At 43.0% G+C, this 72,089-nt stretch overlaps 2 protein-coding genes and 1 long non-coding RNA gene across 3 annotated transcripts; 1 reads left to right on the forward strand and 2 right to left on the reverse strand.

The window, feature by feature from the left end:
- Nucleotides 1–8,569: 8,569 nt before the first annotated feature.
- Nucleotides 8,570–14,976, reverse strand: LOC138158176 (uncharacterized). Its single transcript, XR_011167577.1, has 3 exons — nucleotides 14,571–14,976; nucleotides 8,818–10,629; nucleotides 8,570–8,691 (listed from the first exon to the last, which is right to left on the reverse strand). It is a non-coding gene; the product is annotated as an uncharacterized lncRNA (long non-coding RNA).
- Nucleotides 14,610–38,060, forward strand: DNASE1L3 (deoxyribonuclease 1L3). Its single transcript, XM_069084253.1, has 8 exons — nucleotides 14,610–14,750; nucleotides 20,817–20,905; nucleotides 24,791–24,883; nucleotides 26,743–26,855; nucleotides 29,611–29,723; nucleotides 32,322–32,479; nucleotides 35,907–36,003; nucleotides 36,781–38,060. The coding sequence occupies exons 1-8, from the start codon at nucleotides 14,610–14,612 to the stop codon at nucleotides 36,901–36,903; spliced, it is 927 nt and encodes a 308-aa protein (XP_068940354.1). The 3' UTR covers nucleotides 36,904–38,060.
- Nucleotides 38,061–65,414: 27,354 nt separating this feature from the next.
- LOC138158453 (protein SPMIP1) lies at nucleotides 65,415–71,489 on the reverse strand. The gene is made up of 2 exons (XM_069084544.1): nucleotides 70,902–71,489; nucleotides 65,415–67,445 (listed from the first exon to the last, which is right to left on the reverse strand). The coding sequence occupies exons 1-2, from the start codon at nucleotides 71,371–71,373 to the stop codon at nucleotides 67,327–67,329; spliced, it is 591 nt and encodes a 196-aa protein (XP_068940645.1). The 5' UTR covers nucleotides 71,374–71,489; the 3' UTR covers nucleotides 65,415–67,326.
- Nucleotides 71,490–72,089: the final 600 nt, after the last annotated feature.

Raw genomic sequence — 72,089 nt, forward strand, 5'->3', positions numbered from 1 at the left:
CCGCCCCCATTTTCTATTATTTTCAACCAACTGGCAAGTGTATACTGGATTCCTGTTGCATAGAGATACAGGATAGGCACCCTACCCTACAACTTACAAACCTAACTGTCTTCTAGGAGCTATGGAAGCTCTTCCCAATGCCCTGGAGAGGGAGGGGAGCTCCCCAAGCCACCCTTGCTGGGTACTGGCATCCACTGGGACTGGTGGAGGGGGGGGTTCCTTATTACTGAGAGGTGTACGATTAAGGAGGTTCAGGATTTGTGTGAACAGAACACTAGGCACTTCAAAAGATCCAATATAGTGTATTTGGAATATAGGTGAATGGGAAGGAAACCAGAGATAACAGAGTAAAAGGCTTAGGAATAGTAAGATAAGAGCAACTATGATTAATATATATATATATATATATATATTTACATATTTACAATCATCACCAATGTGGGGAAGCACCAACACCTGACCACACAAGCTGGGGAATCCCAGTACAGCCTCAGGGTCCCACACGGAAGGGTCCCAGGCAGGACATCTCCTCCATGGGTGAGATTCCAATTTGGGGTCTGAATCTTACAATTTAAGTAGTGTTAAGAACAAAGAGGGCATACTGCCAGGTGTTTCTAGCAAGCATTGTATCTTGTGTGAGGCCAGGGACAGAGGCCCCTCAAGAGTGATGTTTCCTTGGAGAGGCTAGTTCCAGGAGTTGGGCAATTATCATATCTCTTCTCAAGGACATGGCCAGTGTCCCAGGAGAAAAGCAGCCCTCACAGTCTCGGTATCCTCTGTTCCCAAACAACTCAGGGTAATAGAAAGGTCATATTGAGTTGGGGCCTTTGATTTGTATAATCTTATTCCTCACAGAGGGGCTTACCTTGCCCCTTCAAGAGGTAGTCACCACTGTTACTGAGAGGATAAGGGACCAGTGGGTGGTTCTCAGTGTCCCAAACTAGAAGAATGCTGTATATTGGGTACATTGTGAGTTAGTCTTTTGGTGGTTTAGCAAGTGAACAAATCTTAGGTGATTTCCATGGAAAATGTTCCAAACAACAGACAAGTCATAAATGTTAGAGCTGGAAAAGATCTACACACTTATCTAGTTCAGCCCCATCATTTCAATTCATAAAATGAGCATTTATTAAGCACTTATTATAGCTGGGCACTGTGCTAGGTACTGGGGAAACAGAGACCAAAAAGGCAATGGCCCTGTCTTCCAGCAACTTACTTAACTCTCTGCTGAGAGAATACAACATGTACACAGAGAAGTAAATACAAGTAATTTAAAAAGTAATTTCAAGAAGGAGACTTGGGTTGAGAAAGAGAACACTAGTCACTGGAAGAATCTGGGAAGGCTTCTTGGAGAAGATGGTGACTGAGCTAAGCCTTTGTGTTCACCCCAAAACTGTGTGCAACAGAGATCCTTACCCAAATAATACTCAGAGGCTTCTCAAGGTAGGAAGCAGAAGAGAATGGTTTATTATGATCTCAAGAAAGGGCCACCCTCCTGACAAATGGTCAGGGAGGAAAAGCAATTTACAAAAGGAAATGGACAAGTTATAAAGCCCTAACATGAAATTCTCCCCCACCCCCCTCCTGCCTTTTCTTCCATTGGCTGGAAGTCAGGGACACAATGCGGCAGTTGTGCGGCAATCTACCTCAAGTACCAGAACAAGGAAACAGTGGACCCTCCACGTACATTTGAGAAAGCACTTCTGTCCTTATTTGGCATATCTTGCGCTGAGGTATCACTGAGGAGAGGGGGGACTCCCTATTGCTCTGAGTTTTGAGTCCTTGTAAATCATGTGATTTCCAGTGAAGGGGAACTTGGACCTGTTTCCCATGAAAAGCTTTACTAGATTTTAGAGTATGGTCTGAGACGTTATCACTCCTTTTGCTCACCTTGAAGGAAGATCAGGACCTGGAGAAGCACCAGAGAGAAGGGGACTGTACTGTGAGGGAGGCTGGGGACTCTGAGAGGTGGAGATCAGGGGGGAGGGGATTCCAGACCTTAGAACTACCCCCACAAAGGCAGGGAAACAGGAGAGGGGCCCTTGTATTTCCTTCAAGACCCAGCTCAAGTGCCATGAAGTGCCATACTGATCCCCTCAAGTAACTAGTGCATCTCTGTCCCCCAGATCACCTCGTGTGGGGTTTTTGTTTTGTTTTGTATCGGAAAGATGTGGGGTCCTGGTTGGCCAGGGAATAGTTGCTGCTCATATATGGTATGGATTGATATCGTTGGAATCTGGTCCATCTTTCTCCAAGGGAGATCAGGGGAGCAGGAGAATGACCATGAGTGAGCACTCTCCTTCCTTCGCCTATCTCCAGGACTGGTATCAAGCTAGAACTCTATCTTTCTCCCTCCTCAAATATCTTTGGCCTAGAGATTCAATCTTTAGAGGTTCAGAAGGAACTCTTAAGGGGGACAGTAACTCTTAGGCAGCTGGATGGCAAAATGGATAGAGACCTGGGCCTGGAGTCAGAAAGATGAGATTTTATGAGTTCAAATCCAGTCTCAGACACTGTAGCAGCAAGCACCCCAGCATTCCCAGTGTGGCTGCCAACACAGGTTCTTGGATCTGCTTTGATAAAGGAAAGCAACTCAAAATGGGTTAACAAGCTTACTTTAATCAATCAAATGTATATTGTTTACCTTGTTCAGGGGGAAAAGGTCAGCACCCTGAACTTCAGAGTACAGAGAGGTTACAAGTATAAGTTACAAGAACATTTCAGCAGACAGGCTTCCAAACTGTCCAACCATTACATACATCCATACAAAATCACAGTTACCAGAGAGGGAAGCATCAACATCTGGGTTTTCAAAGCCGGGGGGCTCTCAGCAACGTCTGCCCAGAGTCTCATCTGGTCAAATCACACAACACTTCTCAAAGTGAGCCCCAAAGCAAAGCCTCACATCAAGACTTATATAGCCTTCTCCTGGCTCAGAGAATGTAACAACCTTCTTGAACCACTGCCCAATAACAAAGTATCTCCTGAGAAACATGTCTCCCACCACAGGCTCCAGGTGCACTTAAGCCTAGGGGCACAGAAAATCTTAAAAATTTACATTCCCATTACAGACACTTACTAGCTGTATAACCCTAAGCAAATCACTTTACCCTGTTTTCCTCAGTTTCCTCATATATAAAATGAGCAGGAGGAGGAAATGGCAAACCACTGCAGTATCTTTGCCAAGAAAATCCCAAATGGGCTCATGAAGAGTTGGACATGACTAAAAAATGACTGAACAGTAACTGAACAAAGATCTTTGGGTGTCAAATTCCTCATTCTTTCCATTACCCCAAATCAGGAGCACATATAGGCCAATTCCTCTCATTTCTACAAATGAAGAAACTGAGGCCTAGAGAGGTTAATTTCCCAAATTACCACAGCTTCTAGAGTCAGCACCAAAACCCAGGTCTCCTGTCTCCTGGTCAAGTGATCTTTCAGTCACAGACCCAGTGGGGGGAGGGGGAGGAAGAGGAGAGAGAACAAACTTTTGCAACACAATACTTGTGAGTTAGGAACCTATTGCACTTCAAAACATTAAAGAATAGGAAATGGGTCCCTTCTTCACAGCATGCACTAGGAGCCACTCACCTGAGTGATACCCTGAAGCCATCAGCATTGTATTAGTTAATCCATGACATATTGGAAACCCTTAGTGAAAACCCAGTTTCTGCTCTGACCTTTGACTTTTCCCCCAGCCCTGAAATGTGTCCCCTCCTCATCTCTGCCTCTCAGAGTCCAGTCCTTCCTTCAGAGCTCAACCTAGGCATCATCTCCTCCAGGAAGACTTCCCTGATTCTTCCAGTGGCTAGTTTTCTCTTCCTACTCAAATCACCTTGTATCATCTACTTATCTGGAGACCTGTTTTCTCCCCTTGCTTGAATGGAAGCTCTCTGAGGTCAGGGCCTGTCTTCTGGTGGTAGGTTGTTTTTTTTTTTAATCTTTGTATCGTTAATGTTTTATAGCATTGAATGGTATGTACTGGATATAGTGCTGGCCTGGTTCAGATTCTATCTCTGACCCAACAGCAACATTATGGACTCAGAAGTGAAAGTGACCTTAGAAGTCATCAAATTCAACCCCATCATTTTACCAATGAGGAAACCGAGGCCAAGTGTAACGTAGTGAACAGGACACTTAATTTGGAGTCAAGAAGCCCAAGGTTCCAGGGCACTTACTTGCCAGGTAACATTGGGCAAGGCATTTGAAAATTTTCTGCTTCTGCTTCTTCATCTATAAACTGAGAGTGTTTGATTCAGTCGTCTTTAATACCCCTTCTAACTCTAAATCTAGGAGCCCAAGTGACCTATGTGAAGTTACACAAGTAGTAAATTACTTTATCTGCATAACCTTTCTGAGCCTCAGTAGCCTCATCTGCAAAATGGGGATGTAAGCACCTTGATTTCCTACCTGACAAACTAAAAGAAGAGAATGTTTCTAAAATACTTTGCAAGCCTTAAAACATGACATAACACTAGTTATTGTTATCATTCTTGGTGCACATAATAGTTCTCTGGGTCATCAACTGTTGGCCACACATTGATTTCCAATTAGATGCAAAGATTAATTATGGGTACTCTTATGGATCTAGGATCTTCTCAATATGGGTGCCCCTTCCAATTTTCAGATAACCACCCATCCATGACAGCCCACCCTGGGCCACTCTTGTCCACATCTTCCCATTACTCTACTATAGCATGCTGAGAGCTTTCTTCTCATCCTCTTAACCTCTCTTGGATATCAATGGACCCCCAAGGATAAGGCAGACAGACAAGATCATAGAATCAGGAAGATCTATATCCAAATCCCACTTCAGACACTAAATAGCTGTGTGACCCTGGGTAAGGCACTTAACCAATATGCCTCAATTTCCTCATCGTAAGATGAGGGGGTTGGACTCAAAGGTTTTTTACAGTTAGTAATCTCCGATCCTATGATGGACTGACCCTCCCTCTACTTACTACATGGACACTTCATCTTTTGTGCTGGTCAGACATCTCCCTGGTCTAGTGATATTCACATCACTTCACTTACATAGCTTCCCTTTCAATCACATTTCTCGATGCCCTCACTCCCATTCCAGTTATCTCCATTGCCCTTTGGCTGACCCTCAACTGAAGTTCTTCAGAAATTGTGGTGTCCATAACTCACAGCTGTGCCATGTCACTGGAGGAGTGTTATTGTTGAGAAGACAGGAGACACTTGGGATTGTTGAGTGTCCCTCATTTCCTGAGGTAGAGCACCCTGCTTTCCTCCTCTTATTCCAGTACACTCACCAGTTGTATTATGTGCACAAGGGATATGTTCTCATGGATGTTCTCTCATTTTTAGGATAGGGGTTAGACCTGTGAGCTCATCAGAATAGGGAACTCCCAGATGGGGAAACTCCCTCCACCAATGCAGGTCAGACCTTCTCTATAACCTACACTCTTAGAGAGTTACCTAGAGCACTTAAAGGTTAAGTGACTTGTCCAAGGTCACTTGGCCAGTGTGTGCCAGAGGTGGGACATAAACCCAACCCTTCCTGGCCCCCAGGCTGCCAATGAATTCCAAACTACTGAAGATTTTTTTGGTAATTTCATAACCTGAAATGGTTTCTTCTTATGAACTCAATGTAAGGAGTTGGAGTTTCTCCAAAATGGTGGCTAGTAGTTAGAGGGTGCTTCATTTATTCAATTAGTCAATTGATGGAGAAACATTTATTATTAAGATCTATTCTAGGGAAATAGTTCTCCATTTATCAAGCACTTGCACTCACTCTGTGCCAAACACTCTGGGCATTTGGTCATACGAAGGCTAAAATTAAACGGTTCCTCCTTTTGAAGAACTTACATTCTGCTGGGAGGGGGAAGGAGAGGCAGAGGGGACAGGAAGGGAGGATAACAAGCACATTTAGAAATCTATATATGATAAATACAAAATAAATTGAAGGTAATTTGGGGCAGGGGACACAGCCTCTCAAGAAAGGCTTCACATAGGAAGTAGGACTTGAACTGAATGCCAGTGATAACTAGAGATTCTAAGAAGCCAAAGCAGGGCAGGTGAACAATACAGGCCTGGGGGAAGCCAGTCCACAGCCATGGAAGTGGCAGAGGGAGAGCTGTGTACAAGGACCAGTAAAAAGGTGGGTTTGATTGGATAGTAGAGTGAGTGAAGGGTCACAATTCAAGGCTGGAGAGGTAGGTTGGAGCCAGGTTGGGAATGGTTTGAAATACCAGACGAGGTTACATTTGACCCTAGAGGTAATAAAGAAACTGAGGCAATAACTATTCAGGTTAACTGAGCAGAGAAATAACAGATTAGATAGGCTAGGCAGCTGTAGAGTGCTACATATGGAGTCAGAAAGACTGAGTTCAAATCCAGCCTCAGACACTTACTGTATGATGCTGACCAAGTCACTAAACTGCAACCTCACTTTCCTCATCTGTAAAATGCAGACAATAACAAAACCTACTCTCTGGAATTGTTGTGAGGGTAAAATAAGATATTTGTCAAACGTTTCAAAAACCCTAAACATCTATTATCTGTGCTTAAAATAATCATTTCAACATTTGTTGGAGGGTGGATTGAAGTGGGAAATGGGGAAGGGAGGGAGACTTGAGGCAGGGGCCTACCTGGAAGGCTAGGCTAGGTGAGAAGTGATCTAGCAAAGCCTTAATATGCACCTAGCCCATGCAGAAAGATACACGAGTAGATAAGACATAATTCCTACAGCTGAATAAGTTTACAATGGGTGGCAAGGGGCATGTGGGGGATGGGCCCAGAGATAAGTCATGACCCAAATAGGTATCATGGAGTTTGGCCTGGACCAGTAGGAAGAGCTCTTCCTGGCTAGAAGTGATCTCTCCCTTCCCCTACCTTCGTGGCCCTTCGGACCCCACCTGTGGAATTTCCCCAGCCTTTCCTTTGTGTTTTACTCGTTTGTTTCTCTATCTTATCATCCCTATAGACTGTTAACTCTATGTGTGCAGGCTAGACAACTGTCTGTGTGAAAAATGGGCATCACACGCTTAATATGAATTTCTATGCATCCCCTCTAAAGTACACAGTACAATGCTGCCCATGAGCATTTGTTGAATAAAGGAATGAATGAATGAATGAATGAATGAATGAATGAATGAATGAATTTGCTGCTGTTTTTAAATGACAAACAAAAGCACCTTCACTTCAACCTTACAGAAAATGGCTTCCCTGTGACAAAGGGCATGGCTGCCCAAATCCATGGTCTCAGGGTCATGAATCTGGTCCTACATCTCTGCCTCTTGGCCAGCAGGAAATCATGTTGTCTTGCTTGTGGACAAGAGTTGCAGATCTCCACCAGACAAAGACTGAATGGCCCACCCACCAGGGAACAAGATGCACCTCTTCCTTATGGGGCATCACAAGTCACCAGTGATTGTGAGGAACAGACCAGCAGGCCAAAGTCTCAACCATGATTTTATCAGCTATGTCTCAGTCATAGAAGAGCCTGGGCCAGAGGCCTCACCTGGCACCAGCTGGACTCAGAGACCCTGGCAGTCTGGAATTCCTAGGCACATTTGGCTATGTAAGTTACCTTAAAATCTCCTTTGTTACCATCTTCTCCCAGCAAGGTTCATTTTTCTGGCTTTGGAAAGACAGATGGAAATTGTGCTTAGAGATGGTTGTACCCACTGTCTAGACCCCTCAAAAGGGCTCTTATAATACACATCCCCCAAGACCTCATATAATCTAGCTCAGCTAAAGGATGGACCCAAATTTTTCTCATTTCTCAACTATAATTAGAAGTCCTCTGGAATGTATGCTCTTTGAGGGCAGGGGATGTATGCTTTCTTTGTGTCTCCCATGCCTAATTTGCTTAGTGCAGGTGCATTTTAAGCCCTTAATAAATGACTGGCTAGCTATAATCCTCTCAGCACCATTAACAACAAGGCGATAAAACATTATAAATTCAGAATTCCACTTGGGTTCAAAAAACTGGCAGCACACATGTGACCATGTCCTTTCAATGCTCCAAGAGCTTCCATAGTTCCCATGGCCTCTAGGGTAATGTACCAGTCCAGGGGGCATTGGACTCAAAACTTGGTGGAACTGTAATTTGGAGGAACTGAGCTAAACAGTGAACCTAATTCTCCAACCCTCCCCAGACACTTAGGGCATGTAGGGAGTGAATTGTGTCCCTCAGGTATTGGGGGAGAATATTTATAAGTTTATTCTTGCTATACTGTTGAAGTAAATATTCCTTTGTAAAAGCTAATATGTAAAGTGGTTAAATGGAACTGGGGTACAGGGCTCCCCTAAAATTGAGGGGAAACAATCACTGGGGCTTGACTCAATGGCAGAAATTAGATTCCCCCAAGCCCTTTGAGAGTATTAGAGGATCCTCGGGGAGGGATGGAAAATAACAAACATAACTGGCCATTGGGCTGCCTATACTTAATCTACGTCATGTCACAATCTCCTCCCTGCCTGAGAATATGTACCTTATTCTTTACCTTGAGTTATGCACCTCTTGACCAAGGTCAGTGTCAGGGGATAAGGGTGATGTATGGTTAAGTGCAGCTTCACACTAATTAGGAAGATAGAGAAGAGGAGAGAATTTTTTTTAATTATAGGTTAATGAGCTTAACTTTGACTTGGCAAAATTCCAGCACCTATCATTAAGGAGATGCTTTGAGAGCATTTAGAAAGGGAAGCAGCGGCCCCTACAAACTGACATAGTTTCACCAGGAGTAGGCCATGCCAAACAAACCTTGTTTCCTTTTTTGCCCAGGTTACTAGGCTGGCAAGTGCCATAAACAAAATTATGCCATTTAAAAAAAACACACTTAATAAAACCTGACATAGTATCCTTAAAACTGGAGAAATGTGGTCTAGACATTGGTGCAATTATATAGAGACAGAACTGGCTAAAGGAGCAGAATGAACAGCAGTGATTCACAGGTGAATGCAGTCTTAGACGGAGGTTGCCCCAGACTCCATTCTTGTCCTTGTGCTATTCAATGATGTTGTCAGTCTCTCAGAGGAAGGCATGCATATGTCCAATTTTTGGATGACCCAGACCTAACAAGGATAGGTAACAGAGGTGGGGCCCCAAAAGATCTCAACATGTTAAAATGATCAGTTGATTCTAATAATAGGAATCTGTTAGGGAGGAATCTAAAATCCTATATGGGTTAAAAAAAAACCCAATCTGTAGCACAAGTAATGGTTGGAGAAAATGTGTTTCGACAACAGTTTATGAGAGAAAAGATGGAGAAGTTCTTGGTGGGCCACCACCTCAACATGAGTCCCAAAATATGGGATGGCAGCTGAAAAGGCTGATGTGGTCTTGGATTCATTAGTAGAGAGATAGTGTCCAGAGGGAGAGAGAGAGCAGTCCTGCCAGCTCCTCCAGGCAGCCCCCATCAGGACTCTCATATGAAGTCCTGCGCACCTCATTCTAGAAAGAAGGGGGCAAAATTGAGTGAATCCAGAGAAGGGTGGTCAAGGGGATGAGAAGCCTGGGGACTACTAAGTGGGCATCAGTTGAAGAAATTAGAGATATTTAGCCCTGGAGGGGAAGAAAAAAGCAAATTTGGCCAAAAGGGAAGAGAGGCAGGAATGACATTATTATTGTTTAATATCTGAAAGGCTTTCTTAGTTATTTTTTTGACTAACACATGCCAGGCATTGTGCTAAGTGTTGTAAAATTATTAATTTCATCTGATCCTCACAATTCTGGAAGGCAAGCGCTATTATTATCCCCATACATATGAGGAAACTGAGGCAAACAGAAGCTAAGTGACTTGTTCAGGGTTACACAAGTACCAAGTGCCTGAGGCTGGATTTGAACTCGGGTCTTCTTGGCTTCAGACCTAGAGCTCCACCCACCGTACCAACTAACTGGTTAGCCTCAGAAGGTGAACTGCACACAACAGAAGGGAATCCATTCACAGAGCTATCCAAAAGTGAAATGGGCTGCCTCAGGAAATAACGGATTCCCCCCACTCTGGAGATCCACAGGCAGAGTCTGGATAGCCACGAGTGGGAGATATCCACTAAGAGACATGTTTGATGAGACATCCTTTGAGGTTCTTTTCAATTTGGAGATTTTGTGATTCTGTGAAAAGATTTAATAGGACGATAGCCTGGAAGGGACCTTAGAGGCCATCTAGTCCCACCCCCTCATTGTATAGATGAGGAAACTGAGGTCCAGAGTGATGCCCACTGTCTTACCCGTGATAAGTGGCAGGGCTCGGACCCATGTTATCCTGGTCCAAACCCAGTGCTCTCTCCACTGTACCAAACTGCCTCCTCCCTACTCAAATATCTGGTTTAAACAAGTTTCATGAGATGACATTTGGCCTACTTAAAAAATTCTTGTCAAAGCCTTCAGCAGCATCCAATTGTATATAATTAAGGGACTGATTCCTGGCTCAGCTCAGGGGGCCACATTTTAAGAAAAACATTGAGAAACTGGCTCAGAGAGTCCAGAGGAAGTCCATCAGCGTGGTGAAGGGTCTTGAGTCCATGTCACGGGAAGATTGTTTGGAGACAGTGGGGCATGTTCAGCCCGGAGACGAGAAGATCCAGCTGTCTTCAAGCACTTGAAGGCTTGTCACACGGAGGAAGGATCATACTTGTTTTGTTTGGACCCAGAGGAGAAAACTAGAAATAAGGAGTAGAAAATTCAAAGAGGTACATTTAGACTCGATGTAAAGAAAAACTTCCTACTACCTAGAGCTGTCCAAAAATGGAATGACTTGCCGAGAGAAGTGGTGGCTCGATGCCCATTGTCAGATGTGCTCTAGTGGGGATTCTTTATGGAGGGATTGGACTAGATGGCCAAGGAGGTCTCTTCCAACCCTTAAATTCCGTGTATGATTATAAAGTTGGTCTGATAGACAGCCCTAGCCATGGCATATACATACCCTAGCTTGACACTACATTGTTGATACAATATATTCAAATGTATACAAAATGTAGCAATTTGGGGTAGCTTACAACTTGTAGGGCAGGTTCCCCAGCAGATAGCTACTCTAGTTTTAAGATGCACTTAAACAATGTATATAGTTTAAGATGTAGTCTGTGTACTTACATCCTCTAAGACTGTAGTTCACAAGTCCCCACCAATGGGTTACTCTTAATAATTAACCAGAAGGCAACAATTATACAGTTCAAAGAAAATGCATTTAATGAATTGGCACAGAAACAAAAGTAGCAACAGAAACCATAAACCTGGAAACCGTCTCCCACAAATATACATAACATCATTGGCGAAAGTGGACATACAGAGAGAACACATTATGGAGAACACCAACAGACTATGCATGCGGCCAGGGTGCACGTTTAAGGAAGACATAGAGACATATGCATAACTCAAAGCTGAAGGGTCCTCAGTTCTTTTTGTGATGTCATAGAACTGCCCCCTGTGACATTCAAATGGTCTCTTCTGGATACAGCTCTGTTCTTGTCTCTACTGCCCTCAGATTCTGGCTCAGCTGAAATCCTTGGATAGAGTACTGCCATGATCTTTTAAAGCTTAAAACCTAGGTAGAGATTTTCCCCAGGAATTTCAGAAAAGGAAGAAAGAGACTTTGTCCAGGACCAGCAAAAAAAAACCTCCCCCTTCTGAGCCTTGGTTGGTTAAGCCTTTTATCTCTCCAGTAAGGGATTCACAGTCCCAGCTGTTGAGCTCTTTAGGTCAGAGTACAAGGTTATCACAAGTAGCGAAAACATTTAGGTTTAATCTTGTCTCTGGACTCCTCTTCCCAGTGAGGGACTTGAGGCCCTTAGTCAGAAGACTGACCCTATGATGATTGGTCAACATGCTTCCCAAATATTTATCTCTGATGATGGCTAGGCTAAAAACCAGGTAAGGGTGATTTGCCTAATAGCTACTCAACATTTCTGGGTGTTCAACTTTCCCTTTTGTAAACCCTAAGTCTCTTTTGTTAGCCCACAAAGGTGAATGGACAAAGAGAAGGTACAAGAGCAAACTAAGGGAATGGGAGTTTAGTAGACACGCTGAGGAAGACCTAACTAACCCTCAGCCACATTTCTGGCCCCTTCCTAGGCAGATGAGGCTGACACAGACTTCAAAGACCCCCACATCTTTACAGATAAAACTATTTTCTGTTTATAAAATTCCGTAGGATTCTGACTGCTCCCAAATTCCAACCTGGGGTTATCCTCAATCTGAGTGAATTTGTGAGATTTTGCTGTATTCCTTTTTGCTTTTTTTCCCCCATCCATTCCCTTCTCTGCTCACATAGGCACCACCTGGCCCTCATCACTGCTTACCTGACTATTTCAGTAGCTTCTTAACAGACCGACACGTTTCCAGTCTCTCCTCTCCAATACATTCCTAGACACAACTGCCAACGAAGCATTCCTAATCACATCTCTAACTCTGTTACTCCGCAGCTCAAAAATCTTCTTTGGTTCCCTTTTGCCTCTAGGATCAAATGACAAACTCAAGCTGGCATTTAAAACCCTCCAACTACCTTTCCTGACTAATTCATCATAAGCCCCTTCACAAAGGCGATTCCAGCCAAACTGGCCTGCTGGTGATTTCCACCATTCCTGCTTGCTATGTTATGTTCCACAGATATCTCAGATCCAATATATCCAAAACTGAGTCCATCATCTTTTCTCCCTGAGTCCTCCCTCCTTCCTAACTTCTCTATTTCTGCCCAGGATACTACCATCCTCCCAGTTCTTCCAATTCCCCCCACAACCTAGGGATCATCCTTGGTCCTCACTCTGCCCCCACCCCTCATCCCCACCCTATTCAGTCTGTTTCCAAGGTCTGTCAATGTTATTTTGCTAATATCTTACATATATATATATATATGGCCATTCCTCCCCTCTTATGCTGCCACCATCTTGGTACAGGTGCTCATCATCTAACATACGGACCATTGCCATAGTCTGCTGGTTAGTCTATCTGTCACAAGTCTCTCCCAACTCCAGTCCAACCACCACTCAGTTAGCAAAGTGACTTTCCTAAAGCACAGGTAACCATGTCACCCCACTGCCAAGTCAATAAACTCCTTTGGCTCTCTATCACCCCCAATACCAAATGTAAAATGCTCTATTTAGCATTCAAAGCCTTTTACCACTGACCACCCCCTACACTTCCAGTCTTCTTTCCCCCTAGTCTTCCCATATAGTCTGTGGTCCAGTGACACTGGTCTCTGGCTGTTCCTCACACAAGACCCTCCTCTTGACTCCATACATTTTCACTGGTTGAGCCCCATGCCTGAATTCTCTCCCTCCTCTCTGACTCCTGGCTTCTCTGGCTTCCTTCGAGTTCCAGCCAAAGTCCCACCTTCTACAGAAAGCCTTTCCTAATCCCTCTTGTGCTAATTCCTTCCTTTCTTAGTTATCTCCACTTTATCCTGCCTACAACTTGTCTGTACATGTTGTGCCCCATTAGACTGTGAAGTCCTTAAAAGGAGACTGTCTTTGGCCTTTCTTTTCATCCTCTGGAGGAAAGAGTGGGGCTGATGGTTTTACATAGCTCGCTTAAATTCAATTCACTGGCAAGTCGAGACATCACCCTCTTGATGTCATTGGGACAAGTAACAATAACTGGCACATTTCTTTTCAGTCATTTTTCAGTCATGTCCATCTCTTTGTGATCCTATTTGGGGTTTTCTTGGAAGTAATACTTGAGTGGTTTGCCATTTCCTTCCCCAGCTCTTTTACAGACAAGGAAGCTGAGACAAACAAGGTTAAGTGACTTACCCAGGGTCACACTGCTAGGATGTGTCTGAGGCAGGATTTGAATTCTGAAAAATGAGTCTTGGGGCAGCTAGGTGGTGCAGTGAATAGAGCACTGACCCTGGAGTCAGGAGGACCTGAGTTCAAATCTGGCCTCTGACACTTAACACTTACTAGCCATGTGACTTTGGGCAAGTCACTTAATCCCAATTGCCCTGCCTTCCCCCCTCCAAAAAAGAAAAAAGAAAAATGAGTCTTCCTGACTTTAGGCCCAGTGCTCTATCACTTCACCATCTAGCCTGGCACATAGTAGGTGCTTAATAAATGCTTACCACTGACTGGTATGCTATCCCCAGGCACTAGGCTTTCCCACAATAAACCTTTGATGTCAGTGCTAAGATGCCATGTATTCTCTGATGGCTACCCCCAGGAGGGTTCCAGGTGACATTCCCCCCAAAAAAAGACTTTCTGATGATCTTGGGAACACCAAAGGTCTGTAAAAGGAGGGGAACCGTGGCATTTGGAGCTGTGAGGTGGAGCTGTGGCTGGTAGCAGAGCAGATTAAGGCCAGCTGGGGACCTCTGGTACTCACACTAACCATTTGTCATCTCTTCCCCCAGGATGGGGAAGGATAAGGAGTAATATACTAAACGGATTTCCTAATGTGGAAAACAAATAATGCCCATGACAAGCTAGCCCTGCAATTAGTCTTGGTTAAAAGGCAGAAGATTCCCTCTGGGCAAGAAGCCTGTGACCTTCAGTTCCTCAGAGAAGTGAAAGTTTGCAGAAGGAAGGAAGCCAGTCATCCCTGCTATCTGTGCCATATAAAAGCCAGCAGGCTGCGCCGGAGTCGGGCATTCCTTGGTGCACCACTAACTTACCCAACTGCACCCTGCTCTTAGCACGAGAAGGCCACCGGGATGCCAAGGATGCTGGCTCTGCTCCTGCTGCTGCTTCTCTCCCTGGACAGCATCCAGACCTTGAGAATCTGCTCCTTCAATGTGAGGTCCTTTGGGGAGGCAAAGAGGGAGAATTCCAAAGCTATGGATGTTATAGTAAAGGTAAGGAGCCTGACACCTCTGACTTAAATAATAGCCTGGCTGCACTCCAGGGAGGCTCTCTGCTCCAGATCCAAGCTCTGGGTTGCAGAGGAATGTTAGGGCAGAGTTTCCAGTCGAACTGCCCCAACCGAGCCTTCCCTTTCATGAAGCTGGCCCCAGGAGGGGCAGCATTTCAGTAGTTGAGAAGCATGCTGGAACTGGAGGCAGGCAGTGCCTGGAGTTTGAATCCTGCTGCCAACATTTATATGCTATGTAACCCTGGGCAAATTGTTCAAAGGAGTTTCCTTAGTTGCAAAATGAAGGGCTTGGCATAGTTGGTCTCTTAAAGTCCCTTCCAACTCCAGAACAATGATCCTATGACCTTGGGTCTGATTGTACAAGGCCTTTTGGTCACCTTGGATGAACTGATTAATATCTCTGAGTCTCAGTTTCCTCATCTGAAAAATGGCCTTAAAATGCTTAGGGGGACAGCCTCAGAGAGAGCTGGCCTTATAGTATGGATGATTTGGGCTCTGCCCCTGACCCATACTGGCTATGTGAACCTAGGTCAGTTAGCTTCTTGGTGCCCATCTTTAGATTGCAGAGAAGGTGCCAACCTGCATTGTTTCAAAGAGTATCCTCATTAAGAATTCCCTATACCAAGGAAATCATAGATTGGATCATCATTGGAAGAGGGATATCTTGTTCTCTTTGGTCCCCAAGGGAAGATTAAGGAGCAAAGATGGGTGGAAATGTATTTTCAGACTTGATGACAGTGAAAACTTCTGCCACATTGGCTGCCCCCAATGTGGGGTGGGCCGCCTAAGGAACAGTGGGTTTGTCCACACTGGATGTCTTTGAGCAAAGGCTGCAATGTCCCTTGGGACTTTTAGAGGGGACCAGTGGTGTCTCTTCCAAATATGAGATCCAGTGATTAAAAGCACAATCCCAAAAACAACTCAACTGAACTGATTAGTAACTATTTACCTTTAAATTAGTTCCATCCAATCCCTTTTCCAGGCTCTCCCTCCAGCTCCCATGAAAACCCTTTGCTCACCCGTTCCTTTCTAGTCAGTTTCCCTCCTGTTTGGATGTAATTAGCGCGTATGTTCTTCATCAAATTCTGCTTTTTTTTTTAAATGCGCCAGCAAATTCAACTAAGCAGTGACAGTGACTGAGATCATCTTCTCCAAGAGTTTGGACCTATTTAATGTTGGATTTGGGGGCAGGATCTGGTCTGTTATTTACCCAGTTGATATTTGTTATGGCCTGAGAGGCACAATCTTGATAGGGGTAGGAAGGGAGGCACTCTATACAAGGAAAATATTTTCCTATTCCAAAATTCAAAGTTCCTGATGATTAATTCAGTGGTGGTTAAGGGAGCATTTTAGATAGGAAGAGGATTTATAGCCAGCAGGGCCCTTAGAGTTCGGGAGTCCAACCTCATTTCAGAGGAAATAAGAAGTGTTGAATAACTTACCCAAGATAATATGTACATTACCCCCACTTACTTATTCAGCACTATAAGGTTGCTGTGGGTCAGGCTGCGGTTTTTGTTGTTGTTTACATTTTTAAATTTTATTGATATCTTTTCAATGTCACCTTAATTTCTGAATATATTTCCCCTCCCTCACCACTCAGTAAGTCATCCCTTGTAACAAAGAGAAAAAAAAAAGAATTGACAAAAAGTTCAGCAAAACTAACCAACATGTCTGATAAGAACGATGATGCACTCAACATTCCATCCCCATAGTCCCTCGCCTCTGTAAAGGGAGGGAGGTGTATTTTCTCAACTCTTTCAGGATAATGACATTACACAACAGTTTGAGGTTTTTCCTTGTTCTTTCCCTTTGCATTGTTGTGGTCATTAGGTAGATTTTGTTTTAAAGAAATAGCATTTTTGTGTCCCAAGGATTGCCATGGAGGGAGGAGCCTTGGGATGTCCCTGCTCAGGAAGCAGACCTGTCGCACAATACTCCCCTGAGAGCTGTGATTCACATGTTGCCCCTTGGCTAGAAATCAAACTATGCCTAATGTGTTTACTGATGACTCATGGTTTTTGCCCCCTAAGCCTGTTGACTGCTTGATTTTGCTTGTGTAACGTGTCTGAAACAGCATGGGATGATGGAAAGAGAGATAAATGGAGATTCTGGAGACCTGGGTGTTGCCCCTCTTCCTGATGCCCACTATCTCTGTGACCTTGGTAAGGCTGAAAGACCGCAGGGTGTAAGGATCACAAGGTCAAACCTGTGTGGCCTTGGGCAACTGACTCAACATCTCTCCTCCCCTGTAAAATGAAAGGGCTTGCCTAGATGATCTCTCAAGGAGCCCTCCACCTCGATCATTTTGTGATTTTATGGTTTAAATTAAACCCTAAATTTCTGAGACTCTGGGTCTAAGGGATATCTTGTACCATACTGGCTATTCTACGCAAATACTATTATGTGCTAGGCACTGTACTAGGTGCAGGAGATGTAAAGACCAAATGAAATAGACCCTACCCTCAAGGAACTTACTTTTTACTTGCAGACATTGGGGGAGGGGAGGAATATAACACGAACACAGAAGAGTCAAGTACAAGGAAAATTCAAGAGGGAGAGAGCACCAATATTGGGGGCTGAGGGTGGGGATCAGAGAAGGCTTCCTGGCAGGAGGGGCCCCTAGAGCTGAGCCCTGAAGGAAGACAATGGTGGGGGAGCGGAAAAGAGGAAAGAGGCCAATCATGGCATGGGAGGGGGCACACACAACATGTGGTATGTCAAGCTGAGGGAACAATAAGAGAGAGCAGCAAGAAATAGAAGTGAGAGCCAGGCCATAGAGGACCATTAATGCCCTGGGAAGGGGGCAAAGAGGGTAGAGTTTAGAGTTTGTCTTTTAGCCTATAGACAATGGGGAGCCATGGAAGGTCTCTTTGCTGTCTGGAAACAACAGGCTATGAGGATTCTGGCAGGTAACTGCTCCTTAGAATTATTAGAACCTGACTAGGACAGAAATATGTCCCCAAATTTCCTTGCTGGGGTTCTGATGCTGGAGGCAGTTGGGGTCTTATGGATGGGGTCAAATCAGATCACCCAAAAACAAAACAACAAAGGGCAGCTAGGTGGCAAAGTGAATAGAGCACTGCCCTGGAGTCAGGAGGACCTGAATTCAAATGTGGCCTCAGACACTTAACACTTACTAGCCATATGACCTTAGGCAAATCACTTAACCCCAATTATTCTGCCTTCCCCCTCCAAAAATACAAAAAAAAATCATATCATCTGATCATCCATGATCTTCCAAGCAGCCCCCCTCACCTTTGCCTCTTGGAACCCATCATTCATGATGAGAATGACAAGTATTTGTACAGCATTTTAAGATTTGTAAGGTGTTTTATATACATTATTTCACAACCCTAGGAGATGGGTGGTATTTTTATCTCCATTTTACAGATGGGGAAACTGAGGCAGGCAAGGGTAAAGTGACTTGTGTCCGAAGCAGTATTTGAAGTAAGATCTCCCTGAGTCCTAGTCCAATACTCTATTCCCCAAACCAGCTTCAAGTCTCAGATCCAAAGTTGCTTCCTACAGGCAGACTTTCTTAATTTTCCCATTGGTCGATGCCCTATTCCCATCTTCCAAAGTCAGGAAAGAGAGGAAGAATCTAACAGGAAAAGGGAGAAGCATTACAAGGAGTGAATTTAGCTTGGGGCAAACAAGGTCAAGGTCATGGGTTGCATCCACAGGAAGAATGTGAACCACAGGCAGTTCCCTAGTGGATAAGCCCCAGAACATGAGTCAAGGACAGCACATCCCAGCTCACAGTCATTGGCGACTGACATCCGAGGGAGGGGTGAGATTTTACTGTTGTTAGTTTTAAAATGAATTTTTTTTTTCCAGAGGCAAACAGGAGACAGACCCAGCAAAGATATAATTCATGTAGAATGACATTTGGTAATCAGGAATGCTTTTTACAAAGAGTAAAGAAATCCTTTTATAAGCAGGGAGACAATTGGACATAGTGGGCAGGATGCAGACTTGGAGTTTGGAAGCCTGGGAGCAGAAGCCATCCTTTCATACTGCGAGGTGTGGGACCATGGACAAGGAAACTGATGTCTCTTCAGTCTCAGATTGTTCGTCTCAAAAATGGGGGGCAGTAAACCTTTAGTATCTACCTCCCCTCTCCCCACGGCATTGAAAGACTCCAACATCTTAGGACAATCCAAAGCTTGTTTAGTCGTTTCAGTTGTGTCCAACTCTTGGTGACCCTATTTGAAGCTTCCTTGGCAAGAATACTGGAGTGGTTTGCCATTTTCTTCTCTGGCTCATTTTATAGATGAGGAAACTGAGGCAAACAGGGTGAAGTGACTTGCCCAGGGTCACACAGCTGATAAGTGTCTGAGGCTGGATTTGAACTCATGAAGTTGAGTCTTCCTGACTCCAAGCCACACACTATTCACTGTGCCACTTAGCTGCCCATTAAAAAATTATTAAAGTATTAAAACTTAAAATTTCACTAATACTTTTAGGATACTGTGCACATAACATATACATGTATACACAAATGCACATATACACACAGGCTTCTGGGACAAAGCATATGTTAATATATGCATATATAATATGTACACATTTATATATTTACACATGTGTTTGCATGCATGTACATATGGTACATTGTGTGTTTATATGTGTGTGCTGGTATTGCAATGCTTTACAAATTGTAAACCACCATGTAAACATCTATTACTATCAGAAAACCTGAAATGGGTGACATGAAATACTGACAAAGGAAATGTATGGTTGAATACACGCATCGGTATTTACATTGTACTGATTGGGAAACGGGTCATTTTGTCTGAAGGACCTAAAAGGTGTGTGAGAGCTGCAGCCATGCCCTCCAGACCTGGGATTTCTTTGGGATAGGGGAGCTCTCTGTATAAAAACTCCCAGAAAGAAGAGGCAATGGTATGTGATGTGATTGCCATGAGAAGCAGAAGGACAGATGGACGTGTTTAGGGTCTGATGTTCTGACCTTCAGCAGGACAAAGAAGGTGCTTTGTTTCCTTGATGTTGCCTCTTCTTGTATCCAGACGAGCATCACGAGATAATGATTTGGGGCCGCACCAGATTGTAGAGACCACGGAGTCGAGTCCCCTCATTTTGTAGGTGAAAAGGTTTAGCCAAGGTTAGACAAGAGCAGAGGAGCATGGGACTGAAACCAGGTCCTTAGTATCCTGTCAGATTAGCTTTTTCAAAAATGTTGCTAAGTACTTGTCACTTCTTTGGTCAGGAACATTCAATGCTACCTTAAGGCAATGTGACACAGTAAATAGAGAGCTGACCTCAGAATCAGAAGGGCCTGGGTTCAAGTCCAGCTTCTGACACATCCTTGGGCCTTAATCTCATAGTGATCTAAGCCAATGTGTTGTGCCAAAAGGAGTGAGATAAGAGACCCCCGAGAGTAACATTTGGAAGCGGATGTTATTTTTCCGAGGAGCTGTCCAGGGTCAGGCCCAAATCGAACAGTGAGTCTGCACGGACAATGTGTTGGCTTTTAAAGGGATGCCCCTTGGCCAAAGGCTAGGTATTACACAAGCAGAAACTTGCTGAGGCCAAGAACACTGATTGGTCAGTACACACCTCGAAATTCCCGAGGGCAAATTTACCCTAGGCTGAAATTCAGAAACACTCAACTGTACCCAAGGATCCCTGGGGAGGAGGGTGAACATTGACTAGGTTTAAAATGCAATTTTATTTTGTTTTGTTATATTTGTATTTATTTTGTTAATCATTTCCCAATTACACTTGAATCTGGTTTGGGCTGGCCCTCCCTCTAAGCAGCTCTTTAAGACTAGCCATTCAGAGGAGGTGACCACCTGCTTGGGTAAGAGTCTCTTCCGTAGGGAGCTCTCGAGGTCCAGGGGTCCTGTCTCCATTGCATTCCTAGAATCACAGTATTTCAGACTTGTCAGGGGCTGTCCCATGGGTGTCCCCACCTCTTTATTTGCTGTCCCTGCTGAGGGGGCTTGATTTCCCTGGGGCTGCCATGAGCTCTCTAAGAAATGCCAAATGTCCTCCCCCGATGTCCGGTTTGTCTTTATCACAGATCATCAAACGCTGTGACATCATCCTCCTGATGGAAATCAAGGACTCCCGAAACACCATTTGTCCCACCTTGATGAAAATGCTGAATGGGTAAGAAATATAGATATCCTCGGACCCCCTTTCATGCAAAGGCAAAAGAGAACCGAAACAGGGAAGGAGGACAGGATCAGAAACCCAGCCCGCTAAAGCATCTGGCCACATCTACTCACGTTCCCTTGGACACGTATGTCTCCAGGAAAGACCTTTTGGCACCAGACAGGATGAATATGCAAAGGTTAAAATCACAAAATTGAAAACAAGGAAACAGATAAGAGACAGGAAAGAGAAAAACAAAAGAAGGAAAGGTATAAAAAGCCCACTGGATGAAGAGTCAAGAGACAGAGGTCTCCTTCCTCTTGACTGGATGACTCACTAGCTGTGTGGTCTTGGGCAAGTCACCTAGCTTCTCAAGGACTCAGTTTCCATATTTGTAAAATGAAACTAGATGGGTTACAGCAAGAGCATTCATTCTATGATTCTGGGATTCTCAGGAGGAGGAAGGAAGGGCTGAGAATAGTAAATTCGCCTTTTTGGCCCAAAGTCAAGTTCTACCTTCCAGAGAACCTGCCAGCATGCTCAGCTTTCACAGGCGTCCTCTCTCCTATGCCACAGATCAGTCCTCAGGGGCTGCTGGGTTGGAGATGTCAATATGTTCACTGTCTCACAGCATCAGATACTTTGAGCCCAAAGGGCTCTTAGACATCTTGTCTAATCCCCGTCCTCCCCCCCCCCCCCATTTTACAGATGAGTAAACAGTTCAGATCAGAGAATGGAAGGGACCCAAGGTCCCACAGACAGGGTTATAGATGTAGAGGCATAGAGGGTCCTTAGAGACCTAGTAACCCATCCCTTCTATTTTACGGATAACAAAACTGATAAGTGGAATGATTTGTGCACAGTTGGTGAGTGGTGGGTCCTCTGAGTCCTAATTCAAAGTTTTCCATTATATCATAGCTGACTGCAGTGGCTTCCATTCTCCCCTAGATCCCCTAATGGGGAAATGTTCCCCACTCTCTACTTGACAGAAGTTCAAAGATGCTTGGCACATGTTCTCACAAGTACATTACAATATCCCTTTTAAAGAAATTGGATTAATGAGTCATTTGCATATAAATCACAGAAATAGGGCTGGGCTATCCTAGCTATTCAAAACAAGCCTAGCCTTATATAAACAGGAAGTTGGAGTGCAATTTATTATGACCTAACCCAGCCAAGTTCTGGATTTGGCTTAAAAAAATACCGAAACCCTGGGTTCTGCGTGGGCTGCAAAAGGCCCAAAAGTTCCTCAAAATGGAACTCCAAAGTTCTCCGAGACTCCAGGCTCTGCACAGAGAAGGGAACAGCTGAGCTGGGATGCTGAGCCCTGCTGTGGCCCTCCTCAAACAGAATCTTTAGTTTCTCAAGCTCTTGATTGAGGGCGGGAGCAGAGAAGAATCATTTTAACCTGGATTCCTACAACTTGGGGAAAAGTTTCCAGCATGCATTTGGCAAACATGAACAAAACAAAAATCTCACAGATTCAGGATAATAGAGGTAGCTAAGGGGAAGGAAAGAGGACAGATGAAGCCCAGAAGGAAGAAGTCGAGTTTCCACTGAAAGAGTCTAAAATGGTGATTATTTTAAGGGATTCATACAGGACCACAGAATCCCAGAATTGGAAGGGGCATCAGAAGAATCTGAAAACAATAGCAATAGCTAACATTTTCCTAGTACCTTAATTAAGGCTTGTAAAGCTCTTTGCATTCATTTTCTAAATATGGAGGATAATAACAAGAATCTCCTTCACAACATATCTGATAATTGACCATCCAATTTGTGCCTCCACACCTCGGGGGCCACAGGGGTCATCTCCGGTTCCATCATTTCATGAGAAAAGTAGCAGCTTTCAAGTCCTCACTGAGTTCTCTACACCAAACATTTCCAGTTCCTTCACTGGTGCCCCCTGTGGAATGTTTGCGAGGCCTTCCACCATATTGGTTGGCCTGGCCTGGACATGTCCAATCAACATCCTTCCCAAAATATTTTATATATGCTATCAATATAATATACATAGTATATAATATGTCTGAACCCAATGCACCAGATGAGGCCTGACCAGCGCAATCTGGGATCTTTTGGGGAAAGTGTTACATTACTGAATTGCTAGACATGTCACTTTCCGCTGCATGTATTATTTTGTTTTTTAAATTTTAATTCTTTTTATTACATTTTAAGTTCTTAACTTTCTCTTTTTCTCTCCCCCCCACTAGAAAAGGTCACCATTTGACACAGATATAGATATATATGTGTATACATTTGTACATATATGTGTGTATATATGTATATGCATACATTATACATGTATATATACACACATATATACATACACACATACCATACTATGCATACTTCTCTTTTTCAGTTTTCTCTGGAGGTGGATGACACCTTTCTTCTTGGGTCCTTTGCAGCTGATTTGAGTATTTATAATACTCAGAATAGCTCAGTCATTTGCAATTATTCTTCAAACAATATTGTTTTATGTACAATATTCTCTTGGTTCTGCTAATTTCACTCTTCATTAGTTCATGCCAGTCTTTCCATGGTTTTCTAAAATCACTGAGCTCATCATTTCTTATAACACAGTAATATCCCATCATATCATATGCCCCTTTTTGTTCAGCCATTCCCCAACTGACGGGCATCCCCATAATTTCTAGTTCTTGCCACCACAAAGAGATCTGCTATAAATATTTTAGAATATAGAGGCTCTTTCCCTTTTTCTTCTTATCACCTTGGGAAACAGACTTAGTACTGGTATTGCTGGATCAAAGGATATACATAGTTTTATAACTCTTTGGACATAATTCCACATGTATTTTCTTTTTTTTTTAATATTTTATTTTTCCCCAGTTACATGTAAAGACAATTATTTACCTTCATTTAAAACAATTTTTGAGCTCCAAATTTTCTCTCTCCCTTCCCTCATCTCCCTGCTCCCTGACACAGTTAGCAATTTAATATAGATTATCATATGTATTACTTTCAAGGAGTGGATAAAGCACCAGGCCTGGAGTCAAGAAAACCTGGGTTTGAATTCTGCTTCAGATACTTGTTGAACTACTTGTGCCTCAGTTTCCATACATGTACAATGGGAATAACAACACCTGTAGCATCTAACACAAGGATTATCGATCTATTGCTATATACACTTCTATGTGTAGTCTTTACCCCTCCCCACACACACCCCCACGCCCCCTCCATTATAATGCAAGCTTCTTCTAGGCATCTTTCATTCTCAAACACCAAGCAGAGTGTTTGTGGCATTGTTGTTTGGTCACTTTTGAGTCCTGTCTGATTCTTTGTGACCTCATTTAGGATTTTCTTGGCAAAGATACTGGAGTCATTTCCCATTTCCTTTTCCAGTTTATTTTACAGATACAGAACTGAGGCAAACAGGGTTAAGTGATTTACCCAAGGTCACACAGCTAGTAAGTGTCTGAGGCTGAATTTGAATTCTTGACTTCAGACCTGGCATTCTATCCACTATGCCACCTAGCTGCCCCACTTGGCATACAGGTGTTTGATCAATGACTTTTGATTGATTGGTAATTGGAAAGCATCTCAGAAATCAGTCACTTCAGTTCCCTTGTTTTGCAGATGAGAAGACTCAGGTCCAGAGTAGTTAAGTGCTTTAGCCATAGGCTATACAGCCAATAAATCTCAGACTCAGGACTTGAACCCAAGCCCCCTGCAAACCTTACAGCACTTTGGGTAGGTACTGCTCTTGTGATTATGGTTCAAGATCCAGGTCCTCAGACTCAGAAATAAGAAGCTAGGGAAAGAATCAAAACATGGTGAGTTTGCAGTTGGGAAGAGTGGCAGATCATAGACAAAGGACTCAAGATGGCGGAACAACATTGACTTACAAAGCTCCTGAAAAACCTTCCTGTCTCCTAGGAAATCTCGAAGAGACACAAAAGACTTCAACTATATAATTAGCAGCCGGCTGGGAAGAAATGCCTACAAGGAACAATATGCTTTTATCTACAGGTAAGTACACATTTCGGTGGGTCTGGGAGGTCCAGAATATTAATGCTTTCACCCGTGTTGGTCATCCATGCCCATCAATGCCCCCTTCTCATCCTGTGATACTCTTATCTGTGTCCTTCTGTCTTTGGGAGATCCAACCCAATATGTTGAGACACCTGGAAGATCAGACTCCATCAAGTCCAACCCCCCTCACTTTACAGATGAGGAAACTGAGGCACTGGGAGGTTATGTCATAAAAGTAGTAAGTGGCAGAACTAGGATTTGAACCTAGGCTCTCGCTCTAAATCCAAGGTTCTTTCCAAGGCCTCTATCTTTCTAGATCTATCTCTTGACATAGCATGGCTATGAATAGACAATTCATTTTTTTCTCTTTGACACTAGATTTCAGTTATATACAATTCTTGTCATTTGCCATAGCAATTCATGAAAACTATCTTTAGAGGTATGGCTGTGTTCTTGGTGTATGTTTGGTGAAAGCTTTAACCACCAATGGAATCCCAGGGTTTTCCAGGTATCACAGGGACCCAGGACCCCTATGTGGGAATAAATTTTTACTATAAAGCACACCTCAAACAAGCCACATGACAAAGTGGATAAAAATCTGAATTCAGAAAAATCAGGAAAATATGGGGGGAAAGTCCTATCTCTGATGTTGGAGTTGAAGCATTTAGGGTTAGAGTTGGAGACATTTTGTTGGACAAATAATTTAAAATCATTTAGCCTCTTGGTGCCCCTAGGCAAATGTCTAAGACTTTTAAATTGCAGAGAAGGTGGTGACCTGTGTTAGTAGAGGATATTTCCTATAGTAGCAGTGAAATCACAGGTCCATTTGATACCACACAAGGCATCCCTCATTGCCTCTGCAAAATGAAGAATGTGTCAAAATAAACCACAAATAGACATCACACCTGGACATCTTATGGCATTTGTTGGATTATGTAATGGATACCATCATTGAATTTTTTGTTGACGTTGACTAAATTTTTGGACCAGCTTGGGAGTTGTATGGGTAGTTTGATGGTGACCTTTGGCCTCTTGGATTCAATTCACCATTTATTTAGCACCTAGTATGTGCCAGACACTAGGCTAGACATGGGAATGCAAAGAAACCCAACAGTCGGGGCGGCCAGGTGGCTCAGCGAGTAAGAGCACTGGCTCCAGTGTCAGGATGACCTGGATCAAATCTGGGCTCAGATACTCAGCACCACACCCAGAAAAAACTGGCCGTGTAACCTTGAGCAAGTTACTTCACCCCCGATTGCTTAAAAAAAAAAAAAAGAAAGAAACCCAACAGTCCCTGCCCTTAAGGAGTTTACATTCTACTGGAGTAAAATAACATACACAAAGTACATACTAAGAATATGTACCATTGTATGGAGAAATTCAAAATGGGGAGAGCATAGGGATCAGGAAGGTCCTTGTGACCTGAACCTAGCTCAGAGGGAATCCTGGGATGCTCATCCTTTTGTTCTGCCAAGGACCTGACTGACAAAGGACCAAATGCTAGCTTCTGTGGTATTATTCCATTTTCCCAGCTAAGACAAGAACAGGCAAATAATTGGTACTTCTTAGTGTTCTCAGACACCAGAGAAAATGAAAGTCTGACTGATGATTCTCAGAGTTAGTAATGATTGTTAACTAGTCATGATTATTAATTAGTAATTCGTTGTTAACAGCAAATCTGGCATCTGCAGTTTGATGACCAAATCATCATTTAGTAAGACTGAGCCTAAATCGGAAAGTTACAGGTGCTTTTCCTCAAAGAGGAAATTAGACCAAAGCCTTCCTGTCTTCAAAGTGATTTTCTAAAAATGGAAGTGGCCCAAACCAGACTCCTGTTTCCTTTTTACTTTATTTAGGGAAAGTGTGGTATCTGTGAAGAAAAGTTATCACTATCATGACACCCAGAATGGAGATGAAGATGTCTTTTCCCGAGAGCCCTTTGTGGTCTGGTTCTACTCCCCGAAAACTGGTGAGTCACAGCTAAGGACACCAACTTTATTAGAACAAAGGGTCATCGGTTTAGAGCCAAGAGGGTCCTTAGGGATCAGAGTTCAACCTCTTCATTTTACAGATGAGGAAACTGAGGCTCAGAAGTGACTTGCCAAGGACCTCTGGCTGGTAAGTGGGAGATCTGGATTTTGTAGGCAGGTCCTCTGCCTCTGAATCTGGAGCTTTTTTCACTACACCATATGCCTCCTTTTACATTCTGAAGGACTATCATCAGAGAGGGTGAATTACCAACCTGGCTTTTCTGATACACAAAATCTTTTGAGTTGGAGAAGCCCAGACTTGGGTGGATCTGAGCACAGATTTTTCAAATCAAGAACTTTTTAAAATTTTATCAATGTCAATAATGAGAGACATCTAGGTGGCAAGGTAGATAGAGAAGGATGGACCTAGGGTCAAGAAGATTGATCTTCCTGAGTTAAAATCTGTCCTTAGACTGTGCGACCTTGGGCAAGTCACTTAACTCTGCCTCAGTTTCCTTATCTGTAAAATAGGGATAATAATAGCACCAACCTCCTAGAGATGTTGTGAAGGTAAGGTGTTTGCAAACTTTAAAGTGCTGTGTAGATGCTAGCTGGTATTAGTGTTATTATAATTATTATTCCCATGAGTTTTCATGCTCTCAATCAGGACGTGCTGGCAAATGTAGTCCTTTCCTATTCCAGCCATGACAGTTAGACTTTTAAACCTAAATGGATTTTTTTTCCTGAAAGGAAATATTGACTCTTTGTTTCTATGACCTGACAATTTTGATCGCCTAGCTTATTTTCCCAAAGATATTCTCCATTTAGTTTATTTCCCTGTTAAGAAAAGTCCATCTCTCAATTCAATTCCATTCAGCAAACATTTTTTTTTTAAGCAATCTGGGTTAAGTAACTTGCTCAGGGTTACACGGCCAGTTATTTTTGTGTGGGTGCTGGAGTATCTGAGGCCGGAACTGATCCCAGGTCTCCCAACACTGGGGCCACCTGGCCACCCCAGCAAATATTTCTTAAATGCCTACTTTATGCAAGTCAGGAAAACCTGGGTTCAAACATTACCCCTGACACATACTAGCTGTGTGACTATAATCAAGTAATCTAATGTCTTAGCACCCAGTCAACTCTTTTTTTTAAATTAAATTTTATGTTTATTTTTAGTTTACATCATTTATTTCCACAAGATTTTGAGTTACAAATTTTCTCCCCATCTTTTCCCTACCCACCACCCCAAAACAGCGATCCCACTGTATACCTCTTCCCCCAATCTGCTCCCTCTTTTATCTTCCCCTATACTCCCTCCGACTTTCCAGCAGGGCATGACTGGTCTCTATACCCCAGTGCCTAGGTATCTTATTTCCCAGTTGCATGTAAAAAAAGATAATAATATTCCCAGTCAACTCTTTAAGAGTCTAAGTTACAAATGTGCAGTTGATCTGCCCCAATGGAGGAGGTTTCCACTTTGGGGGTTCCCCTTTGCCAACATTTAGACTGAAACCGATAAAATGAGTGTCCACATCAAAATTACCGGAAGTTAGCTGATATTGCCTAATATGAACTTTGTGGTAGAGCACAATCCTTCTTTAGAATAGGGAAACCAGTAATGATAATAATGATACCACTTACATAGTGCTTTAAGGTTAACAAAGAGAAAAGAAGGGGGAGGGGGAGAGGGAGGGAGAAGGAATTTGTGTTTCTATTGAAAGTGAGTTGTGAGTAGGTAGATCTTTGATATGTTTTCAATAGAATATTTGATATACTTTCACTAGAGGTACAAATTCTGGATGCCAAAAGAAACATTTAGAGAGGGACCTTTGTTAATTGCAAGAAAAAAAAACCAGAAATATTTTCATCGCACTCTCAACCCTTTCATTTCAATCCCAGGAGTCTTCTCGCCCTCCTTGGCTTCACCAGTCTGTCTCTGATGAGTGGTTTGTCCCAGGTGTAAGGATAACATTAAATCCCTGAATTTAGGATTAAAGATTCAGTCCTTAAGCATCCTTCCCCTGTAAAGGTGGATTTCTCCCTCACCTCCCTCATCTCGGGCTTCCTTTTACTTCTCATCCATTATCATATTCTAAATCATACCATATTTCTGTGTATATCACCTTACTTTTTCCTCATGCTCTACTAAATAAAATCCAAATTCTTTAGTCAGATTCAAGACCCACCACCATGTCTCTCCAGAATTACAGCATAATAGATTGTTAGACTTGGAAAGGACCTGGGAAATCATCTGGCCCAATTCCCTCATTTAAAACCCCCCAGAGTGAAGTGATTTGCCTGAGATTACATGGGAAATAGTTAGCAGAACTAGGGCTTAAACCCAAACTGTGTGCCTCCAAGTCTCCTGTTCTTTCCACCACAACATTCCTCCTCCTCCCCAAGTATTATTTCCATTTTAGAAGTAAGGTCACTTACTGGCTGTGTGACTCTGGGCCAGTTACTTAACCTTTCTCAGTATCACCTCCCTCATCTATAAAATGGGGACAATATTAACTATAGTGCCCATCTCATAGCTTTGCTGTGCCAAGAGTCAAATGAAATCACAGAGATAAAGCATTTTGCTACCTAAATGAACCATAGAAATGTCAGCTATCATTCCTATAAAGAGGAGTCTGGTTAGGGGGGGGGATCATAGTATTCCAGTCTATAAGGGGAACACTCTTCTTTTTACTCTCATTCTATGACCTTGACAGGGAGAACTTGACTAAGTCCTTGTCCTCTCCTATTCCCAAGCTGTCACAGATTTTGTGATCATCCCTCTCCACACAACACCTGAGACCTCTGTTCGGGAAATCGATGAACTCTTTGATGTCTACATGGATGTAAAACGTCGATGGAAGCCTGAGGTCGCTACCCTTAACTGCTGAACAAGAGTTTGTATTTTATGGAGAGGCAACCCCATAAAATCACTGGAGCTTCCTGGGATGGACAAGTGACATGGAAAGCTGTGCTTATGGAATATCAATATGGCAGCTATATAGGGGATGGATAGTTTAAAGATACGAAGGCTTGACCTAAGGTGGCAGCCACATGGGCAGAGAGAAGGGAATGGATGCTAGAGATGTGAGGTGTAATCCACAGGATTTGGCAGCTGACTTGATTTGTTGGGGCAGAGAGTGTGGAGAGTCAAGAATGATTGTGAAGTTGCCAACCTAGGGAGTTGGAGGGTGGTGGCACTCTTAACAGAAATAGGGAAGTTAGGGAGACAGGTGGGTTGAGGAAGAAAGATAGTTCGTTTTCGATTCTGTAACATGACAGAATCATGTGACATAATGCACATGGCTCCTTTCCCTTCTAGGGAATGCGTGAGATGATGTATGAGGCTCCTTCCCTTTTGATGATCACAGACAACTTCTCTGGCCCCCTTTTTGCTAGCAGATGGAAAAGTAATAGGAGAATGTGAAAATCAGAAGAATTAATGATGAGTTGGGCAGAGGAGAAAGAAGGCAGATGAGGAGGTGAGGGTGATCAGGAAGAGAAAGAAAGGGAAACTTTCATTTTGTAGAGTACAGGCGAAAGACTATCTCCAAGTGATCTCACCAACCTTAGGGGGCACAATATGTCCGAGATCAAGGTCTGATGTTTCTTAGAAATCCTGGGCAGGTGGCGTAAGCAGCGCTCAAAGCAAAACAGAACAAAGTTTATTCAAGTCTGACACAAGATTTCTTACTTGACAGCTTGGTAAGGAAAAGAATTCTCCCCTGAAGCCATGAGAGAAGGAAATGCCCTGATAACCAAGCTTTCCGGCTACTTGCTTCCTATAAGAGAAAACTCCCCTCCACGTGACAGAGAAAAAGAGGTCCCAAACCAATAGAGTGAATTACTAGGCATAATAGTCCTGCTTGAAAGCAGAAAACATTTATCCCTTGTACATAGACAGCGAAAATGTGTATGTGACTGTGCAAAGACTTGTCATTGGAGTTGTGTTGGCATTGTGTAGATCTGGGTGACATGGCATGAACATGCATGACATTGTGTAGCTCTGGATGATATATTACAGGTATAGGTGGCATTACACAAACTTGGGTGTCACTGTGTAGATTGGGTGGCACCATGTCAATGTGGATTCTGTGGGATAGCCAAGTATTATATAGTTTATAGGGCATTGTGTAGAGGCAGGCAAGCATACGGATGGCATCATGTGGCAATGGGTGACATTGTATAGAGATGGGTAGCATTATGTGGATTAGGAATTATGTAGCTTTGGCTAGCTTTGTGTAGACATGGTGGCATTGTGCAGATGGCAGTGATACCATATAGATAGAAGTGGCATGGTGGCATAGCAGAGGATGACGTTGCATAGAGATAGCTGACATTTTGTAGCCTTAATAATAGCTAGTATTTAAACAGTGTTTGTTGTGTTCTAGACACTGTACTAGGTACTTCACAGTTATATCATTTGATCCTCAGAAAAACCCTGGGAGGTGGGGGCTATTCTTATCTCCATTTTACAAAGGCAGAAACTGAGGCTCAGAGAAGTCCTAACTCTTATCCCAAGCTTGACCCACTATGCCACACGGCCTCTCCGTGAGTGTCTCTATTATCCTTTGGTGTCATCCACAATCCTGCTTTTTTTGGAGGCTGAGGTGCTCTGTGACTATCAGACAGAGGACTACGAAGAGAACAGCAGTGTGAGAAAGAGGGGTTCTGGTTTCAGAGCAGCTTGGGCTGACTGAAAGACGATTTTCCATAAACCATCTAGCCCATTCCCTCTTGCCTCTTACCTATTCAATTCTTGGGTCAGTTTTGGACGTAAGATCGCACGCTGGAGCTGGAAGTGACCTTGGAGACCATCTTATCCAGCCCCTCATTTGACAGTTGAGGAAACTGAGGCCCCAGTGATTTACCCAGGATAGCACAGATAATGTCTGAAGTCTAATTTGACCCCAGGACCTCTGACCCCAAACCCAGAACTCTTTTCTCTGCACCAGGGTGCAAAACCAGGACTTGTGGAGACCTTTCATCCTCTTTTGGTTTTATATTTTATTTGTTTTAAAGAAAGAGAAAGAGGGGAGGCCAGGTAGCACAGCAAGTAAGAGCACCGGCTCCAGTGTTGAGAAGACCTGGAGATCGAATCCCGGGCTCAGACACTTAGCACCCACCCAGAAACACCTGGCCATGTAACCTTGAGCAAGTTACTTAACCCCAATTGCTTAGGGGCGGCCAGGTGGCTCAGCGAGTAAGAGCACTGGCTCCAGTGTCAGGATGACCTGGATCAAATCCGGGCTCAGTTACTCAGCACCACACCCAGAAATAACTGGCTGTGTAACCTTGAGCAAGTTACTTAACCCCGATTGCTTTAAAAAAATAAATAAATAAAATAAAGAAAGCCAGTTTCTATTGAGTTGGGGGATCACAAAGTTTCAGTTTTACTGTTGTGGATTCTAATCAAAACATCTGAAAAATCTTTACACTTCTTGATTCAATAAACCTGTGTCTTTCAGAACTTCATCTTCATGGGAGACTTCAATGCTGGCTGCAGTTATGTCCCAAAGAAGGCCTGGAAGGAAATCCGCCTTCGGATGGACCCCAAGTTTGTCTGGCTAATTGGTGATAATGTGGACACAACAGTAAAGGGAAGCACCAAGTGTGCCTATGATAGGTGAGAGGCTCCCCACCCCCTCCCTTCCTAGCCTAAAACCCTCACAATTCCTGCTGAATGCAGCTTGCCCTAAGAGGGGCTCCCCATGGCCAACTCATTTCTGGGAAGAAATCAGAGGGGACACAGCTTAATGTTTTGTAAGAAAGTCTAATTCCCAGCTAAGTCATAAAGGACTTTCATCCAGATGAAAGATCAGCTACCCCAGGAACCCGACTGAGCTCTGGGACTTAGCCCAGTTGGCAGCAAACTCAAGAATCTTCCTTCTGTCAGATTCCATTTTGCTTTATTCGGTCCTGAGATAATTCTGCCATGACTTTGTGTCTCTTAAATGGCTGTACTCTTGGAGACGCTCTCACTTAGAAATCTGACCCATTCCCATGATTTCCATGATCACCTCTGTTCCGCTGACCTCTACATCTATAGGGAAACAAGGAGAGGCTGGGTGGCATGGTGGAAAGATCATGCACGTGGGGTCAGAGAGCTGGAAAAGAATCCCAGATCTTCTACCTCTGGGACTCTGGAACAGTCCCTTAACCCTGTCTTGCCTCAGTTTCCTTATCTGTAAAAAGTGGGAACTGATTGAGATGTTCTCTATGGTCTTTCCCATGTCTAAGTCTATGATCCTTTGTGCTGTCTTTAAGAAATTAGAGGTAACAAGAAATACCCCTAGAGAGTGTAGTTCCTTCTGCTTTAAGGAGGGACAAAGTACACACTTTGGATATATGGCAATGTTGCAGGCAGTCTGAGGTGTTGCATAAGAAATATTCAATACTTCTTTGTTCATTGTGGCTTGTACACTGTACATCATGTTCATTTGTTATCAAAGGACCTTACTTTTCTCTCTCATCCCACCCTCATCCCAGCTGCTTGGTTGGTACAGCTTGGGAAAACCATTTGTTGGATTGCACATGACCTGATTCCTCATTCATTCATTCATTCATTCATTCATTCAACATGCATTTGCCAGACTCTGTGACATTAGAATGTAAATTCCTAGAAGCAAAGGATCTCCTAGCTTGCCCGGATTTGCATATCTGGCTTTTGGCATACTTGGCACACAGTAAGTTCTTAATAAATGCTTTATCTATTGATCAGTTTCTGCTACCCACTGGATAGGCAAAGATCAAAGCAAAATACTCCCTAACCACAAGGAGCTTACAATCTACTGGGTTTTAATCTCCTGGTGAGACTTTTGCCCCCAAATATTTTGTTTTGGCAGGTGGTTGATTTTGATCCCACATCTTGCATTCTATAAATACCTTTTAAAGCCCCAGTGTACATTTGCTGACCTTGCTAGGAGAGACCTTGCTCATTTCCATTAGCCATTACTGGGACTGTTAGGGGTCTGGACTCCTTAGATCTTTAGACTTTGGACATAAGTCACCTGAAACTGAACCCCACAAAACAAAGATATTCTAGAGAATGGGGTATTTAGTGAGAACTTTGTAGTAAAATAATTGTCAGGAATGTTTATCTTGGAACAAACATACAGATCCCTTATAAATTAAACCATCAAAACCTTGGACTATTTGCTAAAATTCTTATCTCAGCAATGACACTACAAATTTTCCCCAAAATGACTTCTTTGGAATGAAAAGAGTCTTATATAACAATCCTAAACACATAAGGCCTGCCTTCACTCTGAGAAAGAGAAGTATAATCAGTATTTGACCGAAATCCATTAGGATGGACTGACTATTCAGTTTTTCTAACCCCTAGCAGGGAGAGGGAGAAGGAAAGAAAGAGTGAAAAAGAGAGAGACAGAGAAATATTGCAAAGCCAGGCCTCCTCAACTTAATTCCATTTTGGAGCCAAACCAGGACCATGTAAGACTGGACCATTCCATCAGTCATGGCCACCCAGAAGGGAAAGGACCCTAAATACAGCCCAGAAGCTACTATTTTCTTAGCCAACGGAAGGAAAATGAAAGTCAAGGTAGAGATGGATTCACCAGGAAGCTGCTGTCTTGGCACCTACCAGAAGGGAAGGGAAAGGAAAGGCAGGCTCCTGATGACCTGAGCAAAGCTTACTACTTCCTGTCCAAGCAGTTTACCTGCTCTTGGTCACACCGAAACTTGTTAGGGCCCAAGGGCTCCTTGCCTCCCGAGGCATACTTCAAGGGGAAGGCTACCCCTGGCCTCCATTTTAAGCTCTTCCAGGATCAGAGATGTAGTTAGGAGGGACCTTGGAGGCCATGTGGTCCAGCCCTCTCATTTTGTAGAGGCCAAGACTTCAGCCCAGGGAGATCTGCTGACATTCCCACAAATCACACAGGTATTGACAGAAGCAGAGCTTCTATCTAGGTCCCCTAATGCCAAAGCCAGTGTTCTTTCTGCTGCCTCTCTGAATCAATCAGTTTAGGACCTTTTAAATGGAGAGGGCTCCACTTCCATGTATGAGCAGAAAGCTGTCATCTCTCAATCCAGTCCATATGACTCACCAGGAATCTAAGGAAAGGTCCTTTCCCATACATGAACAGAAAGCTACCTCCTCCAGACAGTCCACTGGGCACCACCTGTCCTGGCAGGAGGAAAAATCATCCTAATAGCTACAAGGTATTAGTGGTTAAGGACAGCTAGGTAGCTCAGTGTATAGAGTGCTGGGCCTGGAGTCAGGAAGACTCATCTTCCTGAGTTCAAATATGGCCTCAGGTACTTACTAGCTGTGTGACCCTTTTACCTCAGTTTCTCCATCTGTAAAATGAGCTGGAGAAGGAAATGGCAAATCAATCCAGTATCTTTGCCAAGAAAACCCCCAAGTGGGTTCACAAAGAATCAGACATGACTGAAAAATGACTGAGCAACATTGGATGTTAATTCCACCATAACCAAGTTTGGGGCAGGATCACCAGAGACATCTTAAAATAGTATTTAGATTTCATCTTTCAATTAGGAAGTCTAGGTTTCCTTGGGGACCCTGGCTGCCTTCATATCTGCAGGTCAGTTCACAGAAATACAAATCCCAGAGCATCAAAATCCCCCCAGTCCTGTGATCTCTCTGCTTCATCTCAGGAGGCTTCCCACAAGCTGCTAAATTTGTAGCTTTGCACATTTGCAAAGAGCTCACTCTCATTTCTCTTCTTTTGAGGTCTGGGACTTGTTTCTGTCTTATAAACCTCCTGGGTTCCCCTCAGGACTTTCAGGGTTGGGAATTTCCTTTGCAGAAGTTGTTACTGTGGGAAACTGGCATCTGGCAGTAGGGGAAAAGAAGTCTCCCACCAGAGGGAACAGCCCAGTACTGGAGTCAGCAATTTCAAGACCAAAAATCATGGAGGATGCCTACCCCTTTACCCAAGGTTCCTCCATTAAACCCAACTGTGTTTCCATCCAGACCCACTTACAACCCTAAAAATTTCAAATCCAGTTCCTAATCAAGAGGCTGAATAAGGCTTCCCCTAACTGAGTGGTTCTCTCCTTCCTTGCCATAGAATCGTGCTCCAAGGCCAGAACATAAACAGTTCCATTGTTCCAGATTCCGCCGACATCTTTGATTTCCAGAAGACCTATGGGCTGACTGAAGAGGAGGTAAATCTGCTCCCTTGCCTCTTCTCTAGGGGTACATTTAGTGGGGTGGAGTTTGTTTGTTCCCATGCAGTTGCCCTTCTGAGAGCAATGGGAAAAGACCCATATTTGAAGTAAGAGGATTGGGATTTCAATCCTGGATCTGGTATTCAGAACCTATGTCACCTGGGCCAAGGCACCTCCCCTTGCTGAGGGTCCATCTCCTCATCTGTAACACGAGGCTGGAGCAGATGACCTCTGAAGGCTTTTTCTGCCTCTGAATCTTGACTGGATGATGCTGCCACATCATCAAGGAGCACACCTTGGCCCTTAGCTCATTCCCTAAGGCCAGTGTTGGCAATAAATGGTGTCCAGGATGGACTGAGGGTCTGTTCTACTATTTCTATTACTTGAGGAATTTCTCAAATTCTGAATTTATTTGGATCCAAATAATAAGTCAAGAAAACTCATCTTCCCGAGTTCAAATCTGGCCTCAGACAGTTACTAGCTGTGTGACCCTGGGCAAGTCACTTAACCCTAATGGCCTCCATTCCTCATCTATAGAATGAGCTGGAGAAGGAATGGCAAAACCACTCCAGTATCTCTGCCAAGAAAAAAACCCCCAGATGAGGTCACAGAGGGTTAGATATGCCTGAAAATGACTGAACAACTACAAATAGCAGGCCACTTTCCCTCTCTGGGCTTCAGGTCCTTCATCACTGCAATAAGGGGAGCAGAGTCAATGATTGATACAGTTCCAGTCTAAGAGTCTGTGACTCATTGATTGTTTTCTTTTCTTAGGCTCTGGATATCAGCGATCATTTTCCTGTGGAATTCAGACTGCAGCCTGGGGGAAGGTTCACCAACCTTGTCAGATCAGCTGGCCTAAAAAAGAGAGGGAGGAAAAAGTCACAGCATTCCTAGAAGCACGAGCTGATCTTTACTAACTCCCTCCTTTTATTTTCTTTTTTTTTTAGTAACAAACCCAAGTACCAATAGCTCTGGGTGCCATGGCAACCCCCCAAATCATCAACACCAGTTTGACCATATTCCACTGAGAGAAAAGGGTGTAGTATTTAGAGCCAAAAGGACTTGGATTAAAGTTCCAGCTCTGAGACTTTTTACCTGTATGACCTTGGGCAAGTCACTAGACTTGTCCTCAATTTCCTCTTCTGTAAAATGTGAGAGTTGTCCTAAGAGGACATCCGAGGTCCCTTTTAGCTCTAGATGTATGAACCTATTAATAGTGCAAAGGTGTTCATACCCTCTGACCCAGCCTACTGGCTTGGTGGATACCTTCGAGAAAGCAAAAGACAAAAACCAAAGTCCCTTATACACCAAAGTATTTATGGCAGTATTTTTTTTTATGGCAACAAATAACTGGAAACAAAGTGGATGACCATCCACTGGGGAATGGCTGAACAAACTGTGATTAAGTCAATGAAATGGAATATTATTTAATACAAAATGACAGATATGATAAATTCAGAGAAACATGGGAAGATTTGTCTGAACTAATGCAAAGTGAAGTAAGAAGCAGCAAAAGTCAGTCAATGACAACAGTGTTAAAGAAAAGATCTCCAAAAGGATGATAAATTTTTGAGTAACTGAAAAGCCAATGATGGTCCTGGAGATGGAGAACAAAATCTATTTACTTCTCTCATCAGAAGTGAGGGTATTTAATGTTTCCCACATTATCAGAGGAGGTCACCCTATCAGTTGTTTTTGCTTAACTGGTTTTCTTTGTTCATTCAATTCAATTTAATAAGCATTTTTACATGCCAGGCCCCGTGCTATATTCTGGGGATATGGAATCAAAACAAAGCCCTACCCTACCTGCAGCTCATATTCTTTGTCACAACGGAGGGTTTGATTGGGGTGGGGGCTGAGATTGGGGGGATGGTCAGGAGGACTGAGGGGATAAAGGTATATCCAGCAATGATTATGATTTAGAAACTAGAGGTGTAAATAAAACATGTTACATTTTAAAAATAAAATATTTCTTTAAAAATAGTGCACTTAAACAAAAAGGAAACACCTAGAATGAATGAATGAATGCAAAGCGTTAATTAAGTTCTATGTGGCGATCACTGCACTAAGTGCCTAAAATACAATACAAGTAAGCAATACAACCCTTGCTTTCAAGGGACTTACCTTCTAGTAGGTGGCCATAAAACATCTAGGGGAGCAGTGATTGGGGAAGGCTATTTTTGTCTGGAGAGTCACAGGGATGGGGAGTGGTGTCTTAGGGGAGGCAATTGTCATATTCTTTCCAGAAGTAATGAAAATATTGATTTGATAACTATTCCTGGAACAAGAGGTGGAGAAAGTAGGCTGGGGAAGGAGGCTACATATATGGGGGGGATGGCAGTTGGAATTTGAAGCATGACCAGCTAGGTTGGTGCAGTCCGAGGATGGTGGTTCAAAGCTGAACAGAACAATACTATAATAATGAATATTTCTATAGTATCTACTATGTAGTAAACATTATTCTATGGGCTTTACAACTATCTCATTTGAGTCTCACAGTAATTTTGCAAGGTAGGAGCTATTATCACCTCCATTATACAGATGAGGAAACTGAGGCAAACAGGATAAGTGACTTACCCAGGGTCACACAATTAGTAAGTGTCTGAGTCTGGATTTGAACTCAGATCTTCCTGACTCTAGGCCCAGAGCTCTGTGCACTGAGCCACCAGCTGCATAGTCACTCCAGGCAGCCTCAGGAAGTTGGGTGGCCCTGAGGGAGCAGATGCAGGGTGAATGGCAAGGAGGAAACTCTACAGATTCTGTAGAGATCGAAGAATATCTGCTGTGAAGAGAATGTCAGCAGTGAGTGCTGCAGTCCATGTAAGACAAACAAGAGAAGGGAATACAGGGAAGGCAGCCCTCTGCCAAGGGCACACCCCAGTAAATCAGTAATACTGGTTATCCCAAACAGACCACCCTTTCAGAATTGAGCGTCCTGTCTTGCTGTCTTTTCTATCTTGAGCCTGGAGGTAGATTGTCTCTTTAATCAATACTAATTGTCAATACTAAATTTAATTATACTTTCTCCAACTTTAAGTGAACCACTAACCTTGGAAAGAAATAACCGAGGCAGAAGACCCTACTTAAGCAAGAGACATGTATGAGGGACTTTGTCAAAAGCTTTGCTGAAATTTAGACCAATATTCCCCCATTCTACCCTGCCCCCCAAAAAGGCAATGCGGTTAGTCTGTCATGACCAGTTCTTAAGGAAGCGACGCTGGCTTTCTGTGACCATTGCTTCCCTAAGTATTCAGAAATCATCCCTTTCCTGATGTGCTCTGGAGTTTCTGCAGGACTAGAACTCAAGTTTCCTGACCTATAGTTCACCACCTCCAGCTGTTTCCCTCTTTTGGAAAATGATCCTTTGTCCTCTCAATTTGGGATCCAAGAACCTAACTTTGATCTTAGCTCTGTCCCCTGCATGATTTTGGACAAGTATCCATTTTCTCATTTACAAAATGGAAATCCAAATACTTGCCTTGCCTACCTTACAAGATTATTGCAGGGAGTGGGTGATGACCCTTAAAGAATTCTAGAGTTGGGATAGTTTTTTTTTTTTTTTGTAAAATGAGAGGGAGAGAATATTGTAAAAATGAAGAACTTTGAAAGACTCTGATCAAAGCAAGGATCAACCATCATCAGTGAAGACCAATGATGAAGAATGCTATCCATCTCCTGAAAGAGGCTGAATATGAAGAATGACTCACATTTTCAGACATGGACAGTATGGGAGTTTGTTTTGTTGAACACTGCATATTTGTTACAAGAGTGTTTTCCTTTTTAATGGGGAGGGGGAGTGGAAATGGGAAGAGGAAGATGGGAGGGAAAAGAAAAAAGTAAATAGAGAGAGCACAAGACTTTGAGTCAAAAGGGCCTGAGTTCATCACGATTTCACATAAACTGCTAGGAAAACTGGAAAATAATATGGCAGAAACTAGGCATAGGCCAACTTCAAGGCCAAATGGGTACACGATTTAGATATAAAGACTGGTACTATAAGCAAATTAGGGGAGTAATGCATAGTTTATCTGTCAGATTTATGGAGAATGGAGGAATTTATGATCAAACAAGAGATATTTTGCATCATGAAATGCAAAATGGATAATTTTGATTACATTAAATTGAAAAGGTTTTGCACAAAGAAAGTCAATGCAACTAAGATTAGGAAGGAAGCAGAAAACTGTGAAAGAATTTTTACAACCAGTATCTCTGATAAAGGCCTAATTTCTAAAATATAAAGAGAGAATTAGTTAAATTTATTAGAATACAAGTCATTACCCAATTGATAAATGGTCAAAGGATATGAATAGGTAGTTTTCAGAGGAAGAAATTAAAGCTATATATAGTCATATGAAAAATGCTCTAAATCACTATTGATTAGAGAAAAGTAAATCAGAACAGCTCTGAGGTACCACATCACATTTATCAGATTGGCTAACATGACAAAATAGGAAAGTGATAAATGTTGGAGAAGATGTGGAGAAAAAAACTCTTTGTTGGTGGAGTTGTGAACTGATCCAAACATTTTGGAGAGCAATTTGGAACTATACCCACAGAGCTATAAAAATGTGCATACCCTTTTATCCAGCAATACCACTTCTAGGGCTATATCCCAAAGAGATCATAAGAAAGGGAAATGGACCCACATGTACACAAATATTTATAGCAGCTCTTTTTGTGGTGGCCAAGAACTGGAAACTGAGGGGATGCCCATCAATTGAGGAATGGCTGAACAAGTTGTGGTATATGAATGTAATGTAATATTATTGTGCTATAAGAAATGATGAGCAGGCAGACTTCAGAAAAACCTGGAAAGACTTATATGAACTGAAGCTGAGTGAAGTGAGCAGAACCAGGAGAACACTATACACAGTAACAGCCACAGTGGGTAATGACTGATTTTGATAGACTTGGCTCTTCTCAGCAATGCAAGGACCTAAAACAATTCCAAAAGACTCACGATGGAAAATGCCATCCACATCCAGAGAAAGAACTATGGAGTCTGAATGCAGAACAAAGCAGACTATTTTCTTTCTTTTTTGTTGTTTTGTTTAGTTTTTTCTTTCTCATAGTTCCTTCCCATTCGTTCTAATTCTTAATATGTTTAATAGGAATGTATATGTAACACCTGGCCATGTAACCTTGAGCAAGTTACTTAACCCCAATTGCTTAGGGGCGGCCAGGTGGCTCAGCGAGTAAGAGCACTGGCTCCAGTGTCAGGATGACCTGGATCAAATCCGGGCTCAGATAGTCAGCACCACACCCAGAAATAACTGGCCGTGTAACCTTGAGCAAGTTACTTAACCCCGATTGCTTTAAAAAAAAAAAAAAAAAGGAATGTATATGTAGAGGCTATATCAGATTACATGCCATCTTGGGGAGGGGGGGAAGAGAGGAGAGAAAATTTAAAACTTATGGAAGTGAATGTTGAAAACTGAAAAAAAAAAACATAAAAAAGAAAAGAAAAAGACCTGAGTTCAAATCTTGCTTCAGACACTAACTCTATGACCCTGAGCAAGTCATTTAACTTGTCCCTCAGTTTTCTCATCCATAAAATAGAATAATAATAGCACCTACCTTATAGGGTTGTGAGTATCAAAGGATTTAACATGTAAAATGCTTTGCAAACCTTAAAGCATTATACAAATACTACTACTACTTATTATTATTATTAAGAATAATTTTTTTTGCTTTTTGGAGGGGGGAGGGCAGGGCAATTGGGGTTAAGTGACTTGCCCAAGGTCACAAGGCTAGTAACCACTAAGTGTCTGAGGCTGCATTTGAACTCAGGTCCTCCTGTCTCCAGGGCCAGTGCTCTATTCACTGTGCCTCATAGCCACCCTGAGAATAAAATTTGATCACAAACTTTTTAAAAAAGAAAAAAAAATGAGAGGCTTGGATTTGATGAGTGTAAAGTCTCTACATCATTTCCAAAATTCCACGGATTTTAGAGGACCATAGGTTAAGAACTGGAAGGGACCACAGAGGTCAACTAGTCTGACCCCTTGATCTTACACATGAGGAAATTGAGGCCCAGAGTGTTTGTGCCTTGACTAAAGTCACATAGTTAGTAAGGAACAATGCTGGGATTCAAACCAAAGTTCTCTGAGACCCCAGCCAACAGCTTTGTGACTGGCAGTTGGTACAGTTGTGTTTGGGGAAAAGATCTAATCTGTCAGGAGTTGGCAGTGGTTTTGAAGGCTATGGCAGAAGAGGCAGCAGATTGAAAACCTAGGCCCATGGCCATAGTTCTGTCCCTTAAATTAGACAGTGTCCATCTCCAGTTTCTAGATAATGCCCTCCAGTCAGAAGGGAACAAAGCCACATTTGCTTTCATTTTCCAATAGTTCAATTTAACCCTTTATGCCTCTTGGCAAGAAATGAATTGAAATCAACAAGAGAAAGCTAAAGATTCTTGGACAAAATCATCCCAGAATCTCAGAACTGGAAAGCACCTCAAAAGTCACCTAGTCCCACCAGTCCTCAGATAAGAATCCCCTCTGACATCTTCAACAAGAAGTAATGGAATCTTTTCTTGAAAACCTCTAGTGAGAGGAAACCCACTGTCTCCCAGGGCATGACCTCCCAGGCTGGCCCAGTTCCCTTTGGGCAGGTCTCAGGGTTGGGCAGTTTCTTATTTCACACTGAAAATAACCTCTCTCAGGGGCGGCCAGGTGGCACAGCGAGTAAGAGCACTGGCTCCAGTGTTGAGAAGACCTGGGATCGAATCCCAGGCTCAGACACTTAGCACCCACCCAGAAACACCTGGCCGTGTAACCTCGAGCAAGTTATTTAACCCCCATTGCTTTAAAAAAAAAATTACCTCTCTCAGCTTCCAGCTACTACTCCTTATCGTCCATAGACACCAAGCAGAACAAAAGATTATTTAGGATTAGCTTGTCTTTAATAGCATAGTCCTTCAAAAGCATGAATTTATCGATCTCTGGATCATGGAACCCGACATCTAGAACTGAAAGGGACCTCCTAGGCTATCTAGTCCAGTTTTTATTGTATTTTACAAATGAGGAAACTAAGGCCCAGGTAAGGTAAGAGACTTCAAGTTAATAAGTATTTATTACATGCCAGGCACTATGTTAAGCATCAAGAATCCAAATACAAGCAAAAAGAAAGACAGTCCCGGACTACAAGGCGTTTACATTCTAATAGGGGAAGACTACATTTAAAAGGGAAGACAGGAGAAAGTATCTATATGGGGCAGAGCAGAGAAAGATGTCCAGAGGGGCAGGAATAGAGCCTGGAGGGGCTGAAAAGAAAGATACTCTCTTTAAAATAGAAATTCCAGGAGGAACTGACCAAACAGAGAAGGGGGTCATTGGGATTGAGTGATTTTCCACAGTGAGAAGGTCCCATCAACAAGTATTTATTAAGATCCCACTATGTGTTAGATGCTGGGCATACAAACACAAAAGCAAGGCAGTCCATGCTCTCAGTCTGCTTGAAGACATTTCTCCCACATCTTCTTTTCCAAATGAAAATGAACATACACTATATTTTGGCCCAATGATAAAGATAAATGTCATCACAGATATAGATCCAACGTCTTAAGTCTAGAGATAAAAGGGACCTCAGAGGCCATCTATTCCATTTTGTCCTCACTTTACAGATGAGGAAATAGACTCAAAAGGGCAAAGATCAGCCAGATAGGAAGTCCAGAGTTAAGGTTAAATATAACTCCTCTCCTTCCAGAGACAACATTCTTCCCTCTGCGTGCCATTGGCTTAAGAATTCTATTTCTGGGGTGGCTCGGTGGGGCAGTGAATTGAGCACCAGCACTAGAATCAGGAGGACCTGAGTTCAAATACAGCCTCAGACACTTAACACTTACTAGCCAAGTGACCATGGGCAAGTCACTTAACCCCAATTGCCCTGACTTCCAAAAAGCAACAACAACAAAAAAGAACTCCATTTCTTTGTCAATATTATTCACAACTGTAAGCATTTTGGCATTAGAATTTAAAAACCAAACCAAGATGGTGTTATTTTTATCTCTCTATGATCAGCATCATTTCGCACCTTGGTCCAAACAGGGTAAATAACCCAAACTCCTTTTGTTCCAGTTAGAAGAAGGGGCAATAAATCATTCTTCCAGGAAGCAGATAATCCAAACGGAATTTGGGTTGGTTTGCTTTTGGTTTCATTACTATCTTATTAGTCAGGACCTCAGGGTACAGTGGTTACTAGAGAAAGAGAATGGAGCCCAAGAAGTGTGACCAAAGGAAAGATTCCATCTTTCCAGGAAAAACAGCCCAAGCCGGAAAAGCTCCAGGCAGAATAGGCTGTTTTGGTAGAAAACACATAATTGATTCGAACTCCAATCATTTGCTGACATGAAGCTGGATTCTGGGTTTCCTAATGGAACTATCCAGATGGCAAAACCCAGACTTTGACCAAATGTGCACAGCATTGCTTATTCAAAGGTCACATCCTGAAATGTTAATCAGACCATCGCAATTCCATATTTCACTCCCAGGCCCTTAACAGTTTCAAGTCTTAGAATTCATATGTCCCTAATTAACAAACTCAAATCATGGTCTCAATTAAGAAGCCATTCTTCCCCTCTCCCTTTTACATAAGCATTGTAGGACATATGCTGCTGCACATATTTTCCTAATTAAAGGATTTCACTAAAACAATAGATTGGAGGGGTTTTTTTCCCCCTTCCATTCTTCTTTAAGAAAACAAATTGTGTAAGAATCAAGGGCCCAAGACAAAGAACATATGACTAGTGAAGGGAGGGGGGATCTGTGACCTCAAAGCTGCATGTGACCCTCTAGGTCCTCAAGAGCAGCCCTTTGACTGAATCCAAACTTCGAACAACAAATCCCTTTAATAAAAGGATTTGTTCTATAAAACTTGGACTCAGTCAAAAGGCCACACCCAAGGACCTAGAAAGCCACATGTGACCTCTGGCAGAAGGTTCCCTACCACTGGACTAGGGGCTTTCAACTTTTCAATCTACCAACATAAAATTTAAGTCAACAACTTTTTTCTTAAGCACCTAAGGGCACTGTGCTGGGTTCTAGAGATTAAAAAAAAGACATAAAACAATAGTCTTTGACCTCGAGTTACAATCTAATAGAGGAAATATGATACAAATATGAATATGATGGAGCATAGGAGGGAGAGTCTCAGATTAAAGGGTGGGCCTGTTAGGGTAGAGCTTGAAAGAGAGTGCTCAACGAGATACTACTTAGAATCACCTCCAGGATCAATTACTCAACTAGAATTGATCTTGCCATCTCTTGTTAAAAGGCCTTAAGAGAAAAGAGATAACAATACGTACCCAAGGAATAGGCCAAGGTAGGAAAAGACTGTATTTCCCAGGATGTCTTGGTTCAGAGCTTGGATGCTTATTGGAAGAGAACAAGGATTTCATTTCCATAGAAGTTATGTGCTCATAATACAATTGTTGATTGGCAAGACAGTGTTTCTAGAAGGATGGGGGAATAACTGAGATATCTATTTGGAATCTGTGACCATGCAGAACAGAGTGGTGACTGAGGCGAATCAAGCTGCTTGGAAGTAGAATGCCTGGGAACCACCCTAAAGGAGAAGGAAATGCAGTCCTACATGTGGCTGTGGCAGTGAGAAGGAGAGAAGGGGAGGGTGACACAGGAGCAGGTAATTGGCTAGAAATAGACTCAGCCTATCTGTTCACAATGTCTTTAGTCTCAGGGACCCAACCTAGGATTTGTTCTGGCTACAGAGAAACCCAAATGCCCAAGAGCCAAGGGCTCTGAAGACACTTGCGACACCTTCCATCCCAGATGAGAACATTCAGGAAGGTGGCTGAGGGTCTCTGTTGCCTTACTATCATATCCTAGGTTTCTTTTTTTTTTTTTTAGTATCTGCAGATACTTTCACATTAGACATTGATCAGGTTATAAAGAAGGATTGTATCAGATGGAATAAAGAATGGGAAAGAGGAAACAAAACCAAACAAGAAAAACAAAATGATCAGGTAGTTTGCTTCAATCTGGGTTCAAACTCTGTTCTTTCTAGTTCTTTCTCTGGATGTAGACATCTCTCTCCATCATGAGTCTTTTGGGGTTGACTTATAACCTGCATTGTGAGAAGAGTCCAGTCTATCAAAGTTGGTCATCACACACACATTGTGTCTGTAATTGTGTACAAATTTCTCCTGGATCTACTCTTCTCACTCAGCATCAGTTTGTATAAGCCTCTCCAGGTAAATATGAAGTCCATCTGCTCCTCGTTTTTTATAGCACAATAGTATTCCATAACATGCATATACCACAACTTGTTTAGCCATTCCCCAATTGATGGGCACCCCCTTAATTTCCAATTCTTTGCCACCACAAAAAGAGCTGCTATAAATATTTTTGTACATATGGGTCTTCCCCCCACTTCTATGATCTCTTTGGGATATAACCCTAGAAGTGGTATTTCTGGATCAAAGGGTATAAAATTATTTATAGCCCTTTGGGCATAATTCCAGATTGCTCTCCAGAATGGTTGGATCAGCTCACAACTCCACCAGCAATGCATTAGTGTTCCAATTTGCCCACATCCTCTCCAGCATTTGTTATTTTCCTGTTTTGTCATCTTAGCCAATCTGACTGGTGAGATATGGTACCTCAGAGTTGTTTTGATTTGCATTTCTCTAATCAATAGTGATTTAGAGCATTTTTTCATATACTTATAAATATCTTTCATTTCTTCCTCTGAAAACTGCCTGTTCATATCCCTTGACCATTTATCAATTGGGGAATGACTTGTATTCTTATAGATTTGACTCAATTCTCTGTCTATATTAGAAATGAGTCCTTTATCAGAGACATAGGTTGTAAAACTTCTTTCCTAATTTTCTACCTCCCTCCTAATCCTGGTTACATTGGCTTTGTTTGTACAGAAGCTTTTCAATTTAATGTAATCAAAATTATACATTTTGCATTTTATAATGCTCTCTAATTCTTGTTTGGCCATAAAGTTTCCCCTCTCCATAAATCTGACAGGTAAACTATTCCTTGCTCTCCCAGATTGCTTACAGTATCAGCCTTTATACCTAGATCATGCACCTATTTAGACTTGATTTTGGTATATGGTCGTATCTCAGGTTTCAAGTCTGAAATATTTGCAAAAGACTCTCCTCTTTGGTGGAGAGAATGACGCATAACACAGCGCCTGCAGGAGTGGAGGTGTGATGAATGTTTTTGAAAAGAGACATTCTTCTTTTTTTTCATTCCTGCTTCAGGAGGAAACATACAGAATTCCAGACGTTCTTCAGAAGAAAGACCCATGGAGAGATGCAGCAGACCTCGAAAATCAGCCACAGAAGAGAAAGCAGGCTCGCCAATGTCCCTTATTTCCAATTTGCTTTCCTAAAGATTTCGGAGAATTTCCCCTTGCATGAGACTGGGGATTCGGTTGAGCTGAGATTTCTCAGTCAGAGGAAGAACTCATTTGTTCCACATATTATCTGGTATATTCTAATGTGTACAGTTTCTCTGGCTTCTGTTTGCTCTCTGCTCAGACATGTTTACTTGCTGTTTACTATCTTACTTACATATTTTATTTATAATGTTTATTCACATATACACCATTTACTTGCTATTACTGTTGTAATGTTCTTTTGTGTAACTTGCATTAACTGGGAAGGACTCAGGATAGTGTTTATAAGGTTAGGGTACCTTTCCTTTAAGAGACAGCAACCAGGAAAGAAGTTTAACCCAAAACTTTACCCCTAGGCCAGCAGTATTTAGTGGGAAGGGAAGCAGATATAATTCCAATATGGTACCCCTTTGTCTCTGAGGAGAGCATTGAAACCAGCCCCAGGGTCCTTTTTCCTGTTCCTCTCCAGGCAGAAATCAGTCTCCCTTTAAGAAGGGTGGGCAATATTACAGACATATCTATTCATGACTTCCCACAAGCTACATTTAGCCAATCCAAGTGGCCATATAGATAACCTACATGGGTACCATTAACCACCTATGCTACTGATTGTGGTCCCAGTGAAGTATTTTATATACCTATATTTGTTAGTATAGTGAACCAATTAAATATTTAGATCTAAAAACTTCAGAATTTTCCAGTTCTCTAAGCTGGGTAGAGGCAAGGGCCCAACAGACGACATACCATTGAACATTCCCATAGCATTTGAACCTGAACCCAGGTAGGTCCAGATCTAGCTGGATCCCACACTCCACTAGGTTGAAGTTGGGGGCCCGCATTAGGATGGAAATCAAGTTGAAATTAAACCCCTACTTTATACTCAGTTCTGTTACTAGTTAGGATACAAAAGAAACAATTAATCAGAAACATTTTTAGAGTGCCAAATATTGCCAGGAAAATATATTCAAAGAATTCAAGTCTATTAAAGAGGTAAGGCTAACATGTATGAAACAATGAGAGAATAATTAAATGCTATGCTCTGGGATACTGAGCTCAGGTATGGTAGGGGATGCCCGAGGCTACCTTCCTTAAGTCTACTTTCTAGGCAACAATCTATCAGAAATGTACAAAATCATTTGGGGAATAATATGAAGAATTGGTGTTATCTTGCTGTTGTTTCTAGAGACCTTTTGCATGCAAGTTGAAGAGATAGGCTAGAATGAACAGGGCTGTCAAGATAGTGGATGAATGGGCAGGCACATACACCGCACAGGCATCATCTTGTAGAGAGGGTCCTTTTTCAGAAACAGGTTTCAGAGACAGGCCTCAAGGCCCCAGGTTCCCAACCCCTGATTTGTTCTGTGAAATTTGGATTCAGTCAAAGAGCCACACTTGAGGACCCAGAAGGCCACAAGTGGCCTCAAGGCCACCAGTTCCCCAGCCCTGGCTCTAGATGTTTTTGAGTTCCCTCCCAACTCAGAGATTCTGAGTCTCTTTGATTCTGAGGACTGCACAACTGATCTGTTATTCAACTCAACAGAACATACATCTGATCAAGCTGAAAAGTCAACAGGCCAGCAGAGACCACCAGTCTCTGAAGCAGATGTGGGAAACTGATCTGATTAGAAGTAAGCTCTGATGCTGGGAACTGATCATAGTTTGCCTTGCTCTTTAGCACCCTCTAGAGACTGAGAAAGGGGAAAACCCCCTTACCTATGTTCTATGTTGCCTTTAATAACAAAAGCATTTATATAGTGCTTTAAAGTTTGCAAAATACTTTATAAATATTATGTCATTTTACCCTCATAATAATCCTGTGGGGATAAGTGCTATTATAATCCTCATTTTGAAGATGGGGAAACTGAGGCAGACAGAGGTTGTGACTTGCCCAGGGTCACATAGACAGTAAGTGTCTGAGACTGGATTCAAACTCAGGGCTTTCTGTTTCCAAGCCTAGAACATGGTATCTACTGTACCACCTTTACAATCTTCTGTTATTTGATAAGGAGAAAACCCTCAAAGTCAGGGAGCAGATCTGAGTAATAGATCTGCTTAAGGATTATAGATCCTAAGCTTAAGGAAACTGCTTTTTACTGAAAGAGATAGCATGGCCTCAACACACAAACGATGGAGTAGGCCTTAGAAACTGCAAATCCCAAGCTTACAGCTAGCTCTTCTTGGTTAATATTTCATCAGCCTGAGGATAGCAGAGAAGGAGTTTTGTCTGATTGGAGATTGACCAGGCCAGAGCAGAAATAGTTCTTCAGCAGGTGATATGTGGGGCAGATGATTCCCTCAAGAGACCAGGGAGATAAAGGTCTAAAGCCCAGAATTAGGAGCTGCTCCAGGCCCCTGGGCCTCCTTACTCATGGGTCTCACTGTTAAGTGTCTGTGAGCTTGTGCCCACTCTCCCCACAGACCTTGTGTGTGGGATCACACACACACGCATTGGTGGAAGAGTGTGACCCAGGCATGGACTGGATTTCATAACTGAGCTAGTGGAGCTCTCTCAACTGCTGTGTTTAAATGGGATGTGCACTGGTGGAGGACCAGGAGGCACCATTGGGAGGAGGAGACGCATGTCTTCTCCCTCCCCCACACTAGTGTTACCCTAGAACCCTAAGAGTAAGTTGTGGTCTCCCCTCTGAGAAACACCTTAACCTGCCAAGGTCAGTGTAAGCCAATGAGCCAGGAAGAGATAATAGGGGGTGAAGGGAGTGGTTGGCGCCGTGTCCATCCACACTACACCTAGAATGCAGTCCTTCCTCACTTTGCCTCCTAAAATTCATCTCTTCCTTCAGGGCTTAGTTCAGGGGGCACCTCCTTCAGGAAGCCTCCTTGACCATCTCCCATAACTGTTAGTACTCTCTCTTCTTCCTCAAATATTCAGAGGAGCATAGGACCCTGGCTCTAGGACTGGGAGAGACCTTGGACCTTAACCAGGTCAATCCCCTTACAGTACAGGTGAGGAGACTGGGTCCCAGAGAGAGCAAAGGATCTGACCAAACCCCATACAGGTAGCAAACAGCAAAATGAGAATGCAGACTCCTATCCAGCTGACTCTCAACCTAGCACACTTCCAGGAAGCAGTGTGACTTGGTGATGAGAGCCATGTCTGGAATCAGAAAACCCTTTATTACCTGTGAGATCTTGGGCTAGTCATTTTCCTTATTTGAGCCTCAGTTTCCTCATCTGTAAAATAAAGGCATTGGGCTGTTTCTAAAAGTCTTTCTCAATGAAATCTTGGGGTACCTCTGAATGTCGGGATTTGTCACAGATATCAGAGAAGGGATTCTTATTCAGGTATTGGTGAACTGGATATCCCGGACGTCCCTTCTGTTCCTGAGATTCTGTAGTGTTCCAGGAGCACTTTGGGTTCCCCAAATCCCATACACACACATTTCCACCAACAGAGAAAACACTGACATTGGAGTCAGAGGACCCGGGTTTGAATCCCATCTCAGATAATGACTACCAGTGTGACCTTTAACAAGTCACTTAGGCTTCATGGACCTCCGTTTCCTTGTCTATAAAATGAGGGTATTGGATTTGATGACCTCCAAGGTCACCTTCCAGCTCTAGCTCCAGGATCCTTTTATCTCAGCCTGCCATCTGGTCTTATTTTAATTAATTATCCCTGCAAAGTAGGTGCTAAGCTCTGTTTATACATTGCTAAAGGACCACGGACACTCTCAGTGCCTTCCAAACTCACCACCCTGAGGCAAAGCTCCAGATGCCCTGTCCTGAGAAATGAGGCTCTCATCCAAAGGATTTGGAGAAATTAATTCTTCTGAGACTGAAGGTGAAAACCTAGAGGTCATTTGGCACTCACCCTAGATTTTTTAAAGAATTTATTTAATATTTCATTTTTCCCTGGTTACACGTAAAAACAATTTTTAACATTTGTTTTTGAAACTTTGAGTTCTAAATTCTCTCCCCTTCTCCTTTTCTACCTCCACCTCATTGAGAAGGCAAGAAATTCGATATAGGTTATAAATGTGTAGTCATACAAAACATTTCCACAATAGTCATGCTGTGAAAGAAAAATACAGACAAAAAAAGAACCCTCAAGAAAAATGTGAAAAGCGTGCTTCAGTCTTTGTTCAGACACCATCAGTTCTTTCTCTGGGGATGGAGAGCATTTTTCATTCCAAATCCTTCAGAGTTGCCTTGGATCGCTGTATTGCTGAGAATAGCTAAGTCATTCCCAGCTGATCATCTTAGAATATTGCTGACACTTTGTACACAGTACATTTCACTTTGCATCAGCCCGTGCAAGTCTTTCCAGGTTTCTCTGAGAGCTTCCTGCTCATCATTTCTTATAGCACAATAGTTATTCCATCACAATCACATACCACAACTTGTTCAGCCATTCCCCAATTGATGGGCATCCCTTCAATTTCCAATTCTTTGCCCCCAGAAAAGAGCTGCTGTAGATATTTTTGAACATATAGATCCTTTTCATTTTTGTTTTTTTTACTCCTTCTGTGATACAGACCTAGTAGTGGTATTGCTAGGTCAAAGAGTGTGCATGGTTTTATAGTCCTTTGGGCAAAGTTCCAAATTGCTCTACAGAATTCACCCCAGATTTTTAAAAGGTCTATGTGGGGGGGCGAGGTGGGGGTCATATCAAGCCTGGATATTATTCATTCTCCCCATCTGACATTATTGGGAGGTCACTGTCTAACCTTTTCATGGAATTTTCTTGGACAAGGAAGTACTCAGTTCTACCCAAGTTAGTCTCTGTATAGTCCTGCCCAGCAACAGGTTGGCCCTGTTGATCTGTAGACTCAGAAACACCTGAGTTCAAATCCTGCTTTGGACACTTAGCTATGAGCCTGGGCAAGTCACAAGCATTTTGAGCCTCAGTTTCCTCATGGCATCTACTTCTAAGGGTGGTTGTGAGAATGTAATGAAATAATATTTATAAAACACTTGGTACAGAGCCTGCAGTGAGCACTATATAATATATGTAACATTTTACATAGTAAGTGCCATATGAATGTTAACTGCTATCATCACCATCACCATCATCTCCATCATCACCATCATCTCCATCACCATCATCTCCGTCATCTCCATCATCACCATCATCACCATCCTCTCCATAATCACCATCATCTCCATCATCATCACCATCACCATCATCTCCATCATCTCCATCATCACCATCATCTCCATCATCACCATCATCTCCATCACCATCATCTCCATCATCTCCATCATCACCATCATCTCCATCATCACCATCATCATCACCATCACCATCATCTCCATCACCATCATCACCATCACCATCATCACCATCATCACCATCACCATCATCTCCATCATCACCATCATCTCCATAATCATCATCATCATCATCATCACCATCACCACCACCACCATCATCATCGTCATCATCAATGACATCCACCTCCCTGGGTTGTTGAGAGCATCATTAATTTTTGTTAAAGCAGTTTGCAAGTACTTTATAAATGCTAGCTGCTATTCCAGCCTCTTTGTGTATCTCCAGTGCTTAACACGATACCTGGCACTTAATAAATGTTTATTGATTGATTGTTAATTGACTATTAATTAGGCATATAGCATGTCTCCTCTGGAAGCTCTTGCCTTGAAGTCCAAACAGATGGCACTGAAGCTGTGGGGTTTTTCCTTAATACAAAATAATCTGCTAGCCGCCTCTTCCCTTGGCATCCCCCTTCCCTCTCCAGAAAACAGATTCATTCCCTGTGCGGCTTTTACATGTCTGCTTGGGGCATGGCTGCAGGCTCAGGGACTTTTTCCCTGTTGCTTCCACCTTCGGAATTCAGGGCTAGGTTGTGCTGTGGCTGTGCCATCTAGTGGCCATACTGGGAAATTCCCTTTGGGCTATTAAGGAAAGAACATCCAAATTAGACAAAGAAATGAAAACCCACCTGGGTCCTCCCTCACATCCGCAGGCCAGCTGGGCAGGGGCCCCAGAGGTGCACAGGGGTGCATAGAGAAGCGGCCTCACAAGCAGAGTGGAGGAAGGGGAATGTTTCTCTGGGCTTTGGCCCTTTTGCAAGGACTGTTGGCTTCCTTACTCATCTCTCCCTCTGGGAGTGCTTGGAAGCCCAACCCTAGAGCTTCAAGCCCCAGCTCAAAAACTGAAGAGAGGTCAGGCTTGAGCAAATGTGGCTAGAAGTCAGCAGCCAGTGAGGCCAAGGCCCAGTGGCAGAGCCAGAGGTGGGTACTGCATGGGGTGAGAAGCACCCAAAGAGAAGAAGATCAGAAGGACAGAGGGTCACAGAGCCAGACGTGACCTTAGCAGTTATTAAGTCCAACCTTCTCATTTTACAGATAAGGAAATTGAGGCCAGGGAAGTTGTAGTTTGTTCAGGATCACAAAGCTGGCATCTGTGAAAGAATTCAACCCCTGATCTTCCTGACTTGAGATCCAGAACCAGGGGATGGAATGCTGGGCCTGAGTCAGGAAGACTCTTCTTCCTGAGTTCAAGTCTGGCTTACTTACTAGTTGTGTGACCCTGGCCAAGTCACTTAACCCTGTTTGTCTCAGTTTCCTCATCCATCGAATGAGCTGGAGAAGGAAATGGCAAACCACTCCAGGATCTTTGCCAAGAAAACCCCAGATGGGGTCATGAAGAATCAGACACAACTGAAACAGCCAAAGAATTGAACAACTCTGCCTCTCAGTACCAATAAATAAAACCACCACCACCAACATTAGTAATAATAACTAGCTCTTCTATTGGGCTTGTTATTTCATTCGATCCTCACAACAGCACTTGGAAGTAGAGGTTATATCTTCATCTCCAGTTTTAAAGTAAAGAAACTGTAGCACAGCGAGTAAGAGCACCGGCTCCAGTGTCAGGATGACCTGGGGATCGAATCCAGGCTCAGATACTTAGCACCACACCCAGAAATAACTGGCCATGTAACCTTGAACAAGTTACTTAAACCTGATTGCTTAAAAAAAAAACAATAAAGTAAAGAAACTGAGGCAGGCAGTGTAAGTGACTTGTCCAGGGTCATATAGCTAATATCTAAGGTAGCATTTGAACTCGGGTCTTCCTCTCTTTAAAGTCCAACATCCACTGTGTCATCCAGGTACCTCAGGATGAATACCCCATCTGATATCTGGGTGAAAAGCTGACCTGACAGGCAGAGGGCATGGAGGGAGACAGGCGGCCAGAATCCTGGAGCCACATCATGTGCAATCCCTACCACAAGTCCCCTCCACCCACTTTGAAGGGTTGTTAGAAAGATCAGGTCAGTCATAAACAAACATTTATTAAGCACCTAGTGTGTACCAGACAGTGTGCTATGAGATAATATCTAGTAGTTAGCACTGTCCCTGGCCCAGAGAGGAGCTTAATACATGCTACATAAATGCTTCTTCTCTTTTCTCCTTCCCTCCTCCAGCAGGGTTGTAGCAGCAAGCACCCCAGTGTCCCCAGGGTGCCTGCTCACAGGTTCTTGGATCTGCTTTGTTAAAGGAAAGCAACTCAAAATGGGTTAACAAGCTTACTTTAATCAGTCAGACATATATCGTTTACCTTGTTCAGGAGAAAAGGTCAGCACCCTGAACCTCAAAGTATACAGGCATAATTATCAAGACAGAAACATCAAGTAGACAGATTTCCAAACTGTCCAACCATTACATCCATACCCAGTCAACATCTGGGTTTCCACATTCTGGGTTTTTCAAAGCCGGGGGACTCTCAACAACGGCTTCCCAGAATTCAGATCAAATCACAGAACACTTCTCAAAGTGAGTCCCAAAACAAAGCTACACATCAGGGCTTATTTAGCCTTCTCCTGGCTCAGAGAATGTAACAACCTTATTGACCCACTGACCATCAAAAGGTATCTACTGAAAAACAAGCCTCCCATCCCAGGCTCCAGGTGCACGTTAGCCTAGGGGCAGGGAAGATCTTTAAAATTTATACTCTCATTACAAGGATTCATTACCTTAAATTACCTTACTTGTTACTCCCTCAAAAAAAGGCATAACTGTTGTCTTTTAAAAAATAAAATGATCAACATGTGCCCATTTTATCTAATATACTCATCTGGTCTGTGTTCAGAATTTTAAGATTAATAGATTGCATTTTCATAGACCTCCTTCAAAGTCTTCCAAAGCCTCATCATGATGCAGGGAGGAGTGGCCCTCCAGACCCTCAAAGCTGTGCAGACCCAGTATGAGCTCTCAAGGTCCCACCAAATGCTTCCAGGACAGGTCCAGAGGTGGTCTGCATGGCTCTTGTACACCCCACCTCCATGCCCACCCCCAGCTGAGTGCAGAGGACTTTATCACCAGCTTGGCTGCAGGGTGACCGTTTTTAGCCATAAGAGCTCTCAAGGACTATTGGACTGGACAGCTGCTGAGGCCCCTTCCAGCTCTATGATCTATTAAGTTGCAGAGAAATGAGTGAGATGGGTGCTTACTGAGGGATTGCCTCTAACAATAAAGTTAGAACTCTTGGAAACCTTCTTGTTGCTTGTCCTTTGTTTTGAAGAGCACCAGTGACATCACGGGGTGATGTCCTGACTCTCGCATGGATGGGATTTAGTGAGGCAGAGCTGCACAGTCATCAGCCTCTCTCTCTCTCCTCCAGAGTCATGGAAGTTCAGTGGCAAGACAGAAGTCAGGATGACTGGTGATGACCCAGGATGCAGTGGACGACCTTGGCATCTTCCAGGTCTGACCAAGCTCTAAGAGCTCCCCAGAGCTGCCTCAGCCTCCTTCGCGGCTGTTGGAACAAATGGCTCTCATCCTTCCATTCCACCACATGCTTGGGATGGACATCTCCCTAACTCACCCGTAGGTCTGAGGCCCACTGGTTTCCCTCAGCCCAGTTTAGCCCTTCTGCTGAGACGGTTTTGCCTCAGTTTCCTCATCTGTAAAATGAGCCAAAGAAGGAAATGGCAAACCACTCCAGTATCTTTGCCAAGAAAATGCCATGGCACATGGGGTCATGAAGTCAGATAAAATTGAACAATAAGAAATTTATTATTTCATTTATTAATTTTTTATTTTGTCTATGATTTTTAAATTTCATTTATTTTTAAAATTTTCTTTATTAATTTTTCTTTTAACTTTTGCTAATTTCTCTTTTCATTCCAATGAATGCATTTGGCACAGTGCCTGGCACACAGTAGGTGCTTTACGTGCTAGCTGACTGAGGATTTTCTACCTTCTCCTGACACATTAATTTTCTCGTTTCCTCATTTTCTAAATAGCAAATCAAATTTATTATTTTTTTTCTTTCTCTGTCTTGTTAGCATAAGAAGAAGTCTTGTTCAAGGATATATCTCCCCTTCCTCACTTCTGTCATCTGGTCTCCCACTCAAGCATTAACCAACAAATAATGTTTAAATTCAAAGGAGGCCTGTGCTGTTGGATTTTATTTCCCTTATTGATTACTATTTTTATTGCATTAAGATACATAATCACAGTTCTTAAGATTCATCATTTTAGGACAATATTTACAACTACTTCATGGCCTAGAATGTGCTCAGTTTTTGTGAACATTCCACGTATATTTTTTACTTACTTTTTCCCCCTATTTTCTTCTCTCCACAAATCTACCAAATGCAATTTATTTAGTGGTTTATTTGCTATAAAAATATCATGGAATATTTTTGTGTATTGAGAAATGTCCAATACAAGGAATTATGAGAAACATGAAAACATTGTATGAACTGATACAGAATGAAATAATCAAAACTATCAGAATAACATATACAATGATTATGAAAATGTCAATGCAAAGACCACTCAGAGGGAAATGAACTCTGAATAATGGGATGACCATTTAAGATCCCAGAGAACCAATGAGAGTCAATAAGCATTTAAGAGTGAGCTAGATGTCAGACACCATGTCAATGAAACATACCTTATTCCTCTCAGGAAAGAGGTGAGGAACTATGGGGGCAGAATATTGCATAGAAGATCAGATGTGGGTTTTTTTTCAATCAGTTATTTTTGCATAACTTTTTTTTAACAAGGGAAGGTTCAAATTTGACAGTGGGGGTGGGGAGGCATGGGGTGAGGGAATACATACCTAGAAATGAAAATTATACAAAACATGGAAAATCTTGCTTCCAGAGAATATCCCACCTTCATTTCAGGAATCAGGAAGACGTTTCAAATCTTGTTCTCCCAAGTGACCACCTTTGGGGAGCAGGGCAAGAGGAATTGGGCTGTTTCCTCAAATCTTCAATAGCACAAAGTGAGAAGCTGAGCTATCCCTACATGAGAAAAACAGAGAGCGCTTCTGAGTGGTCCTTCATGCTCCAAGCACAGATCAGTTTACAGAGATTTAAGCACGATCAGGATGATTTATAGGCATGAAATATCATTATATGTTTTTTTTAATTAATCATACAGATTCTTATTTTTGTCCCCTTTTATGACATGTAAAAATAGAGACTTTGGCAGCAGCAGCAGCGGCATGGCGGATGTGGGGGAGCAGGCAGCTGCCAAAACATGTTTAAACTTGATGAAGTCTGATTATGGGGCACTGTAAGGCATCTGGACCAAGAGCGGATTGAGATCTCCAGCCTTCACCAAGCAGAGAATCTGGAACAAGAGAGAGAGAAGCTGAGGCTGAGCTGAGGCCAGGGCTTGGCCTCTCAGATTCCAAGGAGGGCTTCTCTACTTATTTGCCCTCTGGAAGCACTCAGAATAAATTGTTTCTTAAATCTTACTCATATTCAGTCTACTGAGACTTTCCCCATCAATGCTATGAGTCTTTTATAGGTTCCAATTGAGACTGGAGGGATCCTTGAGAGGGAAGGAGCAGAAGAGGTGGTGCTCACGCAGAGATGCAATGTAACCATTCTCTCGCTAGGGGCACTGGGGCGCCAGTACCTTCTCTGTTCATCACTGTCCCAAAGATTTCGTATTCAGGTGCTGACTGTCGTGATCCCTGCTTGTTGGCGTTTGTTCCTCACACTTGTAGAAGAGCGATGACATCACAACGTTGGGGGCAAGGTACAGTGTGTTCGGCTGTGGCTGAACAATCCAGTAGCAGGTTGGAAGGCTCCGCCATAGGCCAGGCACAAATAATCCATTGGAACATTCGAGATGGAGCTGTCTCCAGGTCTGCGCCTGTCCCCTTTCCTTTGTGCTACTACAATCCTGCTTCATCCACAGAGCACAGAGTCCTCTTTGATGTAGGCACTCCATGTCTCACAATCAATTCCAAAGTTCTTCATAGAGACTTTGACATTGGTTTTGCATCACTTCTGCCCTCCGGGGGAGCACTTGCCTTTTAGGCAAACGTATGTTTGGCATTCGAATGACATGGGAAGCTTATCAGAGATGCGCTCTTTGAAGCAGAGGGAATGCTTGGCAGTTCAGCTTGGTATCTGGTACCTAATCTTGCCAGGTGATCTTCCAAATCTTCCTAAGACAATTCAAATGGATGATTCAGTTTTCTGGCATGGCGCTGTATACTGTCCAAGTTTCACAGGCATACAACCCCCTGCCTTGTAGATTTTGCCTGGAGTGGAATCAGTCAGCACAACAGCTCTGCAGACCTTTGATTTGCTAGGCAGGCTAATACACCTTCTCTCCCAGATTTTCTTTAGGAGCCTTCCAAACACTGAGTCAGCTCTGGTAGTACATGCTTCGACCTTACCATCTATTGAACATCCCTAAAAAGTGTACTGGCAAGGCAAGTGACCTCTTCTACAGCATTCAGAATTTCTCCACTTGCTGTAACTGATGGTTCCACATATGGGTGGTATGATGCTGGCTAGTGGACAACCTCTGTTTTCTTTTTTTTGTTTGTTTTTTGTTTTTGCTTTTTGAAGGGGGGCGGTAGGGCAACTGGAGTTAAGTGACTTGCCCAAGGTCACACGGCTAGTTTTTTTTGTGTGTGTGTGTATGTGTCAAGTATCTGAGGCCGGATCTGAACCCAGGTCCTCCTGACTCCAGGGCCAGTGCTCTATTCACTGCGCCACCTAGCTGCCCCAAACCTCTGTTTTCTTGATCTTAATTGACAGACTGAGAATTGGCAGAGAATTGATCCATACTCTGTTGCATCTCAGTCTCAGCAGCTGCATTGAGTGCACAATCATCTTCAAACAAAAATTCATACACCCACTCTCCCTCCACTGTAGTCTTGGTCTGTAGCCTTTTCAAGTTAAATAATTTACCATCGGTGATAGCTGACCTTGATGCTGTTTTTATTCTTGTTGAAGGCATCCAACAATATCACTGAAAACATCATGCTCAAAATCATGGGAGCAGAAACACAGCCCTGCCTCACTCCGTTGGTGACTGGAAAAGCACAACGGCTTCATTCTTTACCCAGAACCTGGGCGAGATGCCATTGGGGAATTCATGTACAATGCTGATGAACTTCTCCAAGCAGCCAAAGTTCACCATGATCTTTCACAAGCCCTCATGACTGACAGTGTCGTTTACAGACCTCGGGCCTATTCTTGGTATTTCTCCAGGAGTTTTCGGGCAGCAAACGCCATGTCAAACCCATTCCTCAGTCATTTCTGAAGCCACCCTGGCTCTCTGGCAGGTGACTATTGTCTAGATGAAGGATTCACTGATTAAGGAGGACTCTGGCAAGAATCTTATCAGCAATGACTAAGAGAGAGACCCCCCTGTGATTGTCACAGGACAATCTGTTTCCTTTTCCTTTATAGAGATGGACAAAGGAGGCATCCTTGATCTCCTGGGGGATAACTCCTCTTACCATATAACCCAGAAGATTTCCATCAGTTCTGTATGAGCACTGGCCCCCCTGCCTGTAGATCTCTGCCAGGACAGAATCAGTGCCAGGCACTTGGTCATACAAGAGGAATCTAATGACATTCAGTACCTCTTCTTCATTTGGAAGATCAGCTAGACAGAGCTTGACCTGAAGTCAATGACTTTAGCATTGGTTGATGAAGTCAATTAAACCAAACACTAAAGTGATCTCTGGTATTCGAAATATGAGGTGCTTCTTCAGCAACCAACAAGGGGGTATCTTTCTAGGGAAACAATCGTGTCAGTCTTGAAAAAAGTAAGGCAGAAAGCTGCTAGAAAATAAAGAATGGTACATTGGCCAGCCATATAGAGGTCAGGAAGGAGTCGGGTTTATCATGTGTCCAAAAGCTCAGGCATTTGGAATCCCATTCCTTTTTCACTAAAATTTACATTTTTGTTAATGGGACCTTCATTTCTGAATATATTTTTCCCCTATCCAAAGAGCCGTTCCTTGTAACAAAAGACAAAAGAGGGGGAAAGTGGTTTAGCAAAACTAACCAATCAATAGACAGAATCTGACCTCGTACGTACTGTTCCATACTCAAAGCTCCCTTCCTCTGCAAAGAAGGAAGGCAAACGAATTTTCCAGTCTCCAAGTTACGCGGTTTCTTTTATCTCTTCTTGTAATCCATCACTCTCTTCTCCCCCCAATTTACAAGCTTCTCCAAAAGCCTTTCATCTTCATTGTCCTTTCTCCAAACTCTCCAACCTTTCCAGTGCATCTTCCATCTGAAGTTACAAAAGGACCAAAAGATTGTAAGCTCCTTGAGGGCAAGGACTAGTTCACTTCAGTCTTTAACAGTGCCTGGAACATAGTAGGCACTTAATACATTTGTAGTTTGACAAGTCAGTCAACTTCCCTGGGCCTCAGTTTTTTTTATTTGTAAAATGAAGTGTTGGACTAGATAACCTCTGAAGGCCCTTCCATTTCTAGCTCTATGAGCCTGCATCATTGAGGGAATTCTTGCTTGGTCAAATGAGCTTTGGACTAGATAACCTCTGAGGGCCTGTTCAAATCCAAGATTCTGTCCATCTGTGGAGTCTACATTTCCTGTATTTAGAGCTCCTTAGAGATTTTGTTATAGATTAGAAAGCAGACATTCTTCAGATATCCACTTAGAAAAATAAATGGTCAGTTGTATTCCCCTGGGCCAGGGAAGAGATTTCCCTGTACAGGGTTTCTTAGAAGGAATATTAGCATGTGCTATCCCATTCCCTGCCCCCACCTGCCTCAACATCCAGCAGAGAAGTCTGTTGTTTAAAAAAAAAAAAACAATAGTCAAGGGTTGCTTTAGTACTGTCAGTTTTGTGATGTTTGAGGGGAAGATGAAATTGCTTAAACACACACACACATGTCCAAAAACTTTTCAAAATCTCCTTTTCAGCATAAACTCTTGTGTGTGCGTGCTTTCCTACATTGGCTGCATCAATAAGATTTCTCTCTAGTACGAATTCTTTAATGTTGACAATTTCTGACTGAAGCTTTCCCCACCATTATCACGTAAAAATTGTTTCACTTTATTATCAATTCTCTCATGTGAAATAAATGATGGGACTATTTTTCCATATTTATTATAATAGTAAATATATTATATTTGATATATTATATACACATAATATATTATATGATCTTATAATATATATTATATAATCATATATAATATATCAAAATATTACCCTTTAGTATGAATTCTCTGGTGCACAATTAGATATTCCCTTTAGCGGGAGAATTCCTCTATAGTGTTATTATGAGGAAAGCCCTATATCAATGTGGGCTATTATTATTCACATCCTCCAGTAAGAATAAGTATTCTCAGGGTGGCCAGGTGGCTCAGCAAGTAAGAGCACTGGCTCCAGTGTCAGGATGACCTGGGGATCAAATCTGGGCTCAGATACTCAGCACCACACCCAGAAATAACTGGCCGTGTAACCTTGAGCAAGTTACTTAACCCCGATTACTTAAAAAAAAAAAAAGAATAAGTATTCTCAAAGTTAGGGTTAATAGAAATGATCCTGACAAACCTTTGATGTTAAAATTAGTGTTCGTTTCTGCCAATGGGGACCCCAGATCAGGACAATGCTGATGTCTATGAAGAACACAGAAGAGTGTGAAAGAAGTAAAGCTAATAGTACCAGAATAAAAGTATTCCTACCTTTATAACAAAATGCGGACTTGATTACAGACCGTGTTTTCAACATGAGACTTATCGTATCATATTTCTAAAAAAATGTTGGATGGGGTGTCATTTAGGTAAAGTCCAACTACATAGAATATATTCAGTTAAGGCAACTATTAAGAAAATTTTAGGTCCCCCTTACCCTCCCCAAAAAAACCAAGTGTTACTGAGGTTGAGGACTGAATTAAGTCAATTTCCTCTATGCCTTCATTCAGGTCTTCACAACGTTGCTAATTTTCCACTGCATTTTACTTGCATAGATAAGGGCAGTATCATTCACTCTTTCCCTTTTGAGAAGCAGCTCACCTTTACTACTTTTGCTTCCTTTTCATTGAGTCTTTTGTTATAAGATCTATAAATGTGGGGTATATCGTACTGGTCTTCCAGTCAGGAAGACTCATCTTCCTGAGTTCAAATCTGGCTTCAGATACTTCCTAGTTGTGTGGCCCTGAGCTAATCAGTTCACCCCGTCTGCCAAAGAGATGGAGAGGACCGAGCCAAATGAACACATAGGTGTATGGCTTTGTTCTTCTTCAGCTCCTACATTAACAATCTGTATCTCCATGTTCTTCTCTGCAACCAGATCCATGAAAAGGTACATAGTCAACTTGGCTTAACATCCTTATTGGCTCTCTATCTGTGCCTTGAACCACTTTGTTCTAAAATCGGATTTTAAAAGAAAGTATCTCTCCATATTAATGCATTTTAAAACAAAATTTAGTATGTTAAAACAAGTATCTGATGTGTAAATGGTTAGAGGAGATCACAATTCATTTTGTTACATTTAGATAAATACTTGCATCTTTTCCCCATCTGACATTCAAGTGATTCCTGAGCATGTGGCATCCATCATATTGCAATCTTAAGAAATGTAAACATTTAATTAAAAGAAATTGATCATTGTTATTGTTTTTCAGTTGTCTTAGTCGTATCTGATTCTTTGTAACCCTGTTTGGGGTTTTCTTGGCAAAGATACTGGAGTGGTTGGCTATTTCCTTCTCCAGCTCCTTTTACAGATCAAGAACTGAGACAAACAGGGTTAAGTGACTTGCCAGGGTCACAAGGGGTGTCTGAGGCCAGATCTGAACTCAAGATGAGTCTTCCTGACTCCAGGCCCAGAACTTTATCCACTGCCCCACTTAGCGGCCATATTGACCTGTACTACATGCAAAAACTTCCATGACAATTGTCTCAAAAGAAGATGAAACATTATTTCCAACATGGAATCTCAAACCCGACTATTCATCGTTGCACAGTATTTTAGGAATCAGTACCCTTAAAAGTACATTGTAGGGGTGGCCAGGTAGCACAGTGAGTAAGAGCACTGGCTCCAGTCTCAGACTGACCTGGAGATCGAATCCCGGGCTCAGACACTTAGCACCCACCCAGAAACACCTGGCCATGTAACCTTGAGCAAGTTACTTAACCCCAATTGCTTAGGGGTGGCCAGGTGGCTCAGCAAGTAGGAGCACCGGCTCCAGTGTCGGGATGACCTGGATCAAATCTGGGCTCAGATACTCAGCACCACACCCAGAAATAACTGGCTGTGTAACCTTGAGCAAGTTACTTAACCCTGATTGCTTTAAAAAAAAAAGTACATTGTAAACTACTTGGAGTCAAGGATTGTTTCTCCCCTTCCTTTGCATTGCTTGAGGCAAGGTACACAGGGTTTTCTAAGTAGCAGGGGTCCAGGTGAAATTTTAGAGCTGAATTAGATAATGGGATGGATGAAAGTGTATTTGCATTCCAGTCCTCTGCAACCTTATATGCTGTTTGTCTTGTGCATTTTTTAAATGCCCATGCATCTATCTCAGGGTTCATTTTGTTTTTTATCTGACCATGATTTCTTCAGAATAGGAAGCTCCTGATTAGGAACTTCCTGTGCCAATACAGATCAGCAGCTGTTTTATAACCTGGAACATTAGGGAGTTGATGATGAAAAAGAGTGTTTTGTGTGACTTGCCGAGACTTACCCAACCAACCTATGTCAGAGACGGGACATGAACCTTCCCGATTTTAAGGCCTTATCTATCCACTAAATCACATTGCATTTTAAATCCAAATTCTCTTGATTTCAGAAAGACCAGAATTTGAAAATAAAGACTTATTTTTAAGTTGAGATCTCTTTTTACTTATCAGGTATTACCTGTTTATATTCTGGCTGTTGCATTTTCAAAAGCAAATTAAACTTTAGGTTTCTAATATTAATTTTTCACTTACAGATTAGATATAGGACCTATAATTTTACAAATCAATGACAGTATTTTCAAAGAAGTGAACACATGAGGGAAACCTAACATAAAGATTAATAAGTAAGGGTTTTATGACAATTTATCCTTTTATCATTTCAACAAAGTCAGGAGTACTTTTTCTTTTTTTGAGGGCAATTGGGGTTAAGTGACTTGCCCAAGGTCACATGGCTAGTTGTTGTTGTTAAGTGTCTGAGGTTGTATTTGAACTCAGGTCCTCCTGACTCCTGGGCCGGTGCTCTATTCACTGCGCCACCTAGCCATTCCAGTCAGGAATACTTTTGTTCCAGCATCTACATTGGTAGACATTTTACTAAGGAAGTGGGTTGAGTCACCTCAGCTATTCCCCATTACTTCCCCTTGGGAAGGTGGGAATAATCCTTAGGTGATAGGATTAGTCTGCTGACCAGGGTGTAAATTGCCAGGCTTTGATAGAATCTGCTGAATTTGGGTTGAGTGGGTGGTGGGTGAGGTTACAAAGGAGCTTATACTTGGTATTAGTGGGTAGAGAGTGAGATTGCAAAAGCAGACAACACAAGGGTGGATATTCAATTCACAATAGAATTGAGTCTTGAGTGGAAGTCATTACAAGACAAAAACTTGACCTTTAGGCAAGTTTCTTGGGATGTGGGTGAAGGGTGAAATTACACACAAGGAGTTTGGATGTACACAGCATGGGGAAAGGATTAAAACCTTGGCCATGTTGACTAAACCTTAAAATTAGGATTAAAATCGATCTTCAGTTTTATATCACCTTTCTCTGTTCTGGCCAGCATAAGGGCAGGAGCACTTTGAAGAAAAATTAGACCAGCCAGAAGCTAATGAAAGAAACAAATCTTTATTTGGCTCATTTTAACTCACACTAGGGAAAGTGAAGGGGCTTCGAACTTAACAGTGGGAGCACAGAGGACAGATTGTGGCAAAGAGGAAAGAAAATAACAGCTACCCCCCAATCGAGGGCAACAGCCAACATCCCCTAAATTAGGGCAACTATCACTCAGGCCCAAACTGGGACCACAGCTTAGCCTTTCCTCACAAGCCACACAGGGAAGGGTAAGAACTAAGGATTTTGCCAGAGCTTTGGACATGATGACCTTCAGGATATGTCAGGAGGAGTGGGTTCACAGTGATCTTGAGAAAGCAGTCTCTTGGGCTTGGGGCATCATTACCCTACACTCTTGCCATCACTACATAAATGAGGGCAGCTTAGCAGAACAACACAGAATCAGGACCTCAGGGCCAGAATGCACCTGAGAGCTTATTAGTCCATCCCCATCTGCATTTCACAGGTGAGGATACTGAGGTGATGGGGCTGATAGACCCCCAAAAAGAAAAGATCATATCTTTGGGACCTAGACCCCAAAGCCCCTGAGCACAGATCTTTGGAGTTCCCCTGAGGCATCCAGTCCATCCTAGTCAATAGCCCCTTCATTCTCTGTTACCTCTGACCCAGTCCCTGAATTTTCAGAAACATTTCAGTCACCAGTGCCTCTGCCTAAGGCATCTGGCCCACTCCAGGCTGCTTGCCACTCCTTAATTCCATCCAGATCTGCCCACAGTCTTTTTGTATAAAATATAGGATCTTGCCCCATTAAATTGCTCAGATTCTTAAAATCTGGCCCACTTCTATTGGCAATACAATAAAACTTGTCTCTTGGAGTGAAAGAAGGCTTGGGTGGTCAAATTCTTTCAAGGCAGACCTGTGCCCTTTTCCCCTTAAATTTTGGGTTCCTAAAATCTGTTGCAACAGAAGTACAGGGACAAATGGCAATTTGTCCTGGGAAATAGAGGGGAGTGTTAGAAGGAGAGACAAGTCTTTCCCAATGGGCCATGAAACTTGAAATAACATGCTTCAGTGAAAAGTCCTAGGTCTGGAGTCAAAAGACCTTATTTCAAACCTTACCTTTGACACTTACGACCTGTGAGACATTGGCCAAATCATTTCTTCTCCCTAGAACTTAGTTTGCTGATCAGTAGGTTGTAGGCATAGGTTCCAGAAAAGAGGAGTGCCAAGCAGGACAAGGAGGTACAACAAGTATAGAGACAGTCTGTTGGAATAACGACTGGGCCAAGAAAATCAGAGAAAATTTCTGGACTAAAAGGCCTTCCAAAGTCTCCCACAGTTTCCTCTGTTGAGGCCCAAAGAGGAATGTCCTGCAGAAAATCTGATACAAAAAATAAAGGGGAAAAAAAGAAAAACCAGTGCAAAAATCCACCTTAGCAAACTGGACCCTATTCACTGCAGTCAAGAATTATTTGCTTGTTGAAGCAATGAGATGCTTTCCATCCTGAGCTCTTTCCATCCTCCCTGATCTAAAGAGAAGATTTGTCTCCTGGAACTTTTGGGGAAGTTATTTTTTGGGTAAAAGATTGGCAGGGGGAAGGGGGGAGGGGTAGGGAAAAGAGGGCCCTATAGAAGCTTCCAGCTCTGGCCCAGCTTTGAAGACGGCTTCCAAATGTTTGCACTGGGTAACAAACACATGTGACTAGAAATCCTTGGCCATTGATTTGAGGCTAAACAGACTAAGTGAAGGAGACAAAGTCCTGGGCTCAGCATTAACATAAATCAGGACCATGGGACCAGGAGCAATCATATTGAAAATCCACAATTATTTTGATGTTTTGTGGGTTTGGTTTTTATTGGGGCAAGGGCTGGGAGGGCGGAAGGGAAGAAACTCTCAAGAATAACCCAATCAGGCTGCAGACTCTGGTTTTAAGAACAAGCCCCCAGTAGTGTTCTTTCCTGCCAGAGCTCAGAGTCGCTGGTCAGACCTGGAGGGCTGGTGAAAGACCCCATTTCGGAAGTAAAAAGTGTCCCTGATGAGCCGAGATCTGGCATGAACTGGAGCCTTGGCTTCCTTCATAGAATCCCCTAAAAAAGAGCAAAGGAAGAGTCTGGGGTGAGGAAATGGGCATTGGTATCCCTATAATACCCCCCCTTTTGTCAAGGTCGTCTCTGCGCAGTTCCCCCAAGACAGAATCAATTAATCAATCAATGCTTATTATCTGCCATGTAGGCACTGTGTGTTTAGGGTTAGGTTACACTGGTGATACAGAGATAGGCATAAACCAGTCCCTGCCCTCAAGGAGCTCACAATCTAATAAGGAAGACCATGTGCAAACAAGTTATGTACAAACAAGCTATGTATTGAATAAATAGGAAACAATTAACAGAGGGCAGGCCCTGGAATTAGGAGGGGTTGGGGAAGCTTCCTGGAGGAGGTGGGATTTTAGTTGGGACCCAAAGGCCAGGTTTCCTGTTGGATTCTCCATCTACCCTGAACCATCTTCACCACAAGCTTGTGCCCATCAGAACTCTTGCCTGTGGCAGGGACTCATTGGCCCAGTAAATCACACCATGGGCCCCAGCCCACGTTCTCCCAGTCCCAGACATTTCATGACTCTGTGCCAATCTTTGGCCGCCATTTACAATTGTGTCAGGTGTGACATTTTGTTCTCGACCCAGTGGTTTGGGCATCTAGGTGGCTGCCTAGATCTGGAGTCAGGAAGACTCATCTTTGAATAAAGGAGGAAACATCTTTGCGAGTTTTAATTTGGTCTCAGATTCTTCCTAGCAGTGTGACCCTAGGCAAGTCATTTAACACTAATCATCTCAGTTTCCCTATCTGTAAAATGAGCTGAAGAAGGAAATAGCCAACCACTCCAGTATTTCTGCCAAGAAAACCCCAAACGGGTTCAGGAGAGTCGGATACAACTGAAAGACAAATAATCAACAACAGAAATGTGAACTAGATTAGGGGTCAGGGGACGAGTTCCAAGCCCATCGAAGCCCTCTGTGCCCTGCCCTTACTTGAACACTGCTCACTTGTTCACTGACCCCCCCCACACACACACATACACACACTTCTCCTTTATCCAATCAGAAGGGCTAACACTTGCCACACCTACCTTAGAAAGAAATTGAAAGGCTTAAATAAGAATCATCTCAATTCAATGAGCATATCCTGCAACACAGGAAGCCTTAACACTGGTTCAACATAAGGAATGATGCGCTTTCTAATGGAAAAAGCAACAAGATGGACCCTGCCTGTGAGTCAGGGAGCGATCCTTGAAGAGAGAAGCATTTACTAATCAATATTATGTTCTTAGAGCCTGGGGTTCTTTAGCATCTCCCTACCACTCATTTATGCCTCATCTCTGGTCACAAACTGGGAACAAGAGGAAACCAAATGGGGCTGAAGGATCCTGGAATGGTCCTGGTTCTGTTTCCCCCAGAGGCCAAGTTCCTCTCAAAGAGCAGCAACCATTAGCCTTGGGGACAGAGGGGGAAACACAAGCACACTTGATTCCTTGTTCTCTTCATTTAGAACTGAAACCCTAACTCTCATCGTACAAGTAAAGAAAACTAAGAGCCCTCACAGGCATGGAATCCTCCCTGGTCCCCCACTGCTAGAGCCCTCCCCCTCAGACAATCTTGTATTTAGCTATTTAGTACATACTATGTAGGTAGGTACTAAGTTTATATTTCTGCTGCATACATTTTTATATGTATCTTTCCATTAGAATGGAAGCTTATTGTGGATCAGGATTGCTTTGTTACCTTTGCATCTGTATCCTTAGTACCTGGTCCTTAATAAATGCTTGTTTAGTTGAGAGCTGAGGTGACTACACATTACCTCCTTTGAGCCTCCCAGGGAGGTAGGCAGGTTTTTCTCTTTTTTACAGATAAGGAAAGTTCAGTGACTTACCTAAGGTCGCACAACTCATAAAGAACTAAATTGGGAATTTTCTTCAAATCTAATGCTCCTTCAGAGACAAAAAGCTTCTCTTTGCTGGTCTCAGCTTCTCATTCTCTCCTCTCCCAGAACCTCAGAGTGAGGAGGGACCTCTGAGGTCATCTGACCCAACCTACACTTGAATAGATTCCCCTCTAGCCCCTACCTGAAAAAATGGTCATCTGGGATGTAGTCCACTCTCTCTCTCTGTCTCTCTGTCTGTCTCTCTGTCTCTCTCTCTCTCTCTCTCTGTCTCTGTCTCTGTCTCTCTGTCTCTGTCTCTCTCTCTCTGTCTCTCTCTGTCTCTCTGTCTCTGTCTCTCGCTCTGTCTCTGTCTCTCTGTCTCTGTCTCTCTGTCTCTGTCTCTGTCTCTGTCTCTCTCTGTCTCTCTCTCTCTAGGAAGGACAGTGTGGTATAATGAAGAGCCACTGGTTTTTGAGTCAGAGATGCTGAACTTAAATTCTGTCTCTATCACTTTACAGCAGGACAAGTCCTTCTACCTCCTTGGGCCTCAGTTTCCTTATATGTACAAAGAGAGATGTACTAGACAGTTTTGAAGGTTCTACAGTCAATTGTCAGCCTCTTTTCTATGAGAACTTTTTTTCCCTTAAAAAATAAAAAACCAGCCACCAGCTCAAGGAGGGGGCTTTGCCACACTGGGCCACGCCTGAACTTCTTGGTCACAAATCCCATGCAATGGAGGAATTTTGTTCTTTCTCTAACACTCGAACATCGATCTATGCCGGGGAAAGGATGCTGAATCTGGAGTCAGATGACCTGAGTTCAAAGGCCAGCTCTGTTGCCAACTGGCTGTGTGATTTTGGACAAGTCCCGCCCCCTAGATTTCCTCACTTTGGAAATCAGGGGATTAAATAACCTCCAGAGCCCTGCTAGCTCTCACATTTCATGATCTATGAACATCTACATTGATTTTGACAGCCCCAGCAGCAACTTTTCCAAAGAATCTTTTTTTTTTTTTTATCAAACTGGAAGGAATTTCTGGCCAGCCAACTTTTGGGAAGGAAGGAGGTGAGACTGCAAATGCTTTTGCTTAATCAAAACTCCTGGGATCGGAGAGCAGAGGGTGAAGAAGAAGAGCAGGAAGAAAGTGGAAAAAAGAAACAAGAAGGGTTAGGTACTGAGGAGGAAACATTATGCACAGAAGAGGGACCAAGACCACCCCAAACCCAGAACCTGACATGCAGGACAAGGCCTGAGCTAGTCAGGAGTCCCCGGCTCTGCCTCTTGGTCACTGAGTAAATGTGGACTCACTTTAGATCTGGCGCTGGAAGGGACTTCTGAAGGTCATGTAAGAAATCCCCTCATTTTATAGATGAGGAAACTGAGGCCAGACAGGTGGTGTGATTTATCCAAGGACCTGAATGCAGGTGCCCTAATAACAGATCTACAGCACCATCCTGGGTTAGCTGAACCAGTTAAATGGGGAGAAGACACAAGGTCAGAAAGTCAGTGTTTGGTGAGTGAATGAATGAGGGAATGAATGAAGACCAGTTCTCTCTACTTATGGACCAAGACAGAACAACAGACAACAGATTTGAAAGCGCTTTGAATAAGCCAGATCCCATCATTACCTATGCCCCAGCCATAGTCCCAGGACGACAAGACCGGATACCGAAACTTGTCCTCTGGCTTCTGCTGCCACCGTGCCTGCAGGTAGAGGAGTCTCCCTCTGCCCTCTCGGGAGATGCCCTGATACAGCAGCTGCCCAGTCTTAGGAGTGGCAGGTCTCATCTCCGGCAGGAAGGACTCAGCCTTGGCTTCCTCCGTCTGCCCCTTCTCATCCCCTTCCTGGGGAGACTGGACACCAGCTCCTTCTGGAGAGGTGCTCCTCTCTGAACACTCCATCCTCGGGGGGCTGATGGGAGGCAGCAGGCATGGGTCTGCAGCTGGGGAGACAAAGGGGAGCTGGCATTTCTTGCTGGGTCCAGGAACTCGTGGGTACTTATGAGCAAACTTAATCCTCCAGCGTGCCCGGCTATATGCCTCCTTCTCGATGAGCTCTGTCCAGTAGGCCTGATTCCTGGTGGACAGCAGGTCCCTCATTCTGGGAGGTGGCAGAAGCCCTAGGAGGTGCTGGCCTGGCTGCCACCACACGGGGCTGGGGCTGCTCCTTTGTTTGGGGCCAGCTGCTGCCAGGCATCCACCAATGCCTGAAGACCCAGGAGGCAGAGCCTGAAGATCAAATTACTTCTGGAGAACCAAGTGCTCCCTCCTCTTCCCCTTCCCCCCCAATCAGGGCCCAGAGAGGCCCAACAGATAGACACAGGCCAGGAGACACACACCCATCAGAGAGAGTCCTTGTCTCTAAAATCAGAAGACCTACTTTCCATCTGTGAGTGTTATCCACACTTAGCATTTCCTTTAAGGATGAAATTAAAATAAAATGAAAATAAGAAAATGGTAGGCTACCAATAAACTGTAGTTATTTCAACTTAGTGGGAGGCTTTGTCTGTGTTCCTTGAACCAACAGAATTTATATATAATGGTAGGTAGTGTGCTACAGTGCAAAGGGGGTGGGATGTAAAGTCAGAAGACCTGGATTTGAACCCCCAAGTCTGGCTAATTAGGGCAGCTACTTAACACATAACAGTGTATAGAATGCTGGACCTGGAGGCAGAGAGAATCTGAGTTCAAATCAGATCTCAGACACTTACTAGCTGTGTGACCCTGGGCAAGTCACTTCACCTGTGTCTGCCTTAGTTTCCTCATCTGTAAAATAGGGATAATAATTGCACCTACCTCTCAGGGTTGTTGTAAGG

The sequence above is a fragment of the Petaurus breviceps genome, unplaced genomic scaffold, assembly GCF_028583685.1.
Source record: "Petaurus breviceps papuanus isolate PSGF00001 unplaced genomic scaffold, PetGlider_PUasm1.0 174, whole genome shotgun sequence".
Taxonomy (NCBI): Eukaryota; Metazoa; Chordata; class Mammalia; order Diprotodontia; family Petauridae; genus Petaurus; species Petaurus breviceps.

Bases quoted from the DNA above. Each gene is read 5' to 3' on its own strand.
- DNASE1L3 (XM_069084253.1), top strand. From the start codon at position 14,610: ATGCCAAGGATGCTGGCTCTGCTCCTGCTGCTGCTTCTCTCCCTGGAC. The intron at 29,724-32,321 runs GTCGCTACCCTT...TGTGTCTTTCAG, and splicing joins AACGTCGATGGAAGCCTGAG to AACTTCATCTTCATGGGAGA. The intron at 32,480-35,906 runs GTGAGAGGCTCC...TCCTTGCCATAG, and splicing joins ACCAAGTGTGCCTATGATAG to AATCGTGCTCCAAGGCCAGA.
- LOC138158453 (XM_069084544.1), bottom strand. From the start codon at position 71,373: ATGAGGGACCTGCTGTCCACCAGGAATCAGGCCTACTGGACAGAGCTC. The intron at 67,446-70,901 runs GTAATGATGGGA...GCTCTTTTTTAG, and splicing joins GGACTATGGCTGGGGCATAG to GGGATTCTATGAAGGAAGCC.